Source organism: Dipodomys ordii, unplaced genomic scaffold, assembly GCF_000151885.1.
Source record: "Dipodomys ordii isolate 6190 unplaced genomic scaffold, Dord_2.0 Scaffold39, whole genome shotgun sequence".
Lineage (NCBI taxonomy): Eukaryota > Metazoa > Chordata > Mammalia > Rodentia > Heteromyidae > Dipodomys > Dipodomys ordii.
This window is the reverse complement of record NW_012267255.1, coordinates 14,010,607-14,082,695: the sequence shown is the minus strand read 5'-3', so window position 1 is coordinate 14,082,695 and position 72,089 is coordinate 14,010,607.

Below are 72,089 nucleotides of genomic sequence, written 5' to 3'. Positions count from 1 at the left end.
AATAGGCAAAACAAAAATAAAAGCAATCATTTTCCGAGTTACTGATGGTGCACAATCAACTATAGACAGATATAATTTATGACAAATATATACATATGTTTTACTTACATCTCTAGAAAGAGATAAGACTTAGGATATACAGCCTATGAGAGGAGTACTGGTTAATTTTCTTTTATTCATTGTTATCTCCCTGCTTATAACAATATCTGGCCTCTCATGGGTGGTCAGTAAGCATTTAGTGAATGAATAAATTTGCATCATCTTCATTTTAAAAGGAATATCTGCTCAAGGACATGTAAAGTAGTGACAGTGCATGGATTCAAACTCAAGATTTTCAAACTCAAGACTTCCAATTCCAAGCTCAGTACATTCTGCAAGTCAAGACACATATACCACATCAAGAAGGGATGGAAAGCAAGAGCAGGGGCTGCTCAGGGACCATACCTATAATCTTAATTACTCAGGAAGCTGAGATCTAAAGATTACAAGCTGTTCAAGCCAGCACCGGCTCCAATCAACCAACCAGAAGTGGAGGCTGTGACTCAAAAGGTAGATCACCAACCTAGAGTACAAAAGGCTAAGAGAGGCCCTTAGTTCAAGCTTCTGTACTGCCATGCACATGTTATACACACACACCCAAGCTGCACTGTAGGAAAGGTCCTAAGAATATTTCATCTTAGCTCATTTTTCCCTCCAGAGACCAATAAAAATGGTTGATGGCAAAAGAAAGAATGTAGTCATATGTAATAGACAGGAGAAATCAAGAACTAGAAACAAAGGGGGCTGTCAAGATGCAGATTCAAAGAACTTACCATCAAGAAAGACCCAGTAATTTGGAAGAAACGGTCTAGATTTCTCTCTTCCTTGTGCGATTCCTCCATAGTCAGCACAGAGGAACCCAGGTCTAATTCTAGCCATCAATGAAGCTTAAACAAACAAATAAAGCAAAAAGCAAACCAGCGCCCCTCTATGGCTACAAAATATTTATTTATGAGGCTGCTACATCAATAACACTAATTATACTGTAATTGCCAAGAACTGAAATTAATGTGATTTTTTTTTGGGGGGGGGGAATCCACAATCAATCTCAGGCTTAATTTCTGTGAATCAATGCACTTAGAACAACAAAAACAAAAACAAAAACCTCAATTTGGAGAACATATTTTATTCTTCAAGTATTTGGCAAAATGACACTGAGGAGGGGAATGTAAGACGTCATAGCGTATTTCAGTCTGACACTGGAAAGACACTAAAGTCCCACCATTCAACGCCTCCTGATTATAAGGTATTTCCTTAATGGTTGAACAGCAAAACTGTCTTTGTGAATGATCAGACCTTAGCTGTAGCCATGAGAAAATTTGCTAGACAGCAGACAGAAAAGTTCTCATAATAATATTCCCCTAACCAGACCTAGAAGTACATTAAAATGAACCATTTTCTGTTTAGATAGCAGACATAAATTGGAGAGACAAAGGACCTTCTGGCCACTCCTCAGTATTTGGAAACTCAATGTATTGTGCATAATTTCTTATGTGCACTTTGCATGTCTTATCTTTGTGGTTAATTTTGAGCAACACTATCATCTTGCTTTAGGTTTAAAAAGAAAATCCATCTCACCTGGGGCCAGTGGCCCACACCTGTAATCCCAGTTAACTCAGATGGCTGAGATATCAGGTTGGCAGTTCAAAGACAGCCCTGGCAGGAAAGTCTGTGAGACTCTTATCGCCAATTAACCACCAGAAAACTGGAAGTGGCGCTGTGGCTCAAGTGGTAGAGTGCTGGCCTTGAGCTGAAGAGCTCGGGAACAGTGCCCAGGCCCAGAGTTCAAGCTCCATGACCGACAAAAAAGGAAAGAAATCTCACCTTCACTGTGTGACCGTTTCTTATGTAGGGATCATTCTGATATTATGGAACCCTGGATGGAACTAGACCTCTTATTTGTATTTCAGAGACTAAATAAGAGCTACTGAAAATCAGGGACCATCTCCTAAACATTCAATTTGAGCATGGAAAAACACTGTTTACACAGTCCCCAGTAATGCCAGCTATTTCAGGGATTTAAATAGTATAATTACACACTTCATTCTGGAATATAACAGTAACAGTGAGTTTTCTAGTAAATCTCAAATTGAATATACGATTCCTGTATAAATATGTACAGGTAACGTATCAATAGTTACTGCCAATTATATCTGAACTATAATTTGGTCTTTATTGGAACTCTGCTGCTGGAAAAAGAATGCTTTTCTTCACACAATGCTAAACCTTCCTCCAGTCCTCCCCCTCCCCCCCCAAATGATGAAGAAGAAAAAAAATATAGTTGTCAGCATAATGTCTTGACATTCATGATGCCAGCCTGTCTTTACTGGTGTCAGATGTGAAAATAAATAGATATTAAACTGTCAGTCAATGAAATTGCAAAGTCAAGAGCCGCTCTAGCTGTGATCCTGTGTGTTCCGTTTGATGGACACAGGTGTTTAAGTGTTATGAATTCAACAGGGCCAGGGAACAAGAGGAACATTTTCCAGCTGTTTTTTCTATTTGCTAAAACATTGAAGATGAACTTTCCCTGGTCTTAGGACTTCACTTCTCAGAGGCTTGAGGAAGTGCCAAGAATTCTCCCACTGTGTTTCATGCTAAAATGTGTGAGAAGTCAGCCTGGATTCCTAAGTCACCTAAGTGCGCAGGGAATTCAGAGGCCAGATTAAAAAAGGGCTCCATCCATCTCGAGTACACAAGCATGATGGAGACAAGACACCTACCGCGTGTATTTATTATTCATTGGCTACTTAAAGCGAATCGTCTGTCACTAATAAACATTAACGCTATCAAAAATTAACAATCATCTTACAAGACACTGAAACCAACACCTCCTTCTCCTTGAGTGGTATTGGAGCAAACACATCACAATGGTGAGAGCACTTGCCCTGCTTACTCTTTCTGGAATTATTATGGCCATTGTTGCTGTTGTTATTTCATGGCTTCATGGTGTTCGTCTGTGTGAGATGTCTCACCCTTGGATAATACAGATTATTTCGGCTCTCAGTGAATATCATTAGATTTGTTTTCCAACAAGTCTCATTAAACTGTCTTACAAGAAAATGCTGCTTTATAATGACCTCATAAACAAGCCCTATACTTGAATACTAACTAACAGTTTGAGGCGAGGGAGGGCTGCAGTTTTGCTGTGTTAAGATCTCTAGGTGGCCTCCCTGGCTGGTTCACACAGTTCTAGTTCTCAATATGCAAGACTTGAAGCTGACAATTTGGGTGCAAATCATGTATTTCACGTGTCTGCACTGATCAAATAGAAATGTTGCTGGAGGCTGATAAATCACCAAGTATGCACCTGTGATCATTAATTAAATTATATGCCGAAAATCCTAGGTGAGAGTTTCCCTGATAATTCTTTTGCACTTCTAATTTTGTTTTGGTGTCTGCTTCTCTAAGGATTTGAAACAACACAGCGGAAATGGCAATTTAGGGAGATTACTCTGGTAGCTAATTGGCAAATGGAATTTGACAGAAACAAATATTACCAGATCAGATACAATGCCTTCTTGTGGTTTCTGTCTTCAAATCGATATTAATGTTCAAGTCGATCTTAAATTCAGTTCCAAACCTGAGGATGGGTCATGTTTGTGAAAAGTTGCAACAGAAAGGATGGGTGCAGCAAGGCCTCTTTGAACATTTGGAGATGTGGGGTGCGAACAAGTTGGAGATGTGAGAACCACAACGCTGAACTTTATTCTGTTTGTGGGGCTAAGAGTCCTGCGAACTCCTTCCTTACATGGATGGTTCTGCATTCTTATCCCATTGCATTTTCACTGATAATGACAGGTATCAGTGTGTTTTTCCTTCTCACCATATGCTCTATGGTAGGGTTCAAAGCCAACCACAATTCTTTACCAATTCTACATCCTTTTATAGTGTGTTTACTATTTCTCCCATCAAAAGATGAAGTACATTTTCCCTTTCCTTCACCTTTAGGATTGGCTTTTATTTTTATTTTTTAGATTGTGTTCTGTGTGTGTGTGTGTGTGTGTGTGTGTGTATTGCTGTAAAGGTAGTATACAGTATAAGTCAGGTAATGAGTATGTTTCTTACGTTTCTTTTTTTGTCAGTTGTGGGGCCTGAACTCTGGGCCTGGGAGCTCGCTGTGCCTGAGCCCTTCAGCTCAAGGCTAGCGCTCTACCATTTGAGCCACAGCACCACTTCTGGCTTTTTTCTGCTTATGTGGTGCTGAGGAATCGAACCCAGGGCCTCATGCATGCAAGGCAAGCACTCTACCACTGAGCCACCTTTCCAGTCCTACATTTCTTCTTGAACATTGTCACCCCTTTCCTTGCTCTCTCCTAGTTTTTTTTGGCCAATTGAGTGGGACATTGCTGATGGTGTGCAGATGGCACATTCTAGTGTTCTTGCATTCTGCAGTGACTGTCCTAGCTCATCATGTTGCCACATGAAGGAGGGGAGGCCAGCCTTCTGGATGGGGGAAAACACATGACCAAATCACTGCCATCACCCCAGCTGACCATACCTGACTGTGACTACTGACTAAATACAGCACCTTGAAGACCCCTCTGATCCAACTGGTGTGTTGAAGCACACCAAAAATTAATGGATACTTCCCTTTTTCTTGCTCACTCTAAGGTAATTTTGGTCTTTCACAATGGTGATCACTAACTAATGGCTGCTAGTAATGACCTAATTACAACTTTCTGCCCATATCCCTTCTCTGAAGCATTGTTGGTGTGGACTTCTCTTTTCCTTAAATTCCTACCAGAAAAATTTTTCTCCCTGTTTCTCTGCTGACAATTCTAGTTGTTTCCTTTAGTTGACTTCCGATGCTAGAGCTTCTCAGGGATCAGACTTAATCATGTTCTCTGCTTCTGTGTGACTTCATTGGATGTCTCTCAACCTGTGCATACACTAATGAGATATAAATATATATTTATTAGTGCCATCACATACACTGAACGTCTCAACCCAGGCAGCCAAAAAACACCTAATATTTGAAATATGTTTGAATCCTTTTGTATTTTCTTTCCTCCAAGTGACATGAATTTCTAGTCTAGGAACCTCAGAGTTATTCTCATTGCTGTCATAGATCTTCTTATCCATATACAAACTGCCATCTTCTCATAGTTTATGAGCACAAAACAGCAGGTCAGGCCATTGCGAAAGACCACTAATCTTTAGGTCCTCAGGAGAAACACTACCAAGCCAGTTCCCTTGGTAGGGCCTCTGTTATAAGGGAAGTGAATTTTAGAATAACGAAAATCTACTTTCATCTCTTCGCCTTCCAATTTAATAGATCTTTGGTCTTGGGAAGTTTTGTAGCTCCCTTGATCCTCAATTTCTCCACAGATAAAATTTTAAGTCATTCTGACTGTTGGTATACTTTATGTGAGGTTTTTATCAAGGGGACAGATACACTCAAAAGTTGACTTGTACTGCCTCAAATTTGCAGTCTGACTCTGTTAATTTTCTCCATCGCTTTCTCTTGTCAACCCCTCCCCCCAATAGATTCCCCTTTATTGTTGGCCTTGAAATACTATGTATTGGCCATGCTTTTTTTTTATCATGGCAAATAGTTCCCAAGTAGTTGGTTTGCTATCTCTACTGATTTTAAGATACTTTGAACATATCTAACATGAGCCTTTGTCTTGTAACTCATGGTATACAATGGTTTAATTTGCTTTATTTGTGAGTTGGTTGGTAGTACTTATGATGTGTTTGATTAAAGTAAAAGTATTTGCTTCCTAAAATACAAACATAGATGATAGCATACACAGAGTTATATGTAGTTACACACAAACAAATTGACTAAAGGTAGGTATACTTGGGGAGGAGTCCAATGGTGTAACTCCCCTGAACAACTAATGCACTGTTTAACAAAAGGAATACCGGCAAGCTGAAACAGGTGGTGAGATCAATGCAGGGCACAGGAATGGAGGGAGGGAAGGTGAGTAAAATGTAGTCATTTTATTCAATGCACACCAGGTAAAAATTGAACTATGTAACTAGAGGGTAGGGAGGGATGTTGAAAGATGGATGGGAATGGGGAAAGGGATGACATTGATCATGACGCATTGGGCTGATAATCTGACTTCTGGAATTGAAACCCCTTTGTAAAACTACTAAATAAAAATAAAAACAGGCAGATTAAAAAAGAGAGATGAACTAGGAACATTGTCCATAGGAGCAATGTATATGCAAAACTTCTTTAACTGCCAATATATATTTCACTTAATGTTCACATATTTAACATTAATCTGCCTTCAAACAGATCAAAAGCTAGATATTGTCAATAAAAAGGAAATTCACTTACACTTTTGGAAGTACACAGAGGAATATGAAAAAATAATTTTCTCATTGTCTATCATTAAAATGAAAGAAAAGAGGCTAATGATATCATTTCAATGACCACAAATGCTGAATTTCAGAATCTACATGATTTTTAAGTATTTGCTTCCCGATTCCCTGCCTTAGCACTTTAGAATAACTTTCTTTAACTACCATGGGAGCACAGGCTTTCCTTTTCAGCAATGCCCTCTTCACAGTTCCCTGCAATTTCACAGCTCACTTTCTCTAGCTCTCTATTACTGGAGCTCTGGCCAGCAACCCCATTACAGGAACACAATTCACTCACTTCTGACACCAAACGCAACCCTACAGGTTCCCCAAACCACCTTCAATTTCACTAATTCTCCAGACTGACTCACAGAAACCACCAGGAGCTCAGCATCCTCATTAGACTCACTGAAACCAAAGCACATTGGTCATTATGGTTAATTATTGGGAAAGAATGCATATCAAAATCAGCCAAGGAAAGAGGAGGAAAAGAACCAAACACAGAGTTCCCGATGATCATTTCCCTGACATTGGTGCCAGTCCCCAAGTTTCCCTGAGCTACATTGTACCTAAAATTTTCAGTCTGTCTCCATCACATAATTGTTTGAAGGAATCACGTGATTGTTTGGAGGAGGATTGTGCTCCATGCTAGCTGGGCAAAAAGTAAAACCCTATCTCTGAAATAATCAGAAGGAAGAAGGCACACAAAATAATCTAAGTGTCCAAGTTAATTTATATTCTATTACAAAAGCAAAAGCATGTATTCTAAATCACAATGTTGTGCTTTCTACCCGTCCTACCCAGCCTCATTCTATATACATCTTGGAGCATTTCTACTTAAAATCTTATGATTTGCACTCTTCTGTAAAACCATGTTTCTAGGAAGGGCATTCCAAGGATTTAAGAGATTACTTCCCAGAATCCAAGGACAAAGTCCATACACTATTATATATTGACTACAAATTATTAATATTAGTTGGTGTATCTTTCCTAAGTAGATTGTACAATTCCCAGAGGATTAAAAGCCCAGATGGAGCTGTATTCAAATCCCAGATTTGCTGCTTATGGCAGTGTGACCTTTGTAAGTCTTTACAAAGCTTTAGTTTTCTTACCTAAAAAAAATGAAGTTATACTAATATTACAGGATTACTCTAATTCTATTGAATTAGATAATATATATGGAATATTTATCACAGTATCTGGCCATGGTAATCACTTAATAAGAGTAGAAAATTATATGATTATTATCACTTTTCCCTTAATATCTACGTGGATTACAATCAACTGGCTAATCCTTTTATTAGGAAAAAGAGCAAAAATAACAGAAAAAATAAGCTTAGGAAGCTCAGTGACTGAATCGTTTCATTAAATATTGTATTTCATTCATCTAATTTGTATTTGATCCATCAGCTACTAGATGTGTTTTAGATTATTATTTCCAAAACAAACTTGTGTTTATGAGGATACTGTCAGGTTTCTAAGAGAGGAACTAAATATAGTTTTAATTATGTTAAATATAATAGGCATTTTCTTCACTGAAGAAAATTAGTTTTTAAATTTAAATTGAGATCCTTATGGAAGAAACCTAAAATTTCAGGATTTGTGGTTGAGCCTGAAAAGTAAATCACAGATTTTGAAGATCTTACAAAATATAGTCTTCAAATTGCTTCTGAAAGCAAAAATTATCTTAGTTTTTATATCAATTTTTTATAAAATTGATTTTGTTTAAAATATTACTTGAAATATATATGCTGGAATTTACTGAAAAGGTTACAAACCAGAATACAAGTAAAGCAACCAGCACAACCATATTCGCTGCAGAGCTATTCATGGCCAACGTATGGAATCAGCTTAGATGACCCTTGATAGATGAATGGATCAAGGATATGTGGCATATCTACACAATGGAATCTTACTCATCCATTAAAAAGAGTAATATTGTACCATTTATGAAGAAATGGAAATACCTCAACAGAGTTATGTTAAATAAAATAAATTAGGTCCAGAAAGACAAAGGATGTGTGTTTTCCCTTCTATGCAGAAGCTGGATTTAGCTTGCAAACTCATAAGTAAATACATTGGGTAGTACATAAGTGTACACAATGTATTAACTGAAATATGGTAGACTGAAGGGAGATCTCAAATAGTGTAATTCCTTAGAAAGGCAAAATTAAAGTTCATCAAAAAAAAAAACAACACACCAGGAAGTGAGTATTTGAAAAGGGTGAGGTAAGATTAAAGAGAAAAGAGTAGACAAATGAAGAGAAGAAGATGAGAATGCAGTCAAGAACCCAATGTATATCTTACAAAATTAAGAAGAGTGAAGGAAGGGATGGGTCAGAGAGGGAAGAGTGAAAATGTTGAAAGAGATGACAAAGATCAGGATATATAGTATTCAAAAATGGCTTTTTAAAATGACAATTCCTTTGTCTAACTGCATAAAAATAATAATTAAAAGAAAAAAGAAAAAATCTGCTGATATTTTAATTCCAGGAACATTTAAACAAATCAGGATGAATCAGTCAGTTTATGCAGCAACTTAACACACTGAACAAAATAAGTTAAGCCAAGTAGGAATATAAAGAGATTAATAATGATAAGAATGAAATCACTGAGATAGGAATCATGAAACTAGAGGAAGAATCAAAGAAAGGTTAGCTCTATAGAATCAAAACCACTTCCAAGGTATTTTGGTATAATTCTATCTATCTATCTATCTATCTATTTATCTACCTATCTATCTAGTTATTTATTTACTTTTAGCTAGCTCATGCTAGAAAAAGACAACATTGTAAAATATTTAGTTTTTCTCCCAATTAATTTATATCAAATGCAAATTTAATTTTCTTTTTTTTTTCTTTTTCTTTTTTTTGTCAGTCATGGGGCCTGAACTCAGAGCCTGGGCACTGTCCCTCTGCTCTTCAGCTCAAGGCTAGCGCTCTATCACTTGAGCCTCAGTGCCACTTCCAGCTTTTTCTGCTTATGTGGTGCTGAGGAATCAAACCCAGGGCCTCATGTATACAAGGCAAGCATTCTACCACTGAGTCACTTTACCGGCCCACAAATTTAATTTTCTAGACAGAACTTCTCATGGAATTTGACAGGTTTATCCTGAAAATTCATATGATCAAGGCCAATAATAACCAAGACAATTTTTAGAAAGTATGGGCTGCAAGATTTGTCATATCAAGAATTACCATAAAGCTATAATGATCATTATCATCCTGGTATAGAAATACTTTTGGAACAGGAGAGATTCCTTAAAGTCTTGAAACTTACCAAAATAATAATAAATTAATTGCAAGTTAGTATCTTCCAGAAGTGGTATGGCATAATAGAAAGGAATAAGCAAACAATTTAACAATTAGGACAATTGTGCATTAATAATATTCCTACTTTGCTTATTGTAGAGAAACTAATTCCAAGCAGATTGAAGAGGGATTTTTGTATGTGAAATATACTGTTTAAAAAAGAAGAAGAAAGTACAGGAGAATATCTTCATGGACTTCAAAGAAGACACCATTAATAAATGGCAATTGTTAATTAATAAATGGTAATTGGATCACATTGAAATTGAAAATATCTACACATGTAACTGGAACCATAGGGGAAAAATTGACCATCTAGCCTCCACAATTGTTACTTAATTCTTTTCACATATTCTTAGTTTTCATTGATGTGTGTGTGTGTGTGTGTGTGTGTGTGTGTGTGTATGTGTGTGCCAGTCTTGGGACTTGAATTCAGGACCTGGATGCTGTCCCTGAGTTTTTGTGTTCAAAGTTAATGCTCTACCATTTGAGCCACAGCTCCACTTCCAGCTTTTTTTTGGCAGTTTTAGTGTAGATGAAGGTCTAAGAGGACTTTGCTGTCTGGGCTGGCTTCAAACGGCGATTCTCAGATCTCAGTCTTCTGAATAGCTAGGATTATAGGAGTAAGTCATAGTCATCTGTCAGATCCTTATGCTTCTGAAGACATGGGAATGTCAAAATATTCTACCTGGTATTCATTTTCTAGCAGTATATTTCATATTGAATGCCTGGTAACACCACAATGCCTCACCAAACTTCTACCAGAATAGCTCCATCAAAAGATACAAAACCACTTCCAAGGTAATTTGGTATAATTCTATCTATCTATCTATCTATCTATCTATCTATCTATCTATCTATCTATCTATTTGTCTGTCTGTCTGTCTGTTTGTCTACTATCTATCTATCTGTCTGTCTGTCTGTCTATCTATTTTTGGCTAGCTCATTTTCTTCCTCGGTAGTATTCTTAATGGACAGTTTACTTCAATGCAAGAATTTTCAGCTTGATTTATATATGTTATTCTGAGAGAAACTACTTATCTTCACCCTCATGTATACTTATCTTAAAAAGTCAAGAGAGCATGCCCAAGGAACAGATGATAACATATTTATGTCTGTGTTTATAGGACTATTTCCACTTCCTATTCTCTCCATACCCTATACTTTTCACTGTACCCTTGTTTCCTCCGTGTAGACCTGGTCTTAATTTTTCTTCTCTTTATCTCAAAATTCCTACGCTGTCAGACCAAGTTACTTTTAAAAGGACTCTGGGAATTGCAGTCAAGAGAAAGATATATTACAGTATCATTATTCAAACATAAAAATTTAATAAAAATGTTAACTAGGCTTCCCTAAGGTGAGTGTGTGTTTATTGCTTACCTTTTATTATTATTTTTAGTATGGGTAGAGATCCCATACAGAAATTTAAAGGAAAAATGGGAAGGAAAGAAAATGCTCTCTGCTCCTTGTTAAATACAGAACTTTCTTTCCTCTGTAATTTCAAACTCTCTTAATTTTCCACCAGTTTCGAAGAGACACTCAGTTGTGAACGGTGGCAGTGGCTTTTCCTTTCATTTGTGACATCTAATCTTTACAGTAGTCTTCAGCTGTCACACCTCGCCATGTCACATGCATGTGCCCAGACACAATGCATCATGGCCAAGGTGATCTGATACCGTATGACTTTAAAAAAAAAGATATTAAATGGTGGCAGAAATATGCCTGACATACCTCAATGAGGACCTAACGGGGGCACAGTTCTTCACTAACAGTTTACATTCTCAGAGTGTGGCTAGCAGAATTATTACCATCTTTTATATATAAACATCCTTATCCAAATAGTCTCCTCTTAGGTCTAATATATGCATTCTTATCGTATGAAAGCTGCTTGCTTAAGCTGCTTTCCTGTCTATTTGTAGTCTGTTCAGACACACAGTCCTCAGCGGGAGTCCAGCTCCATGATTCATCGCCTCAGATTTCCTACGGAGCTTACATGATGCTCGCTCAGCCCCATACAGTTTTGTATCCATTATAACCAGGGACAAGTAAGCAGAGCTCAGGAGTCTGACCATCTATCTAAGAATAGCTTCCCGACGCCTTGCTTTACCCACAATAAATGAACAATGAACCTTTTCCATGCTACCCTTGTATGGGGTGGAGAAATTATAGGAGCTTGCTTGTGTTAAATAAGGGAAGAAGCATTTAAAGGGAAGCTACTTAAATGAGCAGGTCAATAACTAGTTTACAGAGACCAGGGCACCTGGCTAATGGGAGAAGAAAGAATTATGCTTGTCACAGAGAAAGAAAGATGCTATCCTGGTTTACTGCTAAATAATTACATTCATTATACTGAGAATCACTCTGCAAGTGGTTGGTTGCACTAGTTAATTCATTAGCAAAACTAATCGGCAAACCACAAACAACAACTGGGAGTAAATTTAACCAATTCCAATACAAGGTTTAACAAACAGAATTTTCTTTATATTGGGGGAGACAAATGATACAGGGAAACTACTAATGTAATTATACACATAATATATAGATATATATTATATATCTATATCAAGATATATAAGATATATGTATCTATATATGGTAAATGCAGATATATATGTATCTATACCTATAGAGATAAGTATAGATGTATATCATACAAATAGGCATATATGTATATCATCTTACTTGGTCCAGAACTGCAACATGACAAAAAAGGAAGGAGAAGCTGAGAAGAGAACAAGATGATGTACAAATTGCAGACACTACTGGATTACTCTGGAAAAAGCTGAAATGGGGCAGCCTTTCACTGTTCATCACAACCAAGAACAGAAAACAGACTCCACTATGGGAGTTTGTTCATTGTTAATCATTTATTAGCTCTCTATATAATTAAATATAATAATGCCTGCTTTCTGAGTTGTATAACCACCACAGGATAATTCTTGAGTGCAATAACATAATGCAGATCTATTCGTCACAAAAACTGTCAAGTACATTTCCTTATTGACCAAAACACTTGGGGTTTGAGTGGCCCAACTGGGGTTGATTCAATATTCTGTTGTAATTAGGATGATTTTCATTCTTACTTTCCTATAAAAGTAAGCAGTTAATTTATGCATTCAGTATGCACCAGTATCCTGCCAGGGAAACAGTGGTAGCCTTCTTGGGGAGACAGGCGGTAGTTTGATTATCATGGGGCACTAACATTATTTTTCTTAAAACAGATGTTTTTGTTGGTCTTGTTATTATTTTGATTTTGTTTTCCTGTATTTCTGGTAAGGAAAAATATCATTTTCCCCCTCCAAGGCAGAAGAGACAATTTAAGAATACAATTTTACTAACATAGAGTCTACTGAGCCCAATTATAGCTTTAATTCATGTCACTAGAGATCAGTATCGTCACTATTTGGCTAAAATTTTTACAAAGCAATTCAACTCATCTAGAGAGTTCTGGGCAAATCACCAATTTAATCCATTACAGATATTGTAATCATCGTAAATTCTTACATAAATAAATAGCAAGCCTATGGCAGAGGTACAGCAGAGTCCCAAGATTCTTAGATAGAACTAGACAGCCACTGGCAGAGAAGTTCATTTCATACACCCACTGAGTGTAAAGTACAGTGATCCACAGTCTTGTGGATCTCCTTCCCCCAGACTTCCAAGGGGGAAGGAGGAGGAGCCGAAACTGGCACATCATTGTCACCCAACATTCATAGTTTAAATTCGGGTTCATTGGTGGTACTTTGAATTCTATGTATCCACCATTATAACATCATACAGAGTGTTGACACTTTCCTGCAACTCTTCTTGCTTCACAAACTCCTATCTTCTCACAGATCACTGTGTCTGCACTTCTGATTTTTCCAGAATGTCATAGATTAGAAATCATGCAGCCTTTTTGGATTGGCTTCCTTTGCTCTAGTAATATGATGTTTTCCTCGTGCCTTTTCATGAAAGGATAACTCATTTCATTAGTACTAAGCAACACTGAATCATCTGTTTGTATCATAGCTGATCCGTTCATTGAATGAAGGACATACTGGTTACTACCCAGTCTTTGTAACCATGAATCATGTTGCTCTAAACATCTGTGTGCAGTTTTTCTGTGCAGTCATAAATTTCCAACTCCTCTGAGTAAATACCAAGAGGCTGGGTTTCCTTATGTTATGGTAAGCATATGTTTAGTTTTCTAGGAAGCTGCCAATTTGTCTTCCAAAGTAGCTGTGGGATTTTTAAAAAATTACTACCAGCGAGAATTAAAAACCCCTGTGTTCTTCACCTTCAGCAACATTTAGTGTTATCGGTGTTCTGGATTTTTCCAGAACACCTATTGGTATAGAGTGGATGTGCATTTAGCTGGTGGCACATGATGCAGAATATCTCCCCCCCGCCCCATGTATTCATTTGTAATCTGTGTTTCTTCTTTGTTAAGGTGTCTGTTAAAGTTTTGGCCATTTTCATTTTCACTGATGATTTATTTGTTCTAGCAGATTGTAACTACACATAGCTATGCAGATGTCTTAGCACCTAGCATGCATTTTGGTATATAATAATGATTCGAAGGAAAGAAGAAGAGGAAAAATAATATAAAGAAGGAAGACATTGTCAGAGAATAAGTTTATAGAAAGGGCATTATAGCCAGATGCCGGTGGCTCATGCTTGAAATCTTAACTATTCAGAAGGCTGAGATCTGTGGAGTACAGCTCTCATACTTCCCAGGCAGGAAAGTCTGTAAAACTCTCATTTCCAATTAACTTCCCAAAAAGCTGAAAGTGGAGCTGTGGCTAAACTAGTAGAGCACTAGCCTTGAGTACAAAAGCTTGGAGACAGTGCCCTAGGCTCCAAAATGAGCACCGAGAGAGAAAGAGAGAGAGAGACAGAGACAGAGAGAGACAGAGACAGAGAGACACAGAAAGACAGAGAGAGAGAAAAGCTAAACTGTTAATGTGAGTGTACTTGATTGTTCATATAACAATCTCAAAATCAATTTGCCACAAATAAATTGGGTAGTTTGCCCTTTGGGTTGTATCTGAGTGTTTGTCCCTCTATTTAGTGCCTAATAAGTTAATCACAAAGCTCCTGAGGATTTCATTATGTCACAACTTCTCTGTTTCTATTCCAAATTAATATATTTTGAGCAAAGTCCCCAAAATTTCAGAGGCTTATAGATTTTTTGTCATATTAAAAGTCTGGTTTTTTTCTCAATTAAGTTTTAGATTATGTTTGGCTTGGGTATGTTTTTAAACTTCATAGAATGGTTACATGTATAACCAATTTTCATTCTGAATATTGCATTGAGAATTTGCTTAGTATTGGAAGCAGAAACTATAATGGCTATTGCATGTTCTAAAAACTCCTACCTTTGAATGGAATGTCTAATAATAGCAAGAAGAAAAAGAAGAAGAGGCATATGGGAATGCATGACTAGAAGAACTTAAATTTGCTTCTAATTGTGATCTCTTCTGTGCACTGATTCTCAGCTAGTTATCCCCAAACTATAGATTACATTTCATTACCGCTTCCTCTTGCACAGTAGTCAGTCTTTCAAGAGCATATAAATATACTGTGAACAATTTTCGTTGCTCCAAGGTAACCTTTTCATATTGTGTTATAAACAAAGGCTGAGGAGAGCTCTGGTGTGGTAGACTGAGTGTTTGAATATCAATGGCCCATCTCCATGAAGGAATTAAACATCGCCAACCCATCGATACACTGGACAAATTAACTGCCTTAGCCAAGACAATGTTAGTGAAAGTGGTTTGTGCCTTGAGTTGAATCTCACCATATTTTCCTCTGCAATAAGGCCAGTGTTCCAGAATTCTGCTTTGGGGTGTGTGTGTGTGTGTGTGTGTGTGTGTGTGTGTGTGTGTGTGTTGTTGTTGTTGTTGTTTTGTGGGTTTTTTGGGGGGAGGGTAGCTAGCTGTCAGAATGTGAAGGCCATAAAGCTGAGATGCTTCAAATTCTTGAAAGACCTGAGCAGAGAAACTTTGTATTGTTGTGCATCACTGAAAAAAACTTTCCCACTTACATACCAATGATTGCTCAAGTGGTTCTTCTATGCTAGGCGCTGTTCTTGACCCTGAAATACATCAGTGAAGTGGCAGGCAACAATTCTGTCCTCATGTACTATTCTTCTCTCAGTGACACAGACAATAAAATAACTAATAGGTTGTATTAGAAAGAAAAAATACAAGGGAAACTCCAGGAAAAGAACAATGAATAGGGTTCTGCTTAAATAGAGATGGTGTTACTGAAAAGTGACTTCTTTAGTCTTAAAAATGGTTTTATTTCACTTTCTAACTGAAAAAAGAAAAACATGGATTGTACTAGAGAATCTGAAAAATCTCTGCAATTGAGGGTTGTTTGTCACTGAAGCATGATTTAGCAAATGCTGACTGATATATGTAGAATTATAGCCTACTGATATATGTAGAGTTATGGCCTTAACTTGACCTAATGTTGTAAGGTGAATCATCCCAGAAGTCACATTTAGGTAGATGGACTATTGGAGTCTGTATTATTGCAGGCTGCAGGCAGCCAGTTGTTACAAAGGCCTGCAGCCCCCAAATGCACATAATACAACTAGGAAACATGCTAGAGAGGAAAAAAAGAACAAAAACAATACCAACAAGCCAATTCAGTTCCCATGGAGAACTGAATTGGGACACCATGATGACTTGAGAAGAGCCAGGATCATGGAGGGACATGTAGCATGTCATAATGGGCTGGACTGGGCTGGGCTGGGCCTAACTAGGGTCAGAGCAGGGAGCAGATCCACAGGAAATTCCCAGTCCCAGGCACTGGACTGACAGATTCAGTAACCTATCAGCCACCAGGGCCCCCATCCCCACCCCCTCCCACACGCCCTGAGAGGTAGGTTAAGGGCAGGGGCGTTTCCTTCCCCCAGCATAAAGACAAGGTGACAGACCCTATCATCCACCATGCGGCCAATATGGCACCGGCCAGACCTGACCTCCTTACTTCACTAAAATGCAATTATATCTATTTTAAGAAGGGGGAACTTCTTCCTTAAACGTTGATGAAATAAGAAACTATATAAATTCAATAAGAGCACACCTTTCACTATGGAATCAGTTAACAGAAATTTGAGAATGAGTCATGTGGGTATTATGAAATGGGAATGAAGGAGACAGCTATACTTAATCGAAAGACAAGGCACATCCCGTTCCAAACTTGTCCCCAAGAACAAAGCAATGATTTCACCAAGGTCACATTGCTGAGACTATGGACTGAACAAACAGAAGCAAGCGGCGGGGGGGGGGGGGGGGCGTACTTAATAACACATTTCCAAACTATGTTTCAATCGGAGGCTAGACAATATGATGTTTCTCAGGCTTGAGTTCTAGGTCTAAAAGATCAATGAACAAGCAAAAAAGTGATTGCCAAATACTGTTGACTGAAGAAACTCAGCATTTTGATGAGTGTTATTACTGAAACACAAATTATGCTATCTATATGTCTTATAAGAGCAATATGTAGAATATTGTAATCAAATACTTATCACATATAGACAAAGGATTAATCCTTAATGTAAAGATTCTTATTCAGTGCAAATATTTCAAAAGGTAAGTGGGAGAAATGAAATTAACCAAGAAACTTAGAAGAAAAACCAGACTTTGATAACAATCCCAAAAGATGTATAGAAATAGGGTAAAATTATTTTCTTTCTTGATATTAACAAAGAACAAGGTTTGTATTCATTTCTAAGAATGTAAAAGAATTTCTGTGTGTAAAAGAACACAGGTATAATGTTTTTTGAAAAGGATTAACAATAAATAACAGAAGTTTTCAGTAGTTCATTTCTAGGAAAATGTTAAAGATTTTTTTGAAGTGTGACTATGAACTATACATTGTGCATTCTTGAGCTTGTTTTTTGGTTTTAACAATAAAACTCTGAAAACCCACTTTGTGACTCAGAGGAATGGTTAACCTATGCTTGTAGTGAAAAATAAATTTACCATAATCATCTTTATGTGAAGTTAAAAAAGGATAAAAATTATGGCACAACTTACTAGAGAACCATCAAAATCTCCCATCTCCTCTGCAACATGAGATATTAAGTGATTATATTATCATGTTTTAAGGATTTGCTATCTAAGCAAGGCTGAATGAGAGCAGGTATTTAATTTTGCTCAGTTCTGGCACCCAGTCTACAGAGTACTGCCTGGAATATGGTAGTATCCACTGACTGAATAAATGAAAGTATTATCTGTATGTATAATATGGCAAGTATCTATAGATTTTTCAAGATAAAACTATCTGGTAAGAAGATAGCAAATGATTGCCTGGAGGAATGTGGCTAATTCATAAAACATTTTTTAACACTAATAAGGAATTGTGTTCCCCAGTAAATATGCAGACTTTATCTTATGTTTATGATGTTTTCTATTTTTGTGCATCTTTGTTTTATGGATTTTTATATAAAATAATTTAATTTTTTTTAATAAATACAACTATGGCTTTTCTATATCTGTATTACATGCCGGTGGGGGGAAACAATCTGACTACTAGATAGTATTTTAAATTAAATATAATATAGTTGAACAAATAAAACTCTTAAAGAGAAGATGCCACAAATCTTCCTAATAACAGAATTGTTCTCACAAGTATGTCTCATAAATACAATACCTACATGAGAATAAGAACAAAATAAATTACCAAATGCCAAGAGTTCCATAGTACCAGGTAAATGCTCTCATGGGATACTCCCCATTAAAATGAACACTCAATAGTTCACTCTACCATCTATCATTTTGTAGGCCCCATCCCGTATCTCTACTTCATTTACAATCATTAGCCACTCTTCTTGGATCTGGTATCACTCAGTGCTTTGTGGGACTTTGTCAGAGTGAAAACAGGTTGTAGAAACCATGTATCTTCAATTGGCTACTGTGTGCACTTGACGAGTAAGAAAGGACTGGTATTAAAGTACCAAATAATTCAGGGGTAAGATGAAAATGACACTGCAAATACAGAGAATCTACAGATTTAACACTTGAGGTTTCAATAGTGAGTGTGAAATCACTTTGAAGCTCTTAGATATGAATGAACACGTGGACACTTAAAATATGGAGAGTAGCACTAACCAATGTACCACACTTGCAGCTCTTCAGCCACACCTTCCCCGCTTAGAAGATGCCACTTGTTGGGACTGAAGGCCCAGAAAGCAATCCTTAGGACCCATTCTAGACACCTGTCTCATTCTTCTCTCAGAGAAACTACGTAAATGACATCTGTTTCATCACTTTCCATTTTGTCTCTGCTCCTTTTCCACTGTATTTAGGAATTCCGACTCTATTCCCAGTAGCCACTCCAATTCATAGTAATGCATTTAATACTCAGAATCTTAGAAGCAGTTACTATCATGTCCTATAGTAAGTCCATTTCTCCAGTGTAAGAATCAAGACACAGAGTAGGTAGGTAATTTGCTCAAAGTCCACATAACCCTGAGAACTAGACCTAGGTTAAGTGACTCTTGACTGTTTTCAAGACACTACCCTCTACTGGAACTTCCCTGTGCACAAGATCATTTCTTCATCCACATTATTATAATATTCTTTTAATTGGTCTCTCTGCATCCATAGTTTCCTCCCTAAACTTCATTTCTCACTCTGAAACAAAAATTCCTTCCCAGGCTTACTCACCTTCTTTCTCATCACTGTCTTATCACCATACTTACACACTATCTAAGTTTCTTTCTTTTGCAAAACGTATTCATGAAGATCTAGAGCTGATAAAAGTAGTCTTGAGGATAGCAGATGATAGGCTCAAAAAGTGTGCAGCAAACAAATGCAAACATAGAACAGAGGAAGCCTGCTTGGTCACCAAATTCTAGGAGCAAGTATACACATTCAAGGGCAGATTTCAAGGAACAAATAGGAATAAACACTGAAGAACAGCCAAGAAACAAGGGGACACTTCTGGAAAGTCTCCTGGGATACCATCTATGGTCTCTCATTGGATTTCTCCTCCCTAAGAAGGAGAGAAAGAACTAGAACCAGAAGAGCTGATTAGGGGTAGCTTGAACTATTGGCTCCAAAAATATCAAGCAACATGATTTATAGCAATCTTTCTTAAGTTCAAATTCCCCATTGAATAAATCTATAAGAAAAAAATGGTAAAAAAAAATGCAGCAGGGTAGCGCACTGGGAATAGGTAAAAATAGGGAAGGGATGATACTATGCAAGAGAAAGCATACTTATTACCTAATGTGGGAAAAAGGAGCCCCACTCTATATCACTTTTAAAACAACAATAAAGTACTTTAGAAAGATAAATAAATCCATAAGTTCATTGTCAACCTCACATGAGAGAATTAACATTGCCTGGCCCTAAAGAGATTAAATGGTAGCTTTCAATGATGACTGGACATGCTGACAGGGACAGCTATAAGGAAAGAACCATGAATGCTGTGTATAAAAGATAGCTATGTGCTTCAAAAGTGAAGTCCTAAGTCGGCCACAGAGAGTCCTCAAAGTCATATTCCCAATGTGGGACAGATTTATAAATGATCTCTAGATGCAGGGAGAAAAGGGTATCTTTTGGGGTTTATTCTTGTTTGTTTGAGAGCTAGGAATTTGCTGACACCAAGGCTGAGATGTTATTTGAAGACATACTACTGGCTATGCAAGTTGGGCCATTCCTACTGCTTCATGTAACACCTGTTCATGTAACACACCGCTTCATGTAACATTTGGGTCACATCTAGAATGACTTGAGAAACTCAAGGCTCCAAATCCTTCTAACACCTAGGCTATGCCAATTAGGGACTTGGCCTTCAGGGCTGACATATTGAAAGGTAAACTATAGTGGCTGGCTTGGGTTTTGTGACTCCCAAGAGAGTCATCGTGTCTAATTACATGTCTTAGGAGGTTTTGAAAATCTTAGTGTTTAAATGCATACTTAGTCTTTGCTGTCAGACTGATGTTTTCTTTTTTCTTTCTTTCTTTCTTTCCTCCTTCCTTCCTTATTATTTCTTTCTCTTTCTTTCTTTCTTTTTCTTTCTTTCTTCTTTCTGTCTTTCTTTCTTTCTTCCTTTCTTTCTTTCTTCCTTTCTTTCTTTCTTCCTTTCTTTCTTTCTTCCTTTCTTTCTTTCTTTCTTTCTTTCTTTCTTTGCTTCTTTCTTTCATTTTTGCTGATCTTGGGTCTGTCTGGGCACTGTCCCTGAGCTTCTTTTGCTCAAGACTAGCACTCTCCTATTTGAGCCACAGTGCCCATTTCCAGCTTTTTCTAAATAGTCTATTGGGAGATAAAAGTTTCACAGACTTTCTTGTCCAGGCTGGCTTTGAACTGCAATCCTCAGATCTCAGCCTTCTCAGTAGCTATGATTACAGGAATGACTTTTGTTTAAATCTTATTTTTATCTTTCATGAGGTATACAATTTAAGGCAAATAAACTACTTTCTCAGAGCCTCAGTTTTTGTTTGTTTTGGGGAAGGTTCTGTCAAATCATTCTTGTGATAGGATTACAGGTGTAAATCCTCAAGCCTGACTTTGAAGTGTTAGCTTTTTTAACCATAAAGTATCATTTTTAACAATGGCAATGGAATCAACATATTGTTAGGAAAGTTAATAATAATGAAAAACATCATCATCATCACCACCATCATCATCATCATCATATGTAGTCTATGGCTATATTTAAATTGTCTCATTTGGGAATGGAGTCAGTGTATTCCAGAACTTTTAGAGGACAACAACAAATACATTTTCCATATTTATTTAAATACTGAGATTTCTTCTTCCACGGTTCTACAATCATATAACAAAGTCTTTGTGTCTGTTCTGACTGACTTAGACCAGACCAATTATGTTCTTTTGCAGTAAAATCTTATTTCTTTCTGTCACCTCCACTGATTAAAATAAACCAGGAACCGTAGAAAAGCCTTCTGAATATTATTTGTGGCCAAAATATAGTTGTGGATTTCCTCCTAAGAATTCCTCTGACCTGTATATTTCTCTTGGTCTGCTTCCTTCACTGTCCCATTATTGCTTTCTGAGTGAAGTCCAAACCTCTTAGAATACCTTGGAAAAGTTTTGTGATTTGTTTTCTCCCTATTTCTTAGGATTGCATTCCCATTTGCCATTGTTCTAAAATCAAAGCTACTCTAGGTTCTCTGAATATGTTTCATCACAATGTCATATGTTTTTGTACAGGGCTCATTTCCCCTCCCAGAGACCTCTGTCCCTCTCCCTTCAGTCCAGCAAACTGCTTTCGATCTGAATTTAGACCTCAAATGCCCCCATCTTTCCTTGAATAAGAGATGATTCCATTTCTCCAGAGTAACTCTGGTTCTCCTCATTCATACTTTTCCACCACCCTTTTATTTTTCTCACTTAGTACTTTTTCTTGAAATTGCTGCCTTCCCTGACCATCTCTTCTGCCAAGATTAAGAGCAAAGTGAAGAGAGGAGCTAACGTCTATATCTCTCTTCCTCCATCTGTTCATCCATCTGTCCCTCTCTCTCTCTTTCTCTCTCCTTCCTTCCTTCCATTTCTCTCTCTTACTCTGTCTTCCTCTTTTTCCTTTTTTTTCTTGCTAGTCCCAGGGCTTGAACTCAAGACCTTTTACTCTCTCTACTTTCTTGCTCATAGCTGGCAACTCTACTGCTTTAACCATACCTCCAGCCCAACTGTCTGCTGATTAATTAGAGATATAATCTCCGGAACTTTTCTGCCCAGGCTGATTTTGATCCTACTGTTTTCTGTATTGTAATCTCCAAGTAGTTAGGATTATAACATCTGATGTATTCCTTTTTGTAAATAAAATTCTTTTGATGGTACTGGGATTTAAACTCAGGGCCTCATGTCCTAGGCAAGCAATGTACCATATGATTTAGCTATTTTTTGATTTAGCTATTTTTAGCTCCTTGTGCTTTTGCTCAGGCCTACCTCAGACTGCAGCCCCATTGCCAATGCTCTGAGATTATAGGTATGAGCCACCATGTCCAGCCTCCTGGGTCCATGTCTTGTCACCTCTAAACTCTTCATTTTCTGGTGACTAGACACATAGTAATTACCAGTTAAAGCATTGTTTTATAAGGCTATGGGGAAACACATACAACTAAGCCTTATGAGCACACTTAGACAATGATCTTCACAAGGACCAGCTGTGACCTTGATTGTCATGAGGCTTGCTCACCCTCTGGATCTTATAACCATCTATGGGACTCCGGTCCTGGAACCAGTCCTGTTCAGAAGTGCGGAACCAAGAGGAAGGATACATAAAACTAAAACAAGAATCGTATTTGTGGATGGAAGATGACACCGTATGTTGAAATGTTTCAAAATGCACTAAGACAGCAACAATAAAAATCATGTCTTATAAACTGCCAGAAAAGGACATTCTACATCCTGTGGAGAAGGCATAAAATCAAATTTTGACATGACAAAAATGTGGATTTTTTTTTTGTACCGTAGTTGGCAAATCAAGCAGCAAGCAAATGTCTGTGGCTGGACAGATATACATGGAGGGCTTCAGCAGACACTTGCCAAGGCCCCACTCTGAGCAGGAGTTTCCAGATGCTTCCAGATGTTGTGCAATAGGGATTTCCTTAAAGACAGCTGCTTGCTGTCAAGGTGGAAGCATGTTAGGCCTTCTTGGAGTTTAGGTTGGCTTAACCATAAAGGGGGACAACTATCTTGATAGGCTTCTCCAGGTGCTCAGGGGACAATAACAAACATAGAAGGCTTAGATATTAAAATGGGTTTCTAGGTCTGTTCATATAAATGCATTCTGTCTCAGAAGGAGATCCTCTTATACAAAAGTTTAGAAGAGATAGTTATTGTGGCTTCCCACTTTCTGTTTTATGAAGAATTCCATCTCTGTGCTTTACGGATCCTTTGTCCCAGGTTACCGCTCTGGGTATTTGTTTTTTTTCTAGGTTGTGATCTCTAGTTAATTAAAATTTAAATATGCTAAGGTATTCTTTAAATGCCACTGATGATAAAGGATTCAATAGTAGTAGAGATGAGTAGATGGATAGATAATAGATAATAGAAAGATAGATCATACATACACACATAAATACATATATATATATATATAACATACATATATACATAAATACATACTTACATGGATTGACATAGGAACAGGATGCCCAAAACAGATAAATATCTACCTATCCTTTCTCTTTTGTGGCTTCATTCCCACAAACCAGCCTACTGGATAACTTTATCAAGAATATGAGCTTAATATAGCTGTTCAGAAAGCCATCACCATCCTGTTTACTGAGTTTATCGACAATTCGTGAAGGGAGAGACCAGAAATCAGTCTAATTACCAGGTCCGGTTGTGCTTGTTAACACAAGCTTTGCGACCAAATGTTATCCCACAGTTGTCACATCACACGAGGGTTTCATTACTAACATAATAGTGAACAAGATCACATGAAAAGCTATTGATTGATCTGCCACACAAAGGAAAGACACACTTGTCTCTATTAAAACACATTACATCTTTGACTACATGCAGCTCAGATGTAGCCTGGCAATTCTGGTGAAATGTAATTTCAGTACCATCCTGCTTTTTCTTTAAGTGCTTGCCCCAAAGCATCCCCCTTTCTATTTGCATATATCATCAATGGGCTGAAGAAACGAGAAATTATCTTGCCCTTCCCGATCTTTAACCAAAGCTCAATCGATTCTCTTGGATTGATTCCAGCGGAGGCTTAGATTGTGCCATGTTTGCTTTTATCAGTGATCATTTCTGGCAATAAAAACAAATGACGACTTTGTGTTAGTTTGGTGTCATGTGTTGTATGAGAGACTCGGCTATAATTAGGCTGCCCACAAAGGATAATAACAGAGTAATCCAGCCTGTCTTGATGACTCTCTGCCCCAAATTGTCAGAGGTAAGAGACAGCAGGGACCCTGATCCCAAATACAGTGACCCACAGCTACCTCAGCTGTCCTGCAATTTGGGTTGTTTCACAACAGCTCCATCCATTCTTTCACTCTCCATTATTTCAAAGACGCTACTGCTTTTTCTTTTAAATCAGCTCAGTGAATGCTGTAATGTGGAAGCAGATCCGTTTATCACAGGAAGCGAACATCTAAACCAGCAAGAGGTACCCTCGCATCTGATGCTGAGCGACTGATCCAGCCCAATGTGGGTCTGCTCCTCACCAACTCCATTTTCCCGTTTATGCTTGTTGAACAGATACAATTTCATGAAGGCTATGAAGTACTTAAAAATCTGTCTACCATTAATAGTTTAATTAAACTGACGCATACTTCAAAAACAGAGCGACAGAAAACATTAATTTTGGTTATAAAGGGCATGGCATTATTAAAGTACAATTAAAAACAACATTCACTTACAGTGAACAGCTAAAACAATTTAATTAGTTAACACTGGATTGTCACTTGTGACTAACTTCACCTCTTTGATGTGGGGACACTCTGACTCCCTGTTGAGTGTGAGGGTTTGTTCTCTCGAATTTCAAGTAGAGTGGCTTTCTAGGAGCATCAGAATCTACATGCAGTGGCAGTATGCGTGGCAAAGGATGACAATTTTACCAACAGACTGATAGTGTTCACAGATAGCCTGCTAGTAAATCATGATTAGGCAGCACGTGTGAAACTTTCACCTCCTCTGGAAACATTAGCTCAGGTTGAGAAACTCTGAACAGTAAAACACAAAGTCAAATGAACACAGGAGTGCTGGACCTGTGCTGCCTGAATTCCAATTAAAACAAAAATCTCTAACCTCTGGCTAGGTGTTCTTGGGCCAGGTTTTTGGGGTCTCTGGTCCTCAATAAATTGGTCAAGAGATGGAGATAATTGACAGCTTGGATAAAAGGATTGCTTTGGGATTAAATGACTTAAAAGATCCCAGGATGTTTCACAAAAAGTGTTCAGATAATGTTAACTCTGATTATGATTACAATTTTGATTATGATTTTTGATGATGGCTCTAGGGCTTGAACTTGGGGTGTCACACTCTCACTTGGCTTTTCCACTCAAGACTGGAGCTCTATTTCACACCTCTACCTTCCAGCTTTTTGCTGGTTAACTGGAAATAAGAAATTAATTGGAGATCTAAACTATAAACAGTATGACTAACAGCATATATAGGAAGCTATATATGAAACACCTGGATCAGAGGTAAGCTTTGTAAAACATCCCATTGCACAAAATGACATGTGAGCAGCAGCAGAGTTCTACCAAGCGGTGATTACTGTGCTGGTCACTTCCAAATGAACTTCCCCAGATGGCCACCGGACTTGGGCTAAAATTTCAAAGTGTTCAAGTTTCTAGGGAGGCCAGAAAAATGGTAGGTATTAATGCATTAGTTGAATAGAATACATGTGAGAGGACTAATATAGAAAATAAGGCTCAAAGAAAAAGGTGGGGAGATAAAAAAATTAGATATCCAAGACAAAGCCCAAAATTGATACTAAAAAGTATGATGTAAAATTGGACAGGTTATATGAAGCAGTATAAGGATATATGAAGCAGTCTTTTAAATCTCATCTCCATAGTATATAATCTAAGACAATCGTAAGATATCAGAAGAATTGGCATCATTGCATTTCTCTTACAAGCCTGGCTTTGATCTACACAGTCACTCTACATAATGACAAAGGCACAGTAATCTTGGAGAGCAAGAGGCGCTTTCTGGAGATTCCTAGCTGTGCTGTCTTTTCCTGCTTTGCCTTGTGATGTATATGGAGCTGTTAGTCTTGCAGAACCCAAATGCTAGCAAAGGAGGCTAGGTCAACAGATTCAATTTCACCCAGACAATTTCACCCAGCTCATTCAGCGCATCAAACAATAATCCTTAAGTTAGTAGATCAATAAGAAATTAAGAAGCAATTAAAGGGAAATGAAAAAAAAAAGAACTTTCAACATTTACATTGACCTGGATTTGAGGTCTTTTTCCACCCAGAAAAATCAAGAATTGAAAATGATCAAACGTATCGCATGGATTCTTCCTAAGAGTTTGAAATTTTTCAAAAAACAGTAAGAGGCATAAAGAACTGTGGATTGTAGAATCCAAACTACACATTTATACTAAGACATAAAGTATCTTCTCCTCCCACTGATTTAAGCAAATAGCTGAAAAGATACAACCCTAGTTTATGGAAATCGCTGTGACTATAAAGAATTGCAATTGAATAGGAGTCCGTTTTTCAAGCAATCATCTCATTTGCAACACTGAGGCATTTCAAAATTAAAAAGTCACTTTCAACTCAAGTAGCTTCAGTTCCAAAACCCTCCAAATAACTAAAGCATAGATATTTTACTTCTTTACTTCAATTACAGAAGTAAAACAAATACAGGATTTCTTTTCAACAAGAACCCTTTGTATGATAGACCAGTTTTTATCTTTCTCAAGTGTAGTAATTATAGCATTAAACTGGGAAATAGAAGTACATGCTTTGGTCTGACTTTTTCCAACTGAAATATTGGCAAACCTTAGATAAATTGTGTAGCCCTTTGTGTCACTGGATCTACCCCTGTTGAAAAGGTGAGGAGATGTTGTTGCTTATCTATGGTAAGTATCTGGGACAGACACCCAGAGTCAAACACCCAGAATAGAGATATGTTATAGTGATGAAATAGTATGATTATTTTTTAATATCAAATTTTTGAGGATCAAACCTACTGAATCCTGATCTTCTTGAAAATATTCCCTGAGGGCTGGGAAGGTGGCTCAGTGGCAGAGCTCTTGCCTTGCATGCATGAGGCCCTGGGTTCTATTCCTCAGCACCACATAAGCAAAAAAAAAGCCAGAAGTGGTACTGTGGCTCAAGTGGTAGAGCTAGCGCCTTGAGCTGAAGAACTGAGGTACAGTGCCCAGGCCCAGAGTTCAGGCCCCACAACCGGACCACCCCCCCAAAAAAAGAAAATATTCCCTGAGCAAAAGAAGTAACTAGCAGCTGGGCACCAAGGGCTCATGCCTGTAATCCTAGCTACTCAGGAGGCTGAGATCTGAGGAACGTGGTTCAAAGCCAGCCCTGGCAGGAAAGTCCGTGAGACTCTTATCTCCAATAAACCACTAGAAAACCAGAAGTGATACTGTGGCTCAAGTGGTAGAGTGCTCGCCTTGAGCTGAAAAGCTGAGGAATAGCACCCAAGCCCAGAGTTCAAGCCCCATGACCGACAAAAATAAAAAAAGTAACTAGCAAAAAAAAAAAGGAAGAAAAACGAAACAAAGGAAGGTTGGAAAGAAGGAAGGAAGGAAGGAAGGAAGGAAGGAAGGAAGGAAGGAAGGAAGGAAGGAAGGAAGGAAGGAAAGGAGGGAGAGAGGGAGGGAGGGAGGAAGGAAGAAAGAAAGAAAAGGAAAGGAAAAAGAATATTTCACAATAACAAACACAAAAGCAAGATGAGGTGGGCAAGAAAGATAATGAAGAAATCAAAAGTACAGAAGGTTGGAGAAGATGTAGATCTTGAGATTTGTTCTCCAGCACACACACCCATTGTATACTGCTGTCCTTGATTTCCTGCTGTGGAATCACATGACAGACATTACTGATCACCACCTTTCTTGATGGACAGTGCATGCTGTGCTGTAGGGCACTGACTCAGGGCAGGCGTTGTGCTGTATCCTCTAAGCGACTGTATTTTCTCTTCTGATTTAAAAGTGTTTTTGTGAGACAATATATGCCATCTTTTCTTTATGTTTCACACTTAATCCCCCAAATAGAGAGGTATTATGTGAGGAACTGCGTGGGGTGCCTTAAAGACCTGCACGCTATTCAGTAATGCAATTAAAATTGGCATTTATAAAAGTATATTTTGATTCCTAATCCTGTTTTTACAAGTGCAGGAATCACATTAAGAAACAATGTGATGCTAATTAAAGCTTTGTCACCCATAAGACCTTAGTGAATTGTATTTGTAACAGGCTCTGATGCAGAAGCAATTTGTGCAGGGCGAAACTTATGCAGAGTATGTGGCTGGTTCTCCTGTTCCTTTATTAAAATCCCTGCTACAATTCTGTATGCTACTGTCGGAGGTTTTAATCTCTAAACTGAGCTTGAAATGTCATGTCATCCGAAGTTAAATGCAAAAGCTGAAAAAAATTACTTTATATTTGCATATTTAAAAAGTAATCAAAAAGCCACGGGCACTGTTGATCCTGGTGAAGATTAATATGACTCATTGATATATCAGCATATGAACGTCAAGCCGCATATCACACCTGAATCCTACCTTGCAAAAACAAGGTGGTTATTGGAGAAAGCAATTGGTTTCTTGTTTCTGGTCCCTAAGAAACTTATGTCCACATTTATAATGTAAAAATGAAAGGAAATTTTCATTTGAACATCATTTGAGGATATGAGTTTGTTTAGAAATCTTGAAGCCAACTTTAATGGACTCCTAACATGGTAATTAGTAAAATTCCAGCCCTAATGGCACACAGGCCACAGTTCCTCTTGATTCCAGACCCATCCCTATGGCTCTGATTATAGACTGATGATGAAACCACATAAATTGGAATCTGAAATCCATCCAGAGCTTGCCTTGACCTTTACAAATGGCTAATAACCTTAGCTAACAACTACCTTAATGTGGATGGTTCTGTGTGTGTGTGTGTGTGTGTGTGTGTGTGTGTGTGTGTGTGTGTATGTGGTGTACAATTTAAATAGCACTGAGATTGTCCCATTTTTATACTGAAAATGCCATTTCAGTAACAAATAATGAAACCCATAGCATTTTTAACGACTTACCCAGGCAGCCAAGTTTCTACCATCAAGGACTAACACATTTTGCTTAGAGGAAGCAAAATGGACATGGATAATTGAGACCTAGAAGAGCAATAAAAGTTTGAGGTTTTTTCAACATGTATCTATAGATAGAGTTTATCTAAGTAATAAGACTCCAATCTATCACTCTTGCCAAAAAAATCTATCTATCCTCCATCTATCTGTCTGTCTATCTATCTATCTATCTATCTATCTATCTATCTATCTATTTACCTACCTACCTATCATTTATTGGTTATCTACCTACCTGTCATCTATTATCTATCTACCATCTATCTATTTACTTACCCATCTACCTTTCCATCTATCATCATCTATCATTTAATCAACTATCCATTCTTTATTTACCTACTTACCTATCATCTATTATCTATTTATCTATTATTTACTTACCTATCATGTATCTACCATCCATCTATCATCATCTTTTTATCATCTAACTATCTGTACAACATAATTTTGATTAGTCAGAAATATGGGTGAGATGGACAAAAATTGAAGGGCATAAAAATGTTTAATCTCCTACAAAAGAGTGCACATCATAGATACAACAGAAAACAAGTGACCTTTCCAAGTGACCAAGATATAAAAGACACAACGTATATGGCTACAGAACTGTAAATCAGAGAGTTGTACACAAGGAAAATAAAGAGGGGTCAGAGTCTTAACAGCAGCATATGAACAATAGGCAAGAAAGAAGGAAAACATCAAATGAATCCACATATTTGAGAGAAAGAAATGATCTATGGCAAATGAAGAGTATTTCAGGGAACCAAGCAGAAGACCAAAGGGGAGGGGGGGACGTATTTCATCGTGCAAGGGAGTGGCAGCCATTAGAAATGCAACCCATAATTATAGTAAATCCAATAAGCAAAGTAAATATGATGAAAAAGAGGTCTGGGAATAGAAAAAGGAAATTACGTGGTTATTTTCTTCCTTTAAAGCTATACTGTACTTTCTTTTGTATGCTGTTCTTCTCATCCTTTTATTTCCCTTTGAGAGGCACAAACAAGCAAAAATAATTCACCATCATAGGTGATCAGTACCCTGGTCCATCTGTTTAGTTTCAACACAACAGAACGTGTGAGTGTTTGTACTGGAGAGGAGAGACGGGTGGGCACTAAGAGCCTCCAATGAAACAATCCAATGCATAAAACCCAGATTCAGCTCGGTAAAACATTCCACTGTCTGTGTTGTAATCCTGCTTAAAAAACGCTCCTAGGAATTCAACTTAAAGAATCCCTCCTTCTTCTTTTGATTTTTTTTTTTGAAGAAGTCAATTGTTTCTGGAATGAATATTCACAACCCATGTCCCCCACAAAGGACAGTTAATGTATCCAAAAGGGAAAGCAGCAAACAGCCCCTGGCAGTGGAAATTTATGGAATTAGTAAAAACTGGACTGGGTAAAATACATGGCTGCATTCATTGTTGCAAAAATGATTGGATTCGTGTCTCATCAAATTTACATTGTGAAGACTGAATATAGAATGATTAGGCATTATTTTAACAACTGCATTAAAATACAATTTAAAATAAAATGGCCCTTCATATCATACTAATATCAGTGTTTTAAATAACAAAGGGGATTTTTTTTAAAAGAAAGGATTAGCATTTCGTTTCAATCAGTACAAGCAATGAGATTCCAGTTGGGGTCTCAAAGATTCAGGATTTTATTAATATTCCAGAGATGTTTGTGTTACCTCTGGGTACACTGAAAAGCCACTTAAACCTCACTTAAAACAGCACTACAGGACCAAATTGATGTGCATCAACCATTTACAATAAAACTTGATTATTATAAAGGCATACATATTTGCATAATTACATGTTTGATTTTTTTTTGATAATGCAGCATGCAAGACAAAATGTTGCCTCATGTAGAAAGACATCATCAGAAAGCACCATCTGCTGTAGTATTAAATGCACTGCACGCTGATCAAAAAAAATGTTGAAGATGGATTTCTGGATATCAAAAAGAACAGAGAGCTAGTGGTATTTACACAGGCAGTATGGCTCACTGGATCGTGTAGGAAGAAGAAATAAAATGCAGGCAAAATGGAGAAAATAAGAAGAGAAGAGAAAAGGACCCCCCCCCACACACACATACACCCATACACCCATCTTCACACACAGAAACACCCTCTTTTTGCATGCATACAGCATGAGAGGTTTGGGTGTCGATTTGGATGATGTCATCTTTGCATTTAGTAAATTTTCAGATTCTAGATCCTATATTTAGAAATGAGACACTTTACAGTAATTGCTCCTGAAGAGGATTATCCTTGGAGAAGCTCCCATTGTGTGTGTGACAGGGCACAGGAAAAAAGAAGGCAAACATTTCCCATCGAGCACTAATCGTAAGGATGGTAACAAGCACAGATTATCTTAGTCGAATCGCTAATGGTTTCTTTCTTTGTCTTTCATTGCGTTTGCTTATTGAATTTTCTTCGATAACTTTCCAGATTTTCATAGCATAAGAGTTTAAAGATGTACAGAATCCCAACTAGAATATAAAGACTAAAGATCCCTTTTTAAGGACTACTCATAGGAAAACAAAGCACAATCAAGAGATAGCCGCACACAAAACATGCTAAAATGGCAAAAGATGTTTTGCAGAGCACTTGGCCTAGCAGAGGCCCCACACCTGTAAGAAGGCTAGAAACCACAGTTACAAGTTGTTGTGATTGTAAGATTGCCCCGGGAACAATGGTGACAATATGGTTGCAGCTCTCGGAAGGAAGGGAGAGAGGGCTTCTTCATTAGAACCTAGCTTGGGGACAATGAGACTTATTTAAAACTACAAGTATTTCCATTCAGGTTTTATGTCACACGAATCTCAATGTGTCTCACTTAAATAAATGTACCCTAGAAAAAAAGGAAAAATAGTGAATTCAGGAAATTGAGAAACAGCGAGTTGGAATTAAACCAGAGTCCTACTGTTAATGCTAAACAGATTTAAAAAATAGATATAAGACAGGAGCTCTGGTGGCTCACATCTATAATCCTAACTATTCAGGAGGTTGAGATCTTAGGATCCTGGTTCAAAGCCAGACCTGTTTAGAAAAGGTTGTGAGATCTTAATGTCCAATTAATGACCAAAAAACTCCTCAGAATTGGAGCTGTGGCTCAAATGATGAGTGCCTTGAGTGACAAAATGTCAAGTGAGAGTAAAGACTCTGAAAGCAAGCCCAAGGACCATATACACACACAGTCTCTGTATGTATATGTATATGTATCACACTATATATATATCACACACTCTCACTATATATATGTATCACATTATATATATCACACACACACTATGTGTGTGTGTGCATATATATATATATATATATATATATTATATTCCCTTCCTTTCTTCTTCCTAAAACAACTTCAACAGGTTTCCTTTTTCTATTTTCACACATTTAAACTAACTATTTGGTTCATCCTCATCCACTCCCTTGTTATTCCTCTGTGCCCATTACCAGTCCCCCCACACACATTTTTTTCTTACATTTTTCTGAGTATGAAATAGCCTACATTTTAGAGTAGAAAAGTTCACATGATAAGAAATACTACTTTCTATCTATTTAACTTTTAACTTCCCATAGAGAAGCTATAGGATATGAAGTTGAAATATATAAATATCTGCCTGTTACCTTTTTATAGATCTTCATTTTAAACTCCATGAATCCATTATAGTCTAGCTACTTACATAGCACATGTGGAAAATAAAATAGATTAAGACAATATTAATCTTTCAGCACACAGATAACCCAGATATTATTTCTTTTAAGAGTGAAATTTTTAAATGTCAAAATTCAGATATCATGGTTCCAAGTCACTTTCTATTTTATTCTTGCTTTAAAAGGCCAGTCTGGGAAGACCTTAAGGTGCTAAGAAGACTATAGCAGATGACAGAGGAATTGTCCCAGAAATCCTGTAAATGTCTCTTGAGGAATTTCTGCCTTCCAACTTAAAAAAAGTGTATTCCCATAAGGTGCTATCTCTTACTCCTCATTTGTATCCTTCATGTCACCCCAGGCAATCTATGCTAAATCACTCAAAAAACCCACTTATATGACTGCAACAATCATTAAGTTATTCAATAAATAATTACTTAGTGCTAGTTGGCAGCAAGCCTCTGACAAACACTACACATGTTGACCAAATATTCAGAACCTTCCACAGAGTCAATGAGAAGAAATGTCCAGAAAAGCCAGCCACAAGGTAAACAATACATATAACAGTAACAGATTGTGGGAACAACTGTTACACAGACATACAGGAAGGATGGGAGAATGGCTACAATAAAATCCTCAAGGAAGCCCCTGAAACAAACATGAGCGCTCAGACCTTAGGAGTCATTCAAAGAGAACATCAGAGAGGATAGAGTCTAGACACAAACTAGTTAGCATGGATGAAAGACTCACATGAGAAGAAAATCAGCTTGCTGGAGAAGATGGCAAGAATCAGTGCACCAGGTGTGCAGATGGGAGAGGGAAGGCTGGTGTTAGAAAAGCGCCATGAGCTGGTCAGGGAATCACCAACCAAAGCCTGGAGACAGACCCAGGTGCCCTGACTTCAAAGAGCTGCCCTATCAGCCGGGCTCAAGCTGGGGTTGACAGTTTCCATGGGAGTGGCTGTGATCTCTGTGCGTGGAGATCCATTTAGAGACACAGTGGTAACTAAGTTTGAAAACATGGAGACTCACAGTGGAGTATGGCAGAGAGGACCAAAGAATATCGTCGTAATGAGACACATTTAGAAAATGGAGATGGCTACATCAGCTGGCTGAGCAATGTAGTCCTGTAGAGAAAGAAGGATAAAGAGGAATCATGGGAACTCCCAGGTTTCAGGCCTGAGCAACAAGGTAGAAGAGGGTGGTAGTGAAGAGGGAAAAATGATCAGGTTTCCTGGGTAAAGCCTCAGTCTTGAATGCATCTTTGTGTGTGTGTGTGTGTGTGTCTGGGGGAAGGGGATTATTAACAGGTAGATGAGGCAAGGTAAGACTGAAGACATAAATGTGGAAGTCATTGGTTTGAATAGGATACTGTCAGCCAGGAGGACAGATAAAATTATTTATGGAAACCTAAGGTTTAGGACTCAGACCAAAGTACCAAGGAACTGAAATGCCTCTATTTTTCCAGACAAAGGGAGAAAAGCTGCAAAGGAAACCTACGGGAGCAACTAGAGAAAATGGGATCCAAGGAAATATGGAGTCATGAGAGCCAGGAACAGACAATTTTGTAAGCAGACTGAGCCATGAGTGAAAGTTCAATGAGATAAACATGAAAACGGCGCCACGCCAAGGTCACTAGGGACCAGGTCGGGTGTGATGGATATCGGTTGGAGAAGAATAGCAATAGTTCCTCACAGTGGCCATGCTATGGACTTTTATTGTGGAAGGGGAAGAAGAAAGAGATCGCAGCTAGAGAGAGATGATGGATCAGTACAGAGTATAATTTTTTTTTTTAAGATTGTAATCATAGGTTATAGAAAGTGTGATACAGGGCCAGAGGTCTGTGGCTTCTACCTGTAATCCTAGCTATTCAGGAGACATCTTGAGATCTCAAGATCATGGTTGGAAGGCAGCCCAGGCAGACAAATCCAAAAGACTCTTAACCAACCAAAAGCTGGAAGTGGAGGCGTGGCTCCAGTGGTAGTGAACCACTTTTTGTTGTTGTTGTTGTTTGCTGGTCATGAGGCCTGAACTCTGGGCCTGGGCGCTGTCCCTCAGCTCTTCAGCTCAAGGCAAGCGCTCTACCACTTGAGCCACAGCACCTCTTCCGGCTTTTTCTGTTTATGTGGGGCTGAGGAATGGAACCCAGGGCCTCATGCTTGCAAGGCATGCATTCTACCGCTGAGCTACCTTCCCAGCCCCTAGAGAACCACTTTTGAGTGAAAAAACAAAATGAGAACTTAAGGCCTAAGTTCAAACTCGAGTAGCAATGCGCGCGCGTGTGCACACGTGAGCGCGCACACACACACACCCACCACTAATGACAGGAGTATTGCAGAGCCTAGAAGAATGAGAGAACAGCACAGAAAAGTCCATGTGCTGAGGGGGGAGCTTGGACTACAGGAGGAAGCAGAGATAAGGGAAGAAAGCAGGAAGAATCAGGGTAGGAATGTCTTTTTTTTTTTAATGTGGAGTAGGGGTGTTCCCTGAGCAGGCTAAAGGGAAGAGTTGTTCACAGGTCTGTGGAGGCTCATGGGATGGGGAGTGGGAAGAGCTAAAGGAATGGAATAATAACATCTCTGATGAAAAAAAATCAGCTGACAGAGGTACAAAGCTCCCATCCATCTTGGAAGAGCAGAAACCATTAAAGTGATTAAATCAATTTATATCGTTCTAGCCAGAGCAAAAAGTGTGAGCTAGGATGGAAGATCTCGCATGCAATGCAATGTTAGATAATGTTCTCGAGTGAATATAGACCCACTGGAAATGGTGAAGAGCCACAAGAAAAAATATTACTCAGACCATGTGTCAGCCAGCTTTCTATTACTATGACAAATACCTAGATAATTCCATTAGAAATAGGCACAGTTTATTTGGACATGGTTCCAGAAATTCCAATCTACCATTAATTGGTCCCATTGCTTTCAGGCCTGTTGCTAAGTAGCAGATCACAATGGAGCAGGTGCTAGAGCAAAGATGCTCCCCACAGGGCTAGGGGACAAAGAGAGAGGAAGAAGAGACAGAAGTCTGAAAATCTCCTGCAAGAGCACGCCCCTAAGCACCTCCAGTTAATACTGACCTTCTAAGGGTCCCATCACCTCCCAAGGGTGCTACTCTTGGGACCAAGTCTTTAGCATATTAAGATTGTGAGGACATTTATCTAAGACGTAACAGAACATAATGCAAATACAGTCATCCCTTGCATTCCTGCAGGGATTTGTTTCAGAACCTCTGGAGGTGCCAAAATCCACAGGTGCTTAAATCCCTTCTAGAAAAAAAATGTGGTTTTATATATAATCCATGCACTTCTGCCTATGCATTTTAATTTTAGTTTCTAAATTATTTGTCTGGGCAGAAATTGGATCCCAGGGTTTTAGGCATGCTAGGTGAACAGTGTACTGCTGAGCTACATCCTCAGTCTTATTTTAGATCCTCTCTAGATTATTTAAGGAACCCAATATAATACATAGATGATATAAATGGTTCTTACATTCCATGATTGAGAGCAATTATAAAAGTTGATAGATGCTGAGATGACCTGCATGGCTAAGTCCTTTCCCCTGGAATCCCAAAGGTGGAGACCCTACTGGGATGGATCTGAGGGACCCAGAATTGGTGGGAAACATGGATCATCATGGAGAGTATTAGAGAGAGTTGGTGATCTCTGGCAATGAGGCGGTGGCTCAAGGACCAGAAAGCACAGATTAGAAACCGAGTAAGATTTGTTTGACAAGACCTAGTTATCAAATTGTGATAATTACGTAGGGAGAGTAAACAGTGCAGACAGGGGAAAGCACAGGGCATCGTTGTGGAGAGGAATTACAATTACAGTACAGAGATAAAAGGAACAGTTAGAAAATGAGAGAAGAATCAGAAGAAAGACTGGGTTACACAACTTAAGAATTCTAAGAGAATGAAAATGGGAGACAGCCAAGGAGGTAGAGACAACCAGAATAAAATATTTTTTAAAGTATCTGCTGTAACTAAAAAGTAAAAACAAGACTTCGTGTGTGTGTATGTATGTGTGTGTGTGTGTGTGTGTGTGCACTAGGACTTGAACTCAAGACCTATTCTCTGTCCCTTAGCTTTTTTATTCAAAGCTGGCACTCTACCTTGTAAGCCACCTCTGCTCCTGAATTTCTTTTTTTTTTTTCCCCTGGTTAATTAGAAATAAGAGTCTCTTAGACTTTCCTGCCTGGGCTGGTTCAAACCTTGATCCTCAGATCTCAACTTCCTCTATAACTAGGATCATAGCATTACTTGCTATTATAAAGGTGTACAGAGGGGTTACAATTATGTACAGTTCATTTTCAACATAGTGTCTAGTGAGTACCACAGATTTTTTTTTAACATATTATGTTGAGAGAGTGAATTGGGAATAAGGAATTCTGTGATGTGAATAAATTATTTTTATAGGCTCATAATCAAAAATAGAACCAGCACAAAATAACGTGGGTACCGTGACACCTGCATTATTTTCTCTTAGTAAACACAGAACTCAGATGATTGTTTTCTCAGATTCACTGACTGTCTGGCTTCCCAAACTCTGTTTTTTCATGTAAGGTCATAAGTCCCTCTAGGATAATTTGTCCTTATCTGGGCATTTTGGAGCATAACCCTCAAGTTTGAGAAGGGAGTGTGTACCTGAGACTACATTCTGCATCAGTTAGCCCCATAACCCTATTCAGGCCTTTGTTTCCTCATCTGTAAAATGAAATGTTTGAATCAGATGACCTCTAACATCCCCTCTGGGGTGAGACACTGTGAGTCTGAATTTCACCATTATCTGCACTTTTTTTTTTCTGTGACTTTTGTAGCTTTTTTTGGCAATAGGACTCCAGGGGGTGGAGCTGCCATCCACAGCCTGCCTGGCTGCCTCGTTATTGACTTAAAAATGAGTTCTTTTTCCTTTTGCCTCTCCATTTTCAGCTATGGAAACAGGAAGATAGCTTTGCAAAAGACAAGCCCAGCCAAGTCTTCCTTGACTGGATGAACGGTGAAGAGATGCTCATACTAACATACCAGCAAACACTTGTTTCCATTCTCTAAGACACACCCTGACCACCTACACATTACAAAATATCTACAGACATTTGGAACCTTGCCAAGGTGCTGGTGTCTCCTTGTAGCTGGCATAAGCAAGGACAATACATGCATAGAAGACTAGACACCCTAACCAGGTGGCCTGGGTATAGGTGGATGGCCATATAAAGCTGAAATAATAGGGCTGAAAAGAGCCAAGGGACACAAAGTGAAGAGAAAGTAATCGCTGGTGACTACTGAGGTGGAAAGCTTTACAAGACAAAGAAGTTTTTCAAGATATGTGGAATTCTTGCTTCTAAGGGAAAGAGAAGTAAACTCATGCTTTATTTTGATACTGTTGAGGACCTTCTGTTGTGGAGAAGATGCCATTCGCTTTTAGATGTCCTCCTGGGGTTTTCCAAAGACTTCAATTTGTCCTCAGAAGAGCACTGCCCACTAGACCCGGCATATTTTCCATCATCCACAGACCCGATCTTCAAGTGTCTGAACATATCAGTGCAAACATTGACTGTGTTTTTGTTTTGTTTTGCTAATGTTTGCTTGTTTGTTTTCTTATAATTACAGCAGCCACCAAAATGTTCTGGGCACATGACCGCTTATGGATTGCCCTCTTTGATTTAAAGAACAAATTATTTCAGATTGGATCCAACTCTTACAACCTTTGTGATGCCATTTCTTTTTCTTCCTAGGGCAAGAAATGCCCCCCAGCACCAATTTGCCTTTATCATCCTCATGTGTAGTTTGTATTTTTTCTGCATATGGATATTCCACAGAGGGGATACATTATAATTCATTTGAATACTTGACACACTCAGTGTTATGCTGCACCTGACTTTCTTCTTAAAATTCTGCCCCTGCTATTTATCCACATTGCTCCCTGTAGCCTGGGCATGGTACCCCTCACAGGTAATGATGCACAATTTATCCCTCTTGTTTCCCCGTTACTTACATGGATGGATTGCCATCTTGGAAGGTGGAAATCTTCAATTGCTTGAACATTCCTGAGTCTCAGAGTAATGTTTTCTCACATGGTGATTGGATTACTTTGGCTAGAGAGATCTCGTGTCATCTTTAGTAAAGTGGAAAGACCATTTGGTGAAAAGTCTCATCAAAGACAGAGGCATTTCTATCTTTCCTTACACTTATCAAATGGAAAAATTCAAGACTTACTGTAAAATGTAGCTATAGCTACCCTTAATCTTATTTGTGATCTAAAAGAATGTTTATTCTCAATGTGTATATGTGTGTGTGAGAGAAAAAGAGAGAGATTGTGAGAGAAAGAGATGAAGATTTGTGCTGCTAAATATACCTTGAGTGTGATATATTTAAAAAAGCAGCCTACCACAGAAAGGGAGGGAAAATGTGAAAAAGTATTTTTCCAAAAGTAACTAACATTATTTCAAGGCACTTGTTGAATGATCCAACTATGGGACAAATAATAGCAAAGGCCTCAATGCCTGAGCTTCACTCATGTTGTATTTCTCAGGGATGTCCTAAAACAGCTGTTGGATGCTTTGCTTTGGAAACAAGCTCTGCATGCATATACTTTTGTGCATGTGTCTTTATATGCACATGATTGTAAACCAAGGTATCTAAAAATCAACTGAAAGCCCATTGAGATCATGGTGGGTTCTTGGCTGATTTAGTTCTTCACAGTTAACACTTGACCTCCTATGAATTGGTGTTGAAGGACCGATTGGGGACCATACCAGAATGGTGCTGTCCAGCACCAGAATTCCTTAAATGAATTCATCTGGAAATAAGAAAAGACCACTAAAAGTGAGTATCTTACAAGAATCCATCAATTATGCTCTATGAATCAAGCTATGAATAGAGAGATCATTTGTTTTCATCATAGCTACTGTACAGATAAAATTACATCATTTAAGGTATTAAGTAAGTTCTTTGGTTGGGACCATCAGAGCCACTGAAAAAGAGATCTTTTGAAGAACAAAGTGATCACTACTGTAACTGCTTATCACCAGAGCCTGGAGGCAGGGTTGGGCTGGGCTGGAGGCTGGGCTACATGATGGGAGCAGAGTTGTTTGGAGTCAATCCAGTGGCATTGTACATTGTATTCCCCTAAGCCCTGCTTCTCCTGCTTCTCCTCTTCACTGATGATCACACTGCCCAACTTCATGTCCCTAGATCTTTTTATTGTGATTGTCTCTCTTTTCTCTGACCCCTTTGTCTTGGAATTCCATCACAATCATTGAATATTGAAACAAAAAATATTCTAATGTTATCTTATTACCTGCGTCCCCCCCAAAAAAACTTGTCTAAGTGGCAGTTGCAGCTTCCTGTATGCAAGATTTTTCTTTCTATGACCAGAATGTCTCCTTGAATCATGGAACCACCTGGGATAATATCATAGGCACCAGCTGTATCTGATCCTATCCAAGACTCTTCCAAAGTGTGTGTCACAGCTATTAAGGACTATGAGAAGCTAGAACATTCGAGATTTTGATAATTCCAGTTTCTACCTTGGCAGCTGATCTTTGCCAAGGAACACAACTCATAAGGCAAAGCATTCTGAAAAAGGTAAGAAAATATCTAGCACCTCTTTTAATTTTAACTTGCCTTGTCGCCAAGTATCTAAACTTACAGCTGGCCTTAAGTGAGACTCTATCTATGCAATCACTAAGCCATCTGATCATGGCAGGGCATAAAAAGGAACTGCTTTTATGTTGTCTCACTTTCTGTCGTACTTGGTTGGGCTTCTCTTTGTATCTTCATATTTTGGGTGGATCCTAAACCTTTCAATAAGAGAAGGGAAGAGCTCTGGGGTGAACGAAGAACTCTCACCAAGAATAGGCTGTTCACATCTTTCTGTGTCTTTCTTTTTGCCTTCCCACCTTCCCCCAGTTATGTATAAATTGGTCAGGTAGGCAGGAGGAAGGGAAGGTCCAAAAGACTGATCCTGTACTGAGATCTGGCTTATTTCAGGGACACAGTATATCACAAAATGACAGCATCACATCAACCTCTGTCCCTATCTTTCAATGGCCTCACCATAGCCTCCTTTGACCTGGTATCAGCAACATAGCCCAAGATTGGTTACTGGACCTGAGAAAAGGTATTCTTCCTTATATATCCAATACAAGGTTTATGTTCCTACTCACCTCTACCCCTCTCATTGCTCACCATTTGTCTGCTTCTTGACATAGCCAGGGGAAGGGGTGGAGGAGGACAAGAGGACGCTTCCTATCACATAGGGGGATGTTCAGCAAAGAGGTGAGGTGAGGTGCCCTTGAGGCTGCCTGCCACACCACAGGCCTCGGCCTAGCTTTTCTCAGACCCCATCTTCTCTTTGTGGGAGAAGATGCATCCTTTCCTGTCCTCCCAAATGGGAAGAGAAAAGCTATGACATAATTTTTTTCCCCTCTAGCTGCTAACTCCTTCCCTGAAGGACTGGTGGCTCACATTCCCATTCTTCTCTTTCTTCTTTTTGTTGCTCTGTAACTACTCGGCTCTCTCACATGGGACCCAGGCTTCTCTCACAGACTTTTACGTTTTCCATGCAGACCTGCATCTTTTTGTAGGCAGGGCCCTTCCTTATCTACTGGCAGCTGGAGCTTCTGTGGGCTCTGTCTTTCACACAAATGAGAAAGATGCAGATTTATTGGGATTTCAGCCCCTTCTTACCACCATATGGTGGCTGTAGCCCACCTTGAGACTAAAGCAGCAGAGATAAAACACACCCTTTGCTGTCCCTCTTTAATTTTTCTCTGCACTGCAAAGAGTTGCCATTCAACAAAGTAGTTTATGAACATAATGCATCTTGGTGAATGCCACCTCTTTCACCATTCTCTTAATTTTGTATTTTTGCACACATTTGATCATTCCAGAATTGGTCTTCTGGGAGCTCATTCTCCTTTACCAAAAGTAACCAGGCTTGCCTATTTATATTCTTTCCTCCACCTCACAACAGTATTATATAGTACGGCTCAGCCAATCAGGTGAATGAAGGGACAAAGTTGACTTTCTCCTTCCTGCACCTCAAATCACTGTTATCACAGCTCTCTTCCAGATGTGCAATCCCTCTATTGTGGTTCACAATTTCTATTATCTGAAACGTCCTAACACTCAGGGATGAGAGAAAATGAGGATGGAGAGATAATGTTTCTGCTGGCTAAGAACTTGTGGTACATGGCAGTGCATACCAAAGAAAGCCTGAGGCAGAGCTAGCTCAAATCTGGCAGGAGAGAGAGAGAGAGACAGAGACTGACACACACACACACACACACACACACACACACACACACACACACACGGAGAGAGAACTTCTAGGCTGAATTGTCAAGAGTGTGTGTCTCAGCAGTGCACAGTAGTACGATCAGGAAATGTAAAGAGAGGAAAGCATGGAAGAATAAGATAGGTTAAGTCACTCTCTGGTTATTGTTTTCTGCCTTTAACTGAAATCTCTTCTACAACAGTCTACTTCCTCTTCTAAACTTTTCCCAGTTTTGTATTCACGTAATTCCAGAAAACTACCTCCTGAAAAAAAAAAAAAACTCACCTCAAATGGTACTTCTCTCAATAACCTTCCTTTGACACAACCTGATCTTTTCAGAACTGATTTTCTTCCCACAGAGTTTTCTTTATTTCTTTTTTTTCTTTTTTCCCCTTAAGAACCATTTCTTTATAATACTTTGAAGTAAGTACCTGGTTAATCAGAAAATCTCATTCAAACCAAATTGTTAATGTCAAAGCAAGGTTAGAGAGTGCTTACGCCACATATTATTTTTCATCAGTTACCCAAGGAGTTGGGCAGTTAGGATTAGACATGGGAGATTTTTAGGCATTGTTTACCTACTTTTCTCCTTGGCTCAACTAAACTTGAACATATATTTTATGCTGCAGTCATATGTCAATTTGCTATCCAAAACTATAATGGTAATTCATCTCAGGAGATCTTCAAATTCTTGTCATATGTAAGAAAATCTGTAAAAAACAAACAAACAATGATCTCAACCATAGAACTCATTGTGTATTCCTCTCATTTGAACATATCTAAAGAACATTTTCTATGCAAATGCTTTTCCATAATAGTTCAAAGTTATTTTGCTCACTTTGTTTCATTTAATACCATGCCCTGGACATACCACAGAACTATGTCTTCAAAATCAGTGTAGATTTCTATCTTATTCTATTCTGTCTTATTCTTGCATTAAGGGGAGAGTGACTATATCAGATCATATCACACAGTGAGGTTAGCACACGTTGGCTTATCCAACCTATTACTTGATTGAATTATGGCAATATGAAGAAAAAGACACTCATAGTTTGGGTTACTTTACATTTCATTTGGACTAAGAGAAATTTCTACATTATTCCCAAAATTGGGTAATTACAGTAATTGAAAGATATCCCATAATAATTATTCAAGGGTTGTATTTACTGAACATTGCTAAGATTTTAATGCCAAAAGAACCTACAGGGCTTTTGAAATTTAAGTTTGAAGACAGAAGTAAGGGTTTCACAAGCCTAAATTATTTCTAGATTAGAGCTTATGAACTGCATAATTTGACTAAGGGACATAGGTTGCAGAAAGCTCCTGTTTACACTAGTTTTTTTTAAAAATAGAGACCTACATAAATTAAAGAAGAAAGCATTCTGGAGTTGTGTTGTCATTGGTAACATCCATGTCTAAGCCTCAGATGTGATACTTGCTATTAGTAAGTGTAGTAATAATGTAATAACGTGTAATATAATAATGTAATGATGCACTTGGCTGCCCTGTTTCAAATTCATATGGGAATAAAATCCAAGGCATACAGGAATGAACTCCAGAGCATGAACCCCTTGCTCTCCAAATATAGCCTCAGCCCTTCCTTTTATACTTCAAGTGTCACCTCCGATGACAACAATGATAATAATAATAACATTCAGTAAGCACTTACTCTACATAGAAAATGTATTGCTTATTAAATCCTCTAAACTGCCCTTCGAGATAGGCACTTTAATTAGTACACTTTATAGCTCAGAAGATTGACATGCATAGAGGTTAAGAAAATTGTTCAAGGTCATCCAGGTGAAATCAAGGAGACAGGATTTGAATCCACACAGTCTGACTCCAAAGGCCATGCTCTTCACCTGAGCTAATCATTTAGAATAGTCCTAGCATGCTAATCAGTATTGTGGGGAGCTTAACTTTCAGGAATGCATCGATTAAATTGTTTCTCAAATGAACATCTGACATATCTACTATTTACCAGACACTGTATTGCTTTATAAACAGCTTTGCATACAGTGATTCATATACAAAAATGAACCTCGGAGCAGTTAAATAACTCATCACAGACCATGTTACTAATAAGATAAAAAAAATTGACAAGATTTGTTCTACTTTACTCACCTGCCCATCATGGAAGGAGCGATCAATGGGTAACGCCCTGGTCCAGCCATGCTGTTGAGCTGGTTGGGATTTTCCTTCTTATGTGTAGATGATGTTAGGAGCTATAAGAGACAGACCGTCTCAGCATTAAAATCTCACCTCAAGCCTCAGGAATATGGATGGCTAACCAACATTAAGAAAACTTAAGATACCTCCAGAGACATAAGACAGACAACATTAATCCTTCTGGTTGTACTTCCTTAGAGCCAAGGCGGGAAATGGCAATGCTGTCCATCCTCTGCAAGATTGAGGTGAGTTGGTTCTTGCTGATAGCACTTCCTTGAACTCACCAGCTGGAAGATTCTGGTGACAGGTTTTGGAAACTACCAGAGAGGGAGGTAGACTACCTCATACACACACACACACACACACACACACACACACACACACACACACTGGCTCACACTGCAAAGTCATTAGCTGACATCCTCCCTTTGGGGAAGCTCAAGCCTCTGGCAAATCTTCTGCAAGGACTTCAAAAAACTGCAGGTGAGAAGGGAGAAAATAATCTTGTTCGGTCTGAAAGTCCACTTTTATTTAAAAAAAAAAAAAAGAAAGGAAAGAAATTTCATGATCTCCAATTCTGAATCAGACAAGAACAGGGCCCGCCTTGTACAGTCAAGTGCAAGTGTCTCTACCGACTGACTATTTCAGATTGTGTATCTATAAATGTCATTATAAATGTTGCAGAAGGTGTCACCGGTTTACACCATCATCTACACAAATGAATCATAATCCCAATGAAAGTGTTTATTTTTACCTACGTGCTCCACTGGCTTTGACTTATTATTCTTGCCAAATTAAAAAGGAAAATGGCACATGTATTATTGAGTCACTGTCTATAAATGTGTCCCAAGTTTGTGGACAGAAGAGGATGTGGTTTTTGACACGGAGCATTTGTTATTTGAGGAACAGGCGTGTTTGTCACATGGGGGGGAAGATTTAATTTTTATTATTGCTAATAATGGTGCCTCCTTGGCTCCCTGGGGAAGTAACTAACTCCTGCTCAAGAGGAATGAGACAAATGTGAAGAAAATTGAAAAACAGAGAGACAGAACATCATTCCCTTGAGTCTGTGTGAGCCGCCAGTGGAGTTTGTAGAAGCCTCCACGCAGGACGATGCTGTCTCCACCAAGCTCGACTTTGTTCCTTGCTCTCTGAGCGTGAGGTGGGCAGGATTCCGTACATCACACGCAGCTGCATCGGAGATGGTGCAAAGACAGATGTCTGTAGAAAGTTAATGAATGGGAAACGTGCTGCTGCACTGCTTTCCTTTGGAGGAGTGATTGGAGGTCTGCCTACAGAGTCGAAGGCTGGCTACACCACGCTGTTTTGCACGCACTTGCCACCACTGATTTCCTTTTCATTGCACGCTGCTGACAGGTTATGATAGCAAAGCCATTCATCTTAAGTTAATAAATCAGAAGGAGGGTTAAAAAAAAACTAGCTGTGATGTTTCTTGCAGCAGCTTGGGGAAGTAAAAAGGACACTGGGGGTTTTTGCTTGATCTTGCTTGGTGCTAAAGAGTAAAATTATTTATCATAAAGTCATTAATTAAGAAAGAAAAGAAATATTCTTTGTCTGACTATTCTAAAGTTTCCAAGAACCTTTTATAACAAGGAACTGCTCCGAGCTATTGCCTCAGAAGCCATTCACTCACTCAAACATTTTTCCATCTACTACAGCAATTGTCCTCCCCCCCCCCCCAAACAGGAAGCACTTTGTGCTAATTCCTGAAGCCTGAAGTACTTTTCTGCTCATTGTCTGGAATAAGACTATTCAGAACACTGACAAAGGTAGCCAAAGAAGAATTCCAAAGACAGAGATTGAGTCAGAGATTTTCACTTTTACTTTTAAAAAAGAAAACCTTATTCTTCTTAATATTATTATCATTACCTTTGAGAGTAAGATTACTGCCTTCTCCTAGTTTACTGAATGGGTACAAAGAGAAACAGTTGATAGAGGGACAGGTTCTTCATCCTCAATTTTTGATGATTCCTGGAAGAATTCTGTGTGTGCAAATCACACCTTCTACTTTCTTCACTGTAGCTCATCCTGCTATTATTTTTAACTAAACCCAACACTTGGAATGTGCCATCTACTTCCAGGAAAAAAGAAGAGGGGGCTGCTAAGTCACTACCTTGGTAAATCTGAAAGATATCAGAGCAAGTTCTTGCAGTTGAGCCTACAGCCTTGTGACACCAATGGCTCTTGGCCTCATTGGCAGAACAATGTGTGTGGACAAGGCAAAGGGGGAGACATGAAATAGAATGCTGCAGCTATTGAGAGATATTCTGAAAACTGGCTTCCTTCAGTGAAATAACAGATCGCAGCTGGGCTGTCTACCACTTCTATTTCAGCAATTAACATTATTATATGGAAATGATATTGTGCTTGAATTCAGGAGCACAGGGAGTTAGGCCCTCCTTCAATATCCCAGAAATCCAGGGCAGACCCTGAGTATTAGGATGCTAGAAAATAGGGCAGGGCAGGAGCACGAAGTGAAACATCTTTTATAGCATTTTTGTTATGGGAGCTTTAAGGGAAATGTGTATTTGTTAGAGCTCTGAGCTAGTTTCTGTCAGAGGCTTGCCTTGGAAGCTCTCTAAATATAAGAAGAAGAAATCTATCTTGAATAAGTCCATGTTGTTTTGGAGGAACCTCACAAACTAAAAATTATTTATAATATGATTATAATGTGCTGAACTATCAGAAGTTATGATGAAAGCATTGATTTGATTTATAATACTCCTATTGATTTATAATACTATTGATTTATATTGATTTATAATACTCCTGTCTCATCTTTTCCTCCTTGCCTCATTTTCTCTGCTTTTCCTATTTTCTCCCCTTTTGCTATTTCTTCTTTTGATTTCTCTACCATTAAATTCTAATCTCTGTCATTAAAATAGAAAAAAGTCTTGGGGAACCATATTTTTAAGTAGGTACCAAAAGTGGGATACAGGGTAATATTGGTAAACAATATTTATAACTCCTTTCCATTGAAACAAATCATTAGAAAGTTCTCTGTAGAGAGGGGAAAAGGCCAATGATTTCAATGCTGCTGCTATGTGCTAGACCTTTTCCCAGTGGAGCCTTTACTCAGGCAAGTATGTTGTGTCTGCTTCATGGAGAATGAAGTCCTAGAAGTTAGACAATTAGCTCAAATGCAAACATGGGAAGTTTGGGTGCATTGGGGATGGTGAGGCAGGAGCATAGAGTTTGAAGCCAGTCTGGGCTCTAAACAAGTTTAAGCAGAATGGGGCTGCCCAGTGAGACCTTAAGCCAAGAGAAAAGAAGCAAAGCAAAGAAGGGAGAAAGGAAAGGGGAAAAAGAGGGAGAGAGGGAAAATACAGACTGAAAGAGTGAGAGAAAGAGGGAAAGGAAGGGAAGGGAAGGGAAAAAGAGAGCGGGAGGGTGGGAGGGAGGGAAGAAGGGAGAGAAGGAAGGAAGGAAGGGAGGAAGGAAGGAAGGAAAGAAGCAAGGAAGGAAGGAAAGAAGGAAGGAAGGAAGGAGGGAGGGAGGGAGGGAAAGAAGGAAGGGAGGGAACAAGGGAGGAAGGGAAGAAAAAAGAGAAAAAGAAGAAAACACACATCATACACATATAGTGTTATTTCTGAACCCAGAACTGTGTAATTCCTAAATCTCTTCTTTGCTCTACAAGACCCATCATCCTGCTATTGCTTGTAAATATCTTCTTGCCAGTATGTGATAAATACCAGTGAAGTTAATAAAGGATCACTCGATTCTTTCACCAAATGAGAGATTACAGTGGAGACTCACTGAAGAAAGGTGAGGGCAGATTCTATGGACAGAGCCACCTGCCAAACCTCTGAGTCTTCCTTGAAGCTAACTTTTCCGCAGTAATGCCCTCCCTCCCGTGGGCCTCCACAATGATTGCATGCAGATCTTTACACAGCCAAGTGCCTGATTCTCTCAGAAAAGTCTGTCCACCGTGAGAGAATCTGGTGCCCTGCTTGCTGCTTTTTGAGACCCTATGTGAGCTATGACTGACAACTCACTTGCTAATTTTCCTATCTGAGATTTCCATCTTTAAACTGGGAGCTGGTCCCTTCAGGACAGGGCCTGTGTCTTATTTATCTGCTGCTTAGAAGCCATAGGGCACACCTACTGGGAGTTTCTCTGAGCTCTGCAATGATCGCTGACATTTAGTGATCTCTTCTACTACGTTCCAAACACTATTTTGGTACTTTTTGTGACTTAGGTTTTTAATCCTCTTGTTACTCATCAAGGCTTTTGTTAAACCCAGTTTACAGGTCAGGACCCTGAAGTACAGAATTAAATTGCTCAACTTCAGACAGTGAATGTAGATGGATTGAGACATGAACTTGTGCAATCTGACCCTGCGGTTTATATTTCTAACCACTGGTTTGAATTATGGTGTCTTTCATAGAGGTGTAAAAACATTTGCTGAATTAATAAAAATCCTTCTTTAACAAACATTGGGCTGTAAAGGTTGAAATGGCGGGAGAAAGGATCTGAGCCCATCGGCATGGCTCACTACTGTAATCCCAGCTCCTTGGTAAGCAGGACTTCTATTCAAGACTAACTCAGGCAAAAAGCCCGGTGAAGAACCTATCTCCAGCACTGTCAGAAGTGGGGACTATGCTTTGATAAGCCCAGCTACTTGGAAGGCTGTAGGTAGGAGGATTGAGATGAGGCAGAAAAAGGGAGAAGGTATCTGAAAAATAACCCCAAAGCAAAAAGGGCTTAGAGCATAGCTCAACTGTTAGACCACTTATATGAGGTCTTAGGTTCAAATCCTAGACCACCATCACCAAAGAAACAGATAGTGGGAAAAAGACCTTCATGATTGTTCTGAATTACAGTGAATAAACTAAATTATAGTAATAAAGCTAATGTTTCTGAGTGTCTATGAGAAGCCTTACCCTCATGTTTCCCCACAGCCAATTATGAAAGAGAACACACCAAAAACCTGCATCTACTCCTCTTCTTCATTGCTTTTGCAGATGCTTAGTGAGCTTTTGGCTTATACACTTTAGTTTGCCATGGAAATTGTATTTATTTGTTTCTTCTTATTATTATTGTTATACTATTATTATTAGTATTAGTAGTAGTATTTTTCAGCCGTGGGGCTTGAACTCAAGGCCTGGATACTGTCTTTGAGCTCTTTTGTTCCACACTAGTGCTCTACTACTTTGAGCCACAGCTCCACTGCTGGTTTTTCTAGTGGTTAATTTGAGATGAGTCTCACAGATTTTCCTGCCAAGGCTGGCTTTGAATAGCAATCTTCAGCCTCCTGAATAGCTGGAATTACAGGCATGAACCACCAGTACCCAGCATATATATACATTTTAAGATAGGGCTAGTACCTATAATAAAACTACACGGGTTCAAAACAAAGACTAAGTTAGTAAATCAGCTTATCAGAATGCACAGGCTCCTCTGTTGTCTGAGCCTCTCTTTCCACATCTCTCCACATTGTCAGCACATCAGTTTCTTGAAGACTCAGATGTCCTGGCTAAATGAACCACTCTGCTCATCACAGCCATGGTCAAAGGACTAAAATGGAGAAGAGAAAATAAACTCAGCATCAATTCTTGCAGCCCCAATTTGGATTCTCCCTTTTTGTGTACATGACATGTATACATGTTTAGTGCTGAAATTGGGTTTTAGACCTCAGGGCCAAACCCTGGGATTCCTATCTGTCAGGGCCGGCCATTTGTCCTAAATGCCAAATAAAGAGAAATAGTAAAGAAAAGAAGAAGAAGGAGTAAAAAGAGAGATTCCACAGGCATGAGAAGACAGCCAGCCCTTCAGTACATCTTCAGTCATGGTCAGGGCTGCAGACATTCACCTATGTTAAATGGGGATAATTGTGGGAGGGGGGAGAGTATAAATGGCTAAAACAAGTTCTTGTGTCAGGTGGATGCACTGTTATTTCAGTATTTATCTGGAGGACTCTCAGAGTTGTAACTATTTCATCACTGGGCGGGACCAAGAGCTGGTCAGTCACTTCCTGATGGAGCTTTAGGCTTTTCTCTTATTTTGGAGTAATTTTACTATGTGTGTGTTTATATATGTGCATGTGTGTGTGTGTGTGTGTGTGTGTGTGTGTGTGTGTGTGTGTGCCAGTCTTGAGCTTGAACTCAGGGCCTGAGTGTTATCCTTATCTTTTGTTCTCCAAGCTAGTGCTCTACCACTTGAGCCACAGATCCACTTCTGGCTTTTTTGGGGGACAAGAGCCTCATGAACTTTCCTGCCTGAACCACCTTTGGGCCTCATTGATGCTCAGATGTCAGCCTCCTGAGTTACTAAGATTCCAGGCTTGAGCCACCAGCACTCAGCTTGTATTACCTTTTGCCACAAGCTCATAAGAAGATGACTATTGTTTGTCTAAAAGGCCGTTTGCCTTTTATCACAAGATTCTTTTTTAAATTACATTTTCATTATCACTGAATAGTGTACAAAGGGGTTACTCCAACATCTTAGTATCTGGGTCCAATGCATCTTAATTGACAATCTCTCCTTTCATCACTTCCCTCTTCCTTCCCAATTCCACCCATCCCCCCAGTTTTCCTCATCTCATAGGATATACACTGAATATTACGTCTGGTTCTCCTCCCCCTCCTCTCTATATTCATCTACCCTTTTCCCCTTAAACTCTCTCCCCCGCCCCCCCCCACTCCTCAAGTACAAGCTTTCCCAGTGTTCATTTTGTTAGACCGCGTCACAAGATTCTTATAGAAAATTTTGTTCTTCCTGAAGATGATTGCAATAGGACTGCAGGAGAGAACAAAATTCAGAAGACACATATTTAATGCTGGGGAACATCTTTTATCCTGCTTGTAGTTAATTCACAGGCCCAGCAAAAATAGCCTTTAAGTTACCTCTTACCACACCAGAGGAGCAAAAGTAAAGCAGTCCTCTGTGTGCCCTAATGGAGCCACTAGCTCATAGGGAAGGTGATTGATCAGGCTACTTAGCCACATTAGCAGGCAATGTCATATACTTGCTCAGAAGGGATATAAATGAGGTTTTCTGAGGGGAGCAGGCACGTGTGGCTCCAATATAATGAAAGGGACAGTCATTGGGATAAGAATTAAAGTGATTACAGATTAAACGACTTTATTAATGCTTACATAGTCTATGGATGAATGCATGTCTGGGGAATTGCAAGTGGGATCCTTTTAATCTGTAATTTTAGAACTGGTGGAACACTTCCTTTACAGGTTGAATAACGAGAAACAACTCTGTGTGAGCATTTCTTGAGTGCTTACCATGTTCAGTCTTGTTTCATACCTGAAACGCTGAGTATATTGTAAAATGAATATGAAAATAAATGCATTGGCTGGGAATGTGACCTAGGAGTAGATTGCTTGCCTAGCATGCATGAAGCCCTGGGCTCGATTCCTCAGTACCACATAAACAGAAAAAGTCATAAATGGAGCTGTGGCTCAAGTGGTAGAGTGCTAGCCTTGAACAAGGGAATTATAGAGCAAATTTGAGGCCAGACACAGCACAATTTAGCAAGATATTTCCACTAATAAGCTGGGCATGGTGGTTCACATTTGTTTTACAAAGTTCGAAGGAAGGATAAATGGACCTTAGTTCATGGCAGTTCCAGGCAAAAAAGCCATACACTAACTAAAAAACAACTAAAGAAACAAAGAGAAAATAAAAAGCTAGGGTAAGGCTCCAGAGGTAGAATTCCTATTTAGCAATTGTGTAGCCCTGAGTTCAAATCCATGTACATCAAAAAATTAAAAAAAAATCTTTAGGAACAAAACCACAAGCATATCTGTCTCACGGAGTTAGGAGTCAAGTAGAAGAGAAAAATAATCCCTTATGCAGAGAGAGAGAGAGAGAGAGAGAGAGAACTGAGGCTTGAACTTAGGGCTTTACACTTTCATTTGGTTTTCTTGTTCAAAGCTGGTACATTACTACTTGAGCCATATTTCCTCTTCTGCCTTTTTGTTGGTTTATTGGAGATAGAAGTCTGTCTGATTTGTTTGCTAGTGCTAGCTTTATGCCACAATCCTCAGATCTCAGCCTCTCTAGTACCTAGCACTATAGATCTGAGCCAACAGTGCCCAGTTTGAAGTAACTAAATTGTAAAACAATTTTTTTCTTTTGCAGAAAGGGAATAAAGGGGTCAAATAGAAAATAACCATAAGGTCTACTGAAATGGAAGAAGAAAAACAAAGAGGTACCTTCCTGTGTGACATTTTAAAGATAACTATAATTTGGTACTATAATTGTATCAAATATACCTCTGGGTCTGATGGAGAAGGATCAGTTGTTAAAAGTGACAGCCTGCTGACAGTGACTGTCGTTGAAATGAAGAGAATCATACAAGTCAAGGATAAACTTAAAATCATGAAAACATTTAATGATGGTTATGATTTTATTAAGACATCGATAGGTGAATTTTAAAAGTTGAACCACTCACACCAGGACAGTTGTTTCTAAGATTCTCAGGTGGCAGACTGTGCTCAGCACCCCAATTTTGCACATTTGTCACACTGAAATCTGCTTAAGCTCAACAGGCACATTTGCTAATTCCAACAACCCTTTTGCACCCAGCAGAAAGAAATTGAGAAATGTGTTTTCTGTTTTTTTTTTTCCTCTAGAAGGAATTTTGTGTCAAGAAACTCTCAATAATTCTCCCTTTTGGACTAGTGAGTGTGGTGGGCAGTAGACAATAAGGATTCTCTTCCTCATGAATACCCTTCAGGTCATTCAGGGGCTCCTAGTATTCCTGCCAAGATCTTCATGTCTTAGGTAGGCTGGTTCACCCACTTAAGGACCACACTTTGAGAATACTGGACTGAGACACTCAGTTTGATTTTTTTAAAAAGAAAATCAGACACCATGTTTGTTAGAAATAAAGTCAATGATGGTCCATTTCCAAGACAAGGCATTTGGCCCTGAAGGGAATATTACCAGTAGCTTTCTTGAATGGTGACTTGATGATATGGCAGAATTCATGCATTGGAAAATACTAGACAAACAGGATGAATTGGAAAGGAGTTGATTAACAAGGGGAGGAATAGACGATAAAATGAGAAAATACATAGAAACTCTATGTGTTAGAAAGCACATACCCAGAAAAGCCTTTGTTCTACAGGAGAACAAAAGGAAGTGCAGATAGCCCAAAACCTTCTTCTGAAATGCAACGATCTTAAGAAATACATGTACGCAAATTACCCAGAAGAAAGTGTTGTAATTTAAGCACCATCTGGGAGAGAATATACTCAGCCAATGAGGAGTAGAAGAAGGGACTTTACATAGTAAGGATATATTGTTTGTTTTAATTTAGTTAAGGTCTGCTTGTCCATCAGACACCCAAGCTTGTGTGACCACCAAGATCTCACTTTTGCTGCACTTCTCTCCTAATTTATCCTTTCGACTTTGGCAAGTGAGTCTGTTTCTCAGAATGTTTAACCTTACTTTAGACTAAAGACTACAAGTAAAGCCACAGTGCCTGTGGCTTTCTAGTTTGGTTATTGAGAACAGTAAGTGTGGAATGTTTTCCTATTTCCTTCCTGTCATTTTCATTACTGTGTCTAGATCCAATTTTTTTTTCTGGCTACTGTTGAAATGACTGCTTTACCATGAAAAATTTTGAGGTGGCAAAGCTGACTCCCATTTATCCTTGAAAATCATGAGACATTCCAAATAAAACTTTTTTTTTCTTGACAGATTTAAATAGAATTAAATAGATAAATGGTAAATAAAATACTGAGGTGTCATTTTCTTTCTTGTTCTAAGAACTCTGTATCTAACCATGTTAAGAAAGGTTAAAATTATGATTTAATTTTGTTTCAATTATTTTCTCTATTACTTAACTTTCATAATATGTTCCACCTAAATTAATTTATGCAACTTTTTGTTAATATCCTCAGAAAACATCAACTGTCTGATTCTTGAAAAAGCCAAAATTGTGTTTATATTTTCTCAATAACTATGAATTATGGAACCATTTCAACTCTGTTAATAGTCAATATGAAGTGGAGATACTGGGTCTAACTGGTGCCATCTTGGCCACATGGTGGATAGGAATTGGGTTTAACTGGACATCTTATCTTCATGGTGGAGGAAGATGAAGTCCCATCTCCCGGGTGATGGGCACGCCCTGAATTCCTGGAGGCAGGGGCAGGGACTTCGGTGATAGGTTACTGAACCTGTCAGTCCTGTACCTTGAACTCAAGCGACTCTCAAGCTTCCTGTGATCCTGCCCCTGATGAGCTGGTGTTTACTCCAAGACCAGTTCGGTCCCATTAGGTCATGCCTCGTGTTGCCCTGTCTCCTGTCTCTTCTCTAGTCAACATGGCGTCCCACTGCAGCTCTTCATTGGGGATGATCTGGTTTATTGGTATTGTTTTTCTGCTCTTTCTTTCCTCACTTGCTCTCATGGCTCAGTCTTCTGACAGTGTTAAGTGTATTCAAGGGGCTGTGGGTCTTTGTGACAAGAGTCACCACCTGGAGTCACCCTGCTTTCCAATAAAGGCTCCCCATTCAACTCTCAAAATGTGACTTCTCTGTTTCTCACAACTGGGATAACTTACAACACATATCCATTTAAACTTCATTCTTAAGAATATTACAAAATTTAGATTAAAAAAACCCAAAAGCCTGTACCACACAAATTCTACTGACGCATAGTATCATGGGTTAATATTAAGAATTCGGTGGAGGGCTGGGAAGGTGGCTCAGTGGTAGAGTGCTTGTCTTGCATGCATGAGGCCCTGGGTTTGATTCCTCAGCACCACATAAGCAGAAAAAACACCAGAAGTGGTGCTGTGGCTGAAGTGGTAGAATGCTAGCTTGGAGCTGAGGAGCTGAGGGTCAGCCCAGAGTTCAGGCCCCATGACTGGGGGAGGGAGGAGGGAAGAAAAGAAAAGAAAAGAAAAGAAAAAAGAATTTGATGGAAAAAATATTTTTCCAGAGCAAGAAATTTGCTTAGTGTAGGATTAGTTTAGTTTCAAAATCATTGAAACCAATCATCTTACATGACAAGAACAAAAGACATTACATAAAAGAGCAATAGACTTTAACATAACTAGGGAAAAAATAATTCTATCTGTCATAATCTGAGGCCAGGGAGAGGACGAATGAAAGAAGAAATACAAGACCAGAAGAGAGGAAAGCTCCAAGTCCAGATGTTCGTTCTGCTGTCTCTGTAATGTTCAGCCGAAAGGAGACCACCTGCAGTTCAGGCAGAAAAGAGTTTATTGGAGGGAGAGCAGACTGTCAGTCTGAACAAGATGGAGGTGTGCAGGGGGTGCAAAGGATGCAGAGGAAGGGGACAGAAAGGAGGGAAAAGGTCAAGGGGAAAAGGGGCAGAAGTCACCTTGGAGATTGATATATAGGGAGAGGGCAGGGAGGGGGTGTGGCCTGGGGGACTACCCACTGGCCCCTGGTGTGCCAGTTACCTGGGTTTCCAATGCTGGGGGGGCGGGGAATTCTAGGGAAGGGGCCACGGGTACACCCAAGAAGAACAATGAGGAAGGGGCCATTTTTTTCCTGGCGGACCTAGCACTCCCAAGGTGTCTTTTCAACAGAAATGGAAGGTGCCCAAAACACCAGGTAAAATTATGTTTGTTTCTGAGGCAGGAGGCTTTCAAGCACTTAAAATTCACTGTTTGTGCCTTTCCAAAGAACTGTAGGCTCCTCACAATTGTCTGTGCTGAGTACCCGTCACTAACCAAAAGGAATTTGCTGAAAACCTCAGCCATCCCCCCCCCAAAGTCTACTTACGTAGTGAGTGATAATCCTTTTCCTTTAGCGATGATATTTTTTTTCTGCTGCTTTAACTCCACAAATAGTTTTTGTTTAATGGTCAGGAGAGGGTTAACTGATAATTACACCAACCCATGCTGACCTGCAATTTGGCCATCTTCTCTGCACTGATTTCCTGCCTCTTCCAATTATCGAGCCCCCTGCACTACACCTGGTAGCAAAGGTCCTGTCTCCACAGTGCAAGATGCTGGTAAGGCTGCCCTAAAATATACCTGTTGCTGACAGATTCCTGCAGGTTAATTTCCACTGCCAGAGAAATTGCTCTAAATTGCATTGACTTTCAATGGGTTCCCACTGGCAAACAGCTGGAGGCAGTGGCCTACAGATGACTGCCCAGAGACCCAGGTGTGTTTCCAGAGGCTTCCTTGCCCCAGTTCATCCTGATGGAACGTCTTGGGGCTCAGAGAGCAAAACAACTACCCCAGGTTAATGAGTCGTGAAGACATTACCATTCAAAAAGCTCACAAAGAAGAGGCAGCCTTCAAGGCAAGCAAGCCTGTCTGTCAGCCAGGGAAAACACTTGCTCCAGAGAGAAGCAATAGCATGAGGTTTTACTCTCACAGCCATGCCTGTGCCTTTCAGCATTCCCCTCCCCTTCAGAGGAGAGGAAGATCTTTGGTACTGGCAGTCCATATGGTAACCATCTTTTCTGGATATTGCTTGCTCATGATAACACACTTCAAGATATTTTCTTTCCTCTTTCCCTCCCCGCTTCCTGCATCATATTTGGATCCTCTGATTTCATAAGGACAGATTCTAAGGAAATATAGATGAAGGCTAACTAGGATCTCTAAACATATCTGAATACCATCATGCCTTTAAGAAATATTTTCTACTATTTTACAGAAACATGCAATTATTATATTTCCAATCGTATTTTACTTTCATATTAGCCATACTGAGAAATGACACAGGAACTAAGGCTAGAAATGCCCAAACAAAAAATAATAACGGAAACTATGAGATTCAACCACTTTTAAAGGCTATCTTGGGTGGGGGCAGGTATGCTGTAACTGTAATGCCAGTTACCCAGGAGGTGGATAAAGGAGAATCACCCATGGATTGGTTTGAGCCCAGGCAAGGGAAAAGCATAAGACCCTATCTGAAAAATAACTGAAGCCAGAAGGGCTAGAGAGGCAAGTGATCCTGTGCTTGCTTAGCAAACACAAAGCCTTCAGTTCAACACCAGCATTGTAAAAAAAATAACTAAAGTAAATAAATACATAAATAAAGATTGTCTTGCACACATGTATGTGTGCTGGTATGGCTATTTTCTGTTATGTGAAAGCCATAATTTTAATTTGGATCTTAGCCCCATATTGGTTTCCCTCTAACAATGTTAATGCTAATAGCTAACATTTGTTCGTTTTCCATGTGACCTGTATTATTTGAAGATGTTTGTGGATAAATCTCATTTAAGTAGGGAGCTGTCTTTCCAGGGTCAGTGCAGATCTGACAGCACTGTGAACTTGGAGAATAAAGAGCTTTTGAATGGTAAAACTGACCAGCCACTGTTTTCCTTGTAGAAATGAGGTGGATGAGCTCCAACACCTGACCTCTGCGGATGGCACTGGCTGTACGGTCCAGAAGTTTTGATTTCCTCCGAGTCCACTTTGCCTTGCCATTAGATTTCCATCTTCATTAGGCTCGCTGTGGTTGGGTTTTCTCCATTCACAGTGTGCTGCTTTGGCTCTGGCTCAGAAGTGGGAAAGCCCAAGGTGCTGGTAGGAGATGATGAACCACACACAGCCAGTGTAACTGTGCATCTAGTTGATGGCAAGAAACCAGGACTAAAGGGAAAAATTCAAGTCTACCAGCTTACTCTGGGACTGACTGTTGGCAGTGAACTTGAGGCAAAGGGGAAAATATCAGGCAGATGGGGAGAAACAGTGATAGGGTAGAAGTGACACCCTGTCCTCCTCTGGACCCTGGGGAACAGACAGCCCCCTGTGGAAACAATGCCCCTTCTTCTTCCTGAAGACAATAGGAAACCAGGATAATAGCTCTGACAAAAACTGGGGCCAAGCGGGGCGTCGGTGGCTCACGCCTGTAATCCTCAGGACGCTGAGATCTGAGGATTGCGGTTCAAAGCCAGCCCAGGCAGGAAAGTCTGTGAGCCTCTTATCTCCAATAAACCACTAGAAAACCTCAAGTGGCTCAATGGCTCAAGTGCCTTGAGCTGCAGAGTGCAGGGACAGAGCCCAAGCCCAGAGAGCCCAAGCCCAGAGTTCACGCCCCATGACTGACCAATAAACAAACAAACAAACAAATAGGGGCCAATCATGACCCTAGAGCAGACCCACACTGGGGACTCTCTCCTTGGGGTGAAGGAAACAGTGACCCAACCAGATGCCACATGAGCTGAGATGCCCAAAAGGGCTATAAAAGAGGGATCCTAGAAGCCTACATCAGGCTGCCAATTTGGATGCTCCACTGCCTACTCTCTTTCACCAAGAAATCTGAATTTTCCCACCTAACTTGCCCGGCAAGTGGATAGAGAAGACCTAGGATGGCATAATGTTGCCATCTTTGTCAGGACTACAGGCTAAAGGTTTATACCAACCCACCAATAGCCAAGAGGCATTTCCTTAGTTTCCCCTGGCTCGTACTTTCAAATAAACTTTGTCTCTGCCCCCACTTTTCTTGCCTTATAACTTTTTATTTGATGGAGAAAAGAGATGAGGAGCCCTGAGTGATACCAAACTCTTATCTTCCAATTATTGCCCTAGCTTACTTTCTACTTTCTGAGAAGTTCTTTATCGTTACTATTTTTTTTAATTTTTCATTTTTATGCTATGAAACTTCACCTGTACTCTGAGAACTATGGCAATGTGGAAAGAGAAAGCAGAAAACAAAACAGGGATTGTAACTAGGCAAAAACAGTTGAGTTTTGCCAGTACCAGTGTTTGAATTCAGGGCCTTATGCTTGCTGGGCTTGCTTGTTTGCTTTGCTGGAAATTGAACACTTCAGCTATGTCTTCAGCTCTGATTTTGGCTGGTTATATTGTTATCATCATCAACATTCCTGGGTTCTCAGGAACTTTTCTGCCCAGGCTGACTTTGAACTGCAATTCTTTGGATCTCAAACTCCTGGGTACCTAAGATGACACACATAAGCTACTGGTACCTAGACAGTTTGAGACTTTCTTTTGTAAAGGAGCTGAATTTGTTAGAGTCCCTTTTACTCTGATTGTGGTTTTTTACAGCATGTAGGAACCGGTTGTATTTACTAGTCAACTGTCCTATGGAAACAATGGCAGGTCAAACCTCAGGGCGACATTTTGGCAAAGTCTGCAATGCTATCCTTCTACTGCAAGCATGACACCCAATAAATCTCCCTTCTCTGCTCTTTACCCGGTCTCTTACCCTAGCTACTATAGAGGCTGAGATCTGAGGATTACAGTTCAAAGGCAGCCCGGGCAGGAAAGTCCATGAGACTCTTATCTCTAATAAACCACCAGAAAATTGGAAGCAGCTCAAGTGGAAGAGAGCTAGTCTTGAGCTGAAGAGCTGAGGGACAGCACTCAGGCCCAGAGTTCAAGACCCACAAAAAAAATGGTTCTATAGTATTTAGGTTTTAGAAAGACTAAAACATTAAATTTCATAGAGGAGCCAAGTGTTTTTTATCTTATGTTCTCTTGTACTAAAGATGTCTATCATATCAATAGTAGTTGATAGCACATAAAAGCTGAGAAAAAGAAATGTCTCAATATATGTTTCATTACATATGAACTAAAGATGGCCAGAAAGACAACCAGAAGTAGCCAGTGTGTGTCATGATTCACTGCTCTCTTAGAATTATGTTAGGAGAAAATTTGAGCCCATCACTTTTAGCTTCTTTTTGATTAAAACCCTGACTCGTATACACACACACACACACACACACACACACACACACGTCTGTTTTTATTAACTTGAATATAATTAATAGCTAACAATCAAAATTAGCAAATGTGAGAATTACAATTGCAGTTATACCTCGAAACTGACAATCAGTCGCTAACACATACTTGATTGAGAAGATGTCTTTTAAATTTCCCAAGTAATTTGCTTCATGTCAAGAATATGTCTTTTTCCTATACTTTGCTATGCTTTGGCCCTAATTGAGTTTACTCTCTGACAAACCTTCATTTGTTTCCAGAGGTGTTAGACTTTGTTAGATTTAGAGCCCAAGCACCTCTCCTATGGATAATTCATATTTCTTCTTTACCTTTGCAGTTCTTTCTGACTCTCATCCCTGATCAACACATTATTTCCTTTTGGATTTTACATAGCTCTGGTTTATGGAGAGAGTAATCTATTCTCTTAGGAAATGAGAAATATGTTGCATATTTAATAAGCTCTGGTAGTTTAGAAATGTGTAAGAAGACAAATGAAGTCAAAGCTGTGTTAAGCAAAGTATTCACTATGACCAAGCAACACATCTGGCAAGACCTTATAGAGATTACAGTCATACCATTTCTGGTCTCTGTAGTCTTGCCCTTGCTTTCTTATTTTTGATGTTTGATTCTTCTGAGCTCTCATAGTATTCAGTAGGGATGGTTCTGGTAATTACTTTTCTGAGTATGCCCTTTGCCACTTAATCTTGCATTGTGTATTTATAAATGCTTGAAAATTTTCCAAAGAGATGAGCTCTTTAGAAATTTGTCTACATTTTAAAATGGTTTCTTTATTAACCAAAAGCAAGTGAATTCTCACTAACTCTTAAAAATATAGGAAAATGTACATATCCTGGAAGTATGACAAGCAATAGAGAAACAAAGCTAAACAGGACTTGGAGACCAACAGGGCTGTGTCACCTTGCAATGGTTTGAAAGCAAAGTCTTTCTCCATACAGTCAATCCACTCATACTTCCTGCACCCAGTCATAGCTCCCATAGGCAGCTGGAGTGAGATGGGACCAGACATACTTCATCTATAGTCAACAATCTGTGGTTGGACTTTATAGGATTCTTCCCAGCGCTGGGCCCTTTGAAGTAGCCTCAAGTTCCTCATTGCTATGGGCAGCCTACTGTGGAGGAAAATATATGACCTAAAAACAGCAATAAGTAATACTGACAAAACTAGAAGTATAGCACATATCTACCTGGCACCAGAGATGTTCCAGAGCTTGTCTGTGGGCACTGTTCTGAAAATAGAGGCCATTTGGATATATCCAGCATTAGCTTTCTCCAGCCTGGCAATGAGTTCCAAGACAAAGTTATATGCTATCTACCCTCAGCAAATGGATCTTTGGTGCGTGCTATACTACCTTTGGTTGGCACAGTGATGGTGAAGGTAGTCTCTTGACCACTAAAGATGATACTAAGTGGGGGTCACTCTTGAGTCTCACAGTGGTGGGGATTTACATAGTCTGTGTATAATGAGACACATAAAGATTGACAGTGATGAGGACAAAACTCAAATCTGTTCCACCAATGTATAGCCACTTACGTCAGGGTTTGGCAAATGCTTTCTATGCAGCAACATTTTAGTCCTTGCTTTATACATTATCATAGCTACTGAATTCTGCCTTTGTAGCACACAAAGCAATCACAGACAAAAAACAAACAAGTGAGTGTGACTGAGTTCCAGTAAAACTTTATGAGATCAGGCAGAAAACAAGATTTAGTCCATGAGCTATTATATGTTGTCTATCTATAATATACCCATAGCCTATAAGCTCACTGAAGGCAGGTACGTGGGTTTTTTCTTTTTTTTTTTTTACTATTCTTTATAAATTGCCAGGTACATACCAATATGAAAAGGCATGGCTTCTCGATATATTCTCTTTGGGGGTAATTTAAAATGATCAATTATGGCTCATGACTTATGGATCAGTTTCAAGCAATTTGCATGCTTTTTTACTTCACTTCAATAATAAAACCTGCTTGATTAAGCTATTGGGACGATTAATAAAATAATTCCTTTAATGTATTTAGCATAATGTCCAGCATGTATTACACTCTCAGTAAATGCCAGCCATTACTATTGTGTACACCAGTAGGTAGATATTGTTTGAGTAAATCTACAGTAAGATATTATTTTGGGTATGTCTTTAATGAATCCAATATTATTTGAAGATAATAAGGATAAAATAGTATTAAAATGTTTCTACAGGACAGACTGTAACTCAAAGTATTTTTAAAAATTTTACTATGCTTAAAAAAAAATTGGGGCTGGGAAGGTGGCTCAGTGGTAGAACGCTTGCCTTGCATGCCTGAGGCCCTGGGTTCGATTCCTCAGCACCACATAAACAAAAAGAAAAAAGCCGGAAGTGGCACTGTGGCTCAAATGATAGAGCGTTAGCCTTGAGCTGAAGAGCTGAGGGACAGTGCCCAGGCCCAGAGTTCAGGTCCCATGACCGGACCCCCCCCCAAAAAATTTTTTTAATATACAGAATATAGATAAGTAAGTCAGATCGAGAACACAAAAAGCCAGTGCTTAATTTCATTTAACTAAACAAAGAACAGTTGGAAAAATTACCATATTTTGAAAATGTATTGAAATAGCAATAAGGTAATTCAATCAGAAACAATAAACATTTTTAAAACAAATCAATGATCAATGCTCTTCAAATGTTCTTAATGTCTTTGATTATTTAATAAAATCATTAAGTAGAGTTACATAATAAAATTCAAAGATTAGTAGACACATAGGTCTACAAAATCAATATTTATCTTAATTCTTTAAAAAGTTAATATTTTGTCATAACTATGATTTCAGCATTGAGTCTAGCTAAATTAATAAAGATCTGTATACCCAAAAGCTTGCTGCATGCATGAAAGGAAAACAAGTTGAGAAGCTATTCAAATCACATTTAGCAAAGGAACTTTAGAACTTTTGTTTTTACTTTTCATTTTCTAAAAAAAATTATCTTTAAGTAGTTATACAAAGGGGTTTCAGTTCAACATGTCAGGCCATGAGTATAATGCATCTCGGCCAATGTCACCCATTCCATCCTTTCTCTAGGATTTTTAGATTACAATCATTCTCATTCTTGGTTATATTTATATAGAAGAAATGAAAAGGTTAAGTTAGGAAGCTAAACAATGCGACCAGCATGAGGAAATGTCTCAATTTGTGTGTCCCATGTATTCGCTCTTATCTTCCCTGACATAGCATCTATGAAGTCAGTCTTTGTGAGCTACTTCTCTGGGTTCCCTTGCCAGCCAGACTCGAGTTCTGGGGGACAGAGGAGGCACTGGAAGAGACTGGAGTGTTTCCTCCATGTTCCCATCTATTTGGAGTTTGCTTCCCAGGCCCTTTCACAACCTCATCTCCAGCCACACACTCTTCCTCTATTTTCTGCACTAAATAAACACTGGCCATGACCATCACCCTTAGGAAGAGAACACTTTCCTGCTCCTTCTGGGCCTTCTGGTACCTCAACCTTGTGTGAGGGCACCTTTGTCCTGCCTTGGCCTTTCATCCGCATCTCCTGATTCTGCTGCAAGAAACATCCCCTAAGGATAGCAATCACTTGAACAAAGGTAAATGTTAAAGAGAAACAAGGAGGTAAACATATTCCTTCCACGTATTTTAAGCTAATATACTACACATACTTACTAGAAGAGGTAATTTTATTAGGAAATAAAACCAAAACCAAAACCCTACCAGGTCTTGTAGTCTGTGTCTCTTTTCTGCTGCTTGAACTGAGACTGGGTAACTTATTTTTTTTTTAATTTTATTTTATTTGTGAACATACTGTACAGAGGGGTTCAAAATGGCAATACTTCCCAAGGCTATCTACAAATTCAACGCAATACCTATCAAAATTCCAACCTCATTCTTCAAGGAAATAGAAGAGGCAATCCAAAAATTCATATGGAACAATAAAAGACCCCAAATAGCAAAAACGCTCTTCAACAGAAAGAACACTGCTGGAAGAATATCAATACCAAATTTCAAAATCTACTATAAAGCCATAGTAATCAAAACAGCTTGGTATTGGCATAAGAACAGACCTCAGGACCAATGGAATAGAACTGAAAACCCAGAAATGAACCTACAGACCTATAACCATCTAATCTTCGATAAGGGAGCTAAAACAATAGAATGGAAGAAAGACAGCCTCTTCAGTAAATGGTGCTGGCAAAATTGTTAACTACTTGTAGAAAACTAAAGCTAGATCCTTATATGTCACCCTGCACCAGAATCAACTCCAAATGGATCAAAGACCTCGGAGTCAAAGCAGACACTCTGAAAACATTACAGGATGGAATAGGAGAAACCCTAGGTCTCCTTGGCTCAGGCTGAAATTTTCTGAATAGGGACCCAGAAACACAACAAATCAAAGAAAAGTTGGACAAATGGGATTGCATAAAGTTGCAGAGCTTCTGCATGGCAAAGGACATAGCTAGCAAGATCAATAGAAAGCCCATGGATTGGGAGAAGATCGTTACTAGCCATACAACGGACAAGGGTCTCATATCTAAAATATACTTGGAACTCAAAAAATTAAATTCCCCAACAACAAATCCTCCAAGAAACAACTGCCCAATAAATAAGTGGGCGAAAGACTTAAAGAGAAACTTCTCTGAAGAAGAAAGAAGGATGGCCAATAGACACATGAAGAAATGCTCAACATCCCTAGCCATAAAAGAAATGCAAATCAAAACAACATTGAGATACCACCTCACTCCAGTTAGAATGGCAAAAATCAAGAACTCTAACAACAACAGATGCTGGAGGGGATGTGGACAGAAGGGAACCTTATTTTATTGTTGGTGGGAATGTAAACTTGTTCAAGAGACTGGGTAACTTATGAAGCCAAGAGGTTTTCCGGAGCATGGGACGACCAAGGTGAAGTGTCACCTCTCTAGAGCCTTTGTTGCTGGGTCATATCACGAGAGCAGGCATCACATGATGAGACAGCAGGACAGAAGAGCCTAGGTTTTTCTTTTCCTTCACTCTTCAAACCACTAATTCCATGAGGCCCCACTCTCATGACCTCTTCTAACCTTAATCACCTTCCATAGGTCTCATCTCCAAAGGCCATCAGTCTATGAATGTAAGAATTACATTTTTAATATAGAAACTTTTGGGAAACATATTAAAACCAGAGCAAGTGATAATGACCTTTTCTTTCAGCAGTACAGGGGTTCAAAGTCAAGGCTCCATGCTTGCCAGGCATGCATTCTACCACTTGGGCCATGCATGCCTCTACCCCCATTTGTTCTGTTTAATTTTGAAATAGGATCCAGCTGTTTGCTCTATCTGGCCTTGACCTTTTTCTCCTAATCTTAATCATCTGAGATAACAGGTGCATGCCCCTATACCCTGCTTGAGATTTGAACTGGCTTTGTCTCCCAAGTACAGAAATGATCTTTTTGGGTTAATACCTTTAGTAAAATTAAGTTGTGGGCTTTGTAGAAAGCAAGAAGAATGAAATGTAAGAATTGATGTGTAAACTCTATTTGTAAACAATTTAGTAAACCATAATAATCCCCCCCCTCTTTTTTTTGTGCCAGTTCTGGTGCTTGAATTCAGGGTCTGGGTGCTGTCCCTGAGCATTTTTTTTGTCGGTCATGGGGCTTGAACTCTGGGTCTGAGTGCTGTCCCTCAGCTCTTCAGCTCAAGGCAAGCACTTTACCACTTCAGTTACAGTGCCACTTCCGGTCCCTGAGCCCTTGTGTTCAAGACTAGAGCTCTCCCACTTGAGCCACAGCTCCACTTCTGTTTTTCTGTTTTTGTTTTTGTTTTTTGGTGGTTAGTTGGTGATAAGCATCTCATGGACTTTTCTGTGCAAGCTGGTTTTGAACCTTGATCCTCTGATCTCAGCCTCCTGAGTAGCTAGGATTATGGGTATGAGTCCCAGGCACTCAGCTGTAAGACCTCTGTTTAAAAGGTGTAAATACAACATCTTTCTCCTTCATTAGAGGATGAAAAAAAATCACTGGGATTCAGAAGGCAAACTTGAGACATAGCTCCATCTTCCTGAAGATTTATTTCACTGGATGACTTTCGTTAGTACAGAGGTCCTCAGCTTCTTTTCCTCATGCAGCTTCTATACCAAAGATGAAAAGCAAACACATCCTTTTGCGCATGCTATGCTGATGTATAAGGTATTACATTATAAGTTTTGAATAAATTCATTTCTGATGATGACTACCAAGCATTCATTGTTACTGGTCAATATTTATTAATACAACTTGACAAAACTTATCTTAACTACCTCATTAAATAACTCAACAGAAGTCTCATAAAAACTATATTTGTTTTATTTAATATGTACTCAAAGAGAGACAAACCCAGACTTAAGAAATGACTGCATTTCAAAGACCTTTAGAAGAGGAAGAATATTCTGCCCCCAAGACCAATAGGTGTCTCAAAGACCCAACCAGTGGCCCACATTTATAATCCTAGCTTTTCAGAAGGCTGAGAATGGATATTTTCCAATGATCTTGACCATATTTGATTTCCAGTATATTTACAAAACTTTCTACCTCTTCTCCAACCGCATACACATGCACATACACACACACACACACACACACACACACACACACACACACACACACACACACACCAAACTCTCTCACTGAAGTTCTGTACAGAACAGGTGCACTTACAACACTTTAGTGTGCAGTCACCTGATTTGTGCATAATTCACACAAGAAACACCTCTATTTCCATGAAATAAAAGTATATCCTAAACAGCCCAAAGTAAATGAGCCTCTTTATCTCCAACTCAAGACAGGGTGAAATAATGTTTCAGTTTGGGTGCCCAATTATCAGAGTGATAGAGACACATTGAAAGTGATAAAGATCCCCAACAGGGATGGAAAAGATGGGAGGTGGTTGATTTATGAGGAGAGATTAAGAAAATTAAATATGTATGGGCTGGCAAGACAGAAAAGACCATGGGACACAATAGCTGCCTCTGATATCTGATGATGTAAATAAAAAGGCAGAGGGGAAATTATTTAGCTGCAGATTGGGATGACTATGACTAATAGGGTAAAATCTTAAAATGAAGGAAGGCACTATTTCCTGCTAAAATTCATAAAAATAATACCTGACTATGTTTGTTAGCTTCTAAATGTCTCTCACAGCAAAACTGAGGAAATATCATCCCTTCAAATATTTATAATGAGGGAGAGAAGGAACATGGTAGTTTATTACAAGAAACAATTAGGCAAAAATGAGAAGACAGCCTGGATGACTTATTAATGACCACGTTTAGTGCTTCTAATAGTAAATCTTACATTTAAAAATTTTATTACATTAAGGAACAAAGTTACAGATCCAATTATTTTGTTTACTTTTATATTCCTATTTACAATACCCAGTCCCAATGATTTCATTAAAATTGAACTGAATAAATATTTTATGTAACTTCTAATAATTTCAAAGTACAAGCACTGTAATTCCAAAGTGTAAAAATAAAAAACTATCTAATGAAGAGAAAGGGTAGGATTAAGCTGTATTATCTTTAAAAATACTCATAGGCATTTAACCTCCAGTAACAAGCAGAACAAAGCACACCTTCTGTTATGCTAGGATGTGAAGACTGTCGATCTTTCTTTGCTGCATTCAATCTGCATAAGAGGACTGAAATTCACAGAGAACTACCTAATTCAGAACTGTCAGGACCTGGACTGCTTAATTTGGGGATTACTTACTTGTGGGTGGAGGAGAACCTTTGTGGTTAGAGAGGTGGTATTTGTTTCTCTTTGTTTTGTTTTTGCAATTGTGATTATTTTGTTGCTAAAAAAAGACAAAAGGACTAAAACTGATGGCTGGTTTAGTCTATGGATGACAGATCAGAAATGAGGTAGATGATGAAGTATAACCAATGAGGCAGAATTTCAAGACTCATTCAGGCTAGCCTATCTTCTCCAAGACATCAAGACCAAAATGAAAGAAACCCAAGGAGTCCTCTGACTACATTGTATTTGAATCCTTAGGATAAGTACACTCTTCTTTGTATCTGGGTTCTACAAACATGGGTAAACCTAAGAGTCACATTATTTCAGTGGCTTCTTGAGGGCTCACCTAGGCTGATTCAATTTTGCTTCCTCTCATAGGATTTCCCCTTCACAGGAAACTAATATTTCACTTCTGGTTGATCTGTATCAGCCTTTGGATAACAGTTAGTGGTATATGGCACCTCCTTATTTATTTATTTAATTTTATGGTTTTTTTTTTTTGATTCGTTGTGGGGCCTGAACATTGTCCCTCAGCTCTTCAGCTCAAGGCTAGTGCTCTACCACTTGAACAACAGCTTTTCCTGCTTATGTGGTGCTGATGAATTGAACCCAGGGCCTCATGCATGCAAGGCAAGCACTCTACCACTGAGCCACCTTCCCAGCCTGGCACCTCCTTATTTAAAATGCTGACTTGAAACTGTCTGGACTTCAGGAATGGTGGCCAAGCCAGAAGGTACTGAAATGCTCTCTTCCTCCAATTCAACCAAAAGACAACCACAGGCCACGTTATCAATGCTTTAAATCACCATGCCTTGTGGCTGCAGCAGTGCCTGGCCTGCTCATCTTGCTGTTGGCTCAACTTCTCGCTTATGATAGAAAATCGCATCAAGGAAGCCTTACGGTTGATATGCACCGCAAGAGACAGTCAGCTGCCCCCTTTTCTAGACTCTAGCTGCTCCTTTCCTCCTGACACTTTGGATCCATGACCATTCCCACCAAAAACATGATCGCCACTGTCTGAACTTTGCCCTTGGCTCATATTTAGGCTGAGACTTGCTGCTAGATGCTACATTAAGCACTTCTGGAAACACCAGAGTTTTCATTTGGTGCCTACTTCTCATGTAATGCATACAACTGCTCTGAGAAAAAAAATGTTCATTGTACACAACTCATCCAGCCCTTGCCGTCTGATATTGTTGGGCCCTCCTGGGGCTAAGTGGCAAAGCTGAGCTCCTAAAGCTGAAGTTCCATAGCAGGAGCCAGTTTTGTTTCTTGGATGAAGGCATTCCAGGGCTGAGAACACGTTTGTTTCCGAGATCAAGGGCGAGCACGGCAGGTGCTCAGGAGTAAACCCTACAAAAGCTGAGTCTCTGAGCACTCCCGCTGCCTGCTCCTGTATTTTGAGCCTCAAAGGAAGACAGAAACAAACTAAACACGTTTTACTGGGTAGAATTTACACCAAGCCCTTGAGAATTGGAGTAGAGTGTAAATAATATTTTCCTTCGTTATTATGTTGCAGCCTCTTGTGAATTATGTCATGGGGTGTGAGGCAACCATCCAATCAGGTTCTGAGTAAATAGCATCATTAATTCACATAGAATAAAGTGTGACACATGACCCAATATAAACTATTATTATGACTTATTTTTTTTAGAAAATTAGAATGACCTCATGTGGGAATGACAGGGAATGTGATGTAATTTAGAAACACATATGAACCTTCCAGGGTTCCCAAGATAATTCTTTTATATGCTGATGAAATCTATGTAATAGATCTTCTTTAAAAATATAAATCTTCTGCTCATTAAAAAAAGACCATTTCTTATAGTTTACTGAGTTTAGCAGAAATAGCAACTAATGTCTGCAATGGCTATTAAAGTGCAGGTTATTTGTCTGATACTGATTACAGAGCACATTATTAAAATGTGCATCCACAAAAATAGGAATAATTCTAATTTTCTGTAAGTATGCACTGAACATAAAACTTTTAAATGGTGGTGATTATCTACCCAATGAAGTATTTGTTGTTGCAGGACCTACTCTTCAATAACTAGTCACATAAATGAAAAATTAACCACGGTGGGACAGAAGAGTTTAAGGTTCTGAAGTGAATTCTTACACATATAAAATAGCCTGGTCTTGGGTGCTGTAATGTAGAAATACTTCCTTGAAGAAGATGTCATCGTAGAAAAGGGTTGACAGCAAAACAAAACAAAGACCAGCCCCGGACTTGAATGCCAACATGAGCTACTCTGAATAATTGATATTGGAGCATGTGTATGCAGCTAGAGAAGATGATAAAATTTCATTGATGGTGTAATGGTTTCTGAACAAAAGAGGTAGGTGTCTATTGGAGTGTTTGGAAATTCTAGACAGATCATATACTTCCAGATGAATTTCTTTTCATATTTGGAGGATTAGAAGAAGAATAACTGATTGTCTTATTCAGTTCTTGCTTTAAAAACCTCTCTAGTGACGTAACCCTTCAGTCTAAAATATTACTCTCAACTAGTTTACATTTTAATGTTAATCAAAACATTTTCCTCAAAAACAAATCTCTGAATTCTCTTTCCTCATAGCTTTTTCTTTCTTTTTTTTTCCCTCTCATAAAGAAATAGACAAGCAAAAAACCCTGAGTGTTACCAGTTTCTTTTAGACTTTTGAGAAGTAACCATTTCCCTCTATGTGTCCTGGGAATTATTTTTTTAAGCGATTTTACTTTGCTGTCTGCCTAAAACACTTAATTGAGGGCCCAAAGCACCAGATTTTCACCCCTCTGCTACTGAAGTAGTTTAAGACATTGATGTGAGCTAGAAGCCAACAGGGAAGGAAATCTCACCAGCCAGCAATTGCCTAGCTTTGGACGCGTTTTCCTGTGAGGCCTTAATTAAGTTGCTGAATCGGTTTTCTGAGTTTCTGCCAGGGAACAATGAAGGAGTCTGCACTTGACAGCACTGACCAAGTTAACTTTTGTCTTGATTTTTGAAACAAGTTCCAAATTCAGGATTTAGATTGAGTGTTTTGTAAGATACCTCATTTTCATCAGCACTCCCAGGAAGAGGACTGTGTTTACATCGGAGCCACAGTTAATCAGCAAAGCTGAATTAATTTCCGTATTAATTCATTTTTATTCACAATATACCCAAACTATAAGCTGTCTAGGATCATACAGGATTTGAAAGAATGAACATCATACAGGACTTAAAAGAATGAACAACTTCCAATAGCCTTTAGCTTGGTTCAAAACCTGCCCCAATTTTAAGCCTTAGTTTTCTAAGAAGTATGAAGATATAAGATACATAGTACTTAAAAAAATTATTTGGGTGTAGTGGCACACCCCTGTAATCCCAGCATAGAATGTCTGAGGCAGAAACATGGTAAGTTCCAGGTCTGCTAAGATTACATAACAATCCCTGGACAGCCTGCATTACATACTGTCTCCAAATGTCAATGACAACAAAAATGATATGTATTTCTTAGAGTTAATTCCCATATACTCTGATAGAAATGGCTGTGAAGTACCAAAAGTAGGGAAATCTTCATGATTCATTTATCTTGAATATGTCTATTAAATAAACCTTCAATAAATATTTACTAAAAGAATTATGGGATGGGCATGCAAATGGTTACCTATTTCTTTTCTATCCATACTGATGTTTTAGTTGGGAATAGCATGTAGGAAATACATCTTGAAATGGAGGGAGGGGAAAGGGGTGCCTATAAAAGGGTAGCTCATACTTCCTTAGAAAACAAAACTTAAAGGAACTCAAGACATGAATTTTTCTAGAAAAATGGCAAAGTGACATTATGTTCACTGACTAACTTGAACAAAATCATTTCTTCACCCTTAAGATATTGGAGGAAGGGGTTAGGGAGAGGGAAATGAAGGAAAACAATATGGGAAGGAGCCTCTGGGAAACGTGGTTCGGAACTTGTCAAATTTGAATTCTCACTAGCCACTGCAGTGTTGCTTTGCAAAGTGGGGTTTCTCTCCCAATTTTGTGTGTGTGTGGTGGGGGGGTAGCATTTAAGCTACCATGGAAGCTACACTTCTGCCTTTTCATTGGTTAACTGGAGATATGAGTCTCATGGACTTCCCTACCTTGCCTGCTTTGAATTGAAATCTTTATATCTCAGCCTTCTGAGTGGTTAGTGTTAC